This window comes from Helianthus annuus, chromosome 15 (assembly GCF_002127325.2).
Source record: "Helianthus annuus cultivar XRQ/B chromosome 15, HanXRQr2.0-SUNRISE, whole genome shotgun sequence".
NCBI lineage: Eukaryota > Viridiplantae > Streptophyta > Magnoliopsida > Asterales > Asteraceae > Helianthus > Helianthus annuus.
The window spans coordinates 14,535,405-14,607,493 of NC_035447.2; the positions used below are offsets into that span (position 1 = coordinate 14,535,405).

A 72,089-nucleotide genomic window follows, 5' to 3' on the forward strand; every position below is an offset into this window, starting at 1 on the left:
AATCATAGAGCATTGTTGTTCTTGAGACGTGCGCATTATGTTTCTAAAATCTTACATTGTACTAATGGTGCGTGGGTATGATATATGCGGCATTAGGTGAAATATAAAACCACAAAAAACTACTATATATATACTTGGTTTAGGGAACTCTTAAATAGAAGATGGTAAATATGGTTAGTGGAGACGCAGGTTCGATTCCCGTTTGTACCATTTTCAAGGGACATATGGGTGAAGAAACGAATCGTAGCTTTAATCCCGGATTCCAACCTGATGGGGGGCGGGAGTTTACGGATTCCATATAGTTTCCACGCATCAGGGTGCACAGTCTTATGGCGGTCAAGGAGTCGATAACTTCGAGTCGGATGGGTTTACACATAAGATTATTTGACGTTAGAAAAACTCGATATCAATAGCCGGCTGGTAGCATTTGTAGATGAACAGGTGAGATTGCTTTTTAACATAACACTAATGGGTCAAAGGAACGATGAGGATTAAGACTAAGGTTATTAACTTCTAGAAATACTATAAGTAGGAGGTACAATCTGTTTTTCGTAGGGATGTGCAAAAAACCAAATTAACCGAACGATAACCGAATTAACCCACAAAACCGAACCGAAAAAACCGAACCAAATAAAAAACCGGTGGGTCGGTTAATGGTTTTTTTAAAACCGAAAGTAGCGGGTCGGTTATGGTTATCATTTTTTCCATACCCACCATAACCGAACTGAACCGACATGTAATAAATCTTTGTAGGATTTAGCACTTTTCACCATATTTTTAATATTTGATATTTTTGACTAGAGATTTTTAGTACTTATGGGTTTTTCATATCATTTTGTGGTTTTTGTTGAATGTTTATTTGAATTTATAGAATGTATCATATCACTTATTTGAATATTTGATAATAATTGGTATTAATATTATAGATTATATGTATTTTATAATACTGTGTAATATACTTATATATACAAATATGCAATAACAATTTATTCCATGTTAAAAAAACAATTAAGCTATTTTTAGATAAGCTAAATACACGGTTAACCACCCATAACCGATCCGCTATAACCATCAAAACCAAATAACCATAACCACCATAACCGATCGGTTATGGTTATCCAATAACCGATATCGCGGTTATGGTTATAGTTTTTGGTTAAAACCGACCCATACACACCCCTTTTCGAGTATGCGCTAATGACCCTAAAAGCTTTGCTCATACTTTGACATTGAATTATAAAACTACACGACTTGGGCATGTGATGCTCTCCAATGTGTTTCTTTTTTTTAAATAGACCGTCAAGAGTTAGGCACCTTTGATTCTAAGACCAGGGGTGTGGTGTACCGCCCCTGACTATATCACCATTAATGGCGTCCTATAGCGCCCCTCCCCCATTTCCCGTTCGCCAAAGGGGGCGCCATAGATGATTCGCTAGCTCAGTAACGAGCGCCAACAGCTATATTTTGGGGGTCCCATATATAATATCGCTTGACAACGGTAATTTAAAAATATTAACTTTTATTTTAAATTTTCACTATATATATCCTACCATTTTTACTCAAACTATACCATTTCTACCATCTATTCTCCATAATTTTTATACATTCTATCAAACTCACATAATGTTTCCCAATAATCAAAACGCGTGAGACCCCAACAATCCATTTTGGGGTAATTTAGCAAACAACAATCAAGAAAAACGATACCTAAGAAACCCACGAACGGGTGACATTGGGTTTTATCCGATGCCATGCCACCTATCACCCCAACCTCCCCTCATCCGACAACGCCACCACCGCTTCCCGGTCTTTTTGGATACTATTTCACACCAAATCAACCACCATGTTTTTCGCAAACCCAAAACATACCCGAAACCCAACCCACTTCCTCAAAAGGTGGACGATCGAGAAGGCACCGTAAGAAGGGCGATAATGTCGAACGTGCTCCTAGAACAATCGAGAGGTGGACACCTACCGAAGAACTTGCATCGTCACAAGCATGACTCGACGTGTCGGAGGTTCCGATTGCTTGTAATTTTTTTTTTCCATTAACTTTTTATGAAGATATTTTTATTTTGTTGGTTCTAAATTTTATTTTTTAAAATTATAGCAACCAACCAAGATATAACAATCTTTTGGAGGCGTATAAGTGAGAAGTTTTTCGCCGCAATGGGTCGTGGTGAATATCGTACGCCCGATTCATTTTTGGGCAAGTGGACCGCAATGCGCATCAAGATTAACAACGTCAACAAGATACACAATAGCCTCGTCAACAATCACATAAGAAGAAGCGGTTCAAGCGTCGTGAACATCATGACTGCCACCCACAACGAATATAGAATGTATCATGGCCATCTGTTTACGGTGATACCTTCGTGGGAGCTTCTTCGCAAATCTCCAAAGTGGCATCTTGTACCACAGTTTGACCCAATGGTCCATAGGTCAAAACGGTCCAAATCAACGACTAGCGAACCATCCGAGTCCGATGCTCGTATTAACTTAAACGCCTACTTGGATGAATTGGATTTCGAGGAACCGCAAGAGATGCCACGACCAAAGGGTAGGATAGAAGCAAGGCAGCAGCACGAGCACGAGACACCTCCTCTTCAACGCCATCGGATGGCCCATCAAGGTTGGACGAGTTCGACAATATACTCACTCGGCTTCTCTTGATCAAGGAAAAGGAACATGAAGTTTAAATGGAGAAACAAATCGAGAAAGATATGAAGTTACTCGAGAAAGACTTTTCCCACCTACTGGAGGAGGAACGAGTCATTTTAGAGGCTCGTAAGTAAAAAATCCGAGCAAAATATATGTAGTTTTTTAGTAGGTTTTTATTTAAAGCAGCTTGTAATCTTTTATTTATTTTATTTAAATTATGTTTTTATTAATATTGTTTTACATTAAAATGGTTTATAAATTTTAAAAAATACAAAATATAAAAACAAATAATTAGATAATCATGATAGGGCTTTAAAGGAATTGGTTTTAAAGCCCCCTATGTGACATGAAATCTACGTGACGCTGATGTGACGTGATAAAGCAACTTATCCAACACCCACTAGCCTAAGCACCTAAACTGTCGTTATGTATTTTTGTTTTGTAGAATTTTTCAACAAAGGGCTTAAAAGGTTTACTATCTATATAAGTTAACAAAATTCATAATACCACTATACCTATTTTATTTATAGGGTAAAGATCAAATAGGAAGTTAATTTTCTCTAGGAAGGATAGGAAGCCATAGGATTATGACATGTGGCAAATTTTAAAATAAAGAGAAAGGGTATTTTAGTCAATCCAACTCTTTCTTCTTCCTTTTTCAAAACCCAGTAAATTCAAAAACCCATCATTTTCAAAATCCACCATCTTCAACTATTTCTTCACTTTATATCTCAATAATCACTACATTATAGTGCGATTTTCATCACAAATCAATGATTCAGAACCCGATCATCGTGTTCTTCAGCTTTTTTTTTGAAGAAAACCCAGTTTAATTTCATAAAAAAATCTCGTTTTTTCCGGTGATTTTGGAGATAATCACTCGATTCGTTCGATTCGAGCGTTGATAAGTGTTTCTATCATTCAAATTCCGTCAATTGATGAAGAAATCGGCTTCGATCCATGTAAGAAATTCTTTAATTTCATTTTCATGATCTGGGTTTTTTATTTAGTCATTGCGTTTTACGATCTTTGCGGAGGTCCGGGGGCGGCAGCCCCCGGTAGCGGGGTCCCAGGGGCGGCAGCCCCTGGCGGGGTCCAAGGGGCAGAGCCCCTGGCTGGGGTTGAGCTGCGTTTTAAATTTCCATAAATTGGCTCATTTCGAAGACAGTAATTCGTAGACAATTCAGACAGTTCACAGTGACAGACAGTTTTATGTGTCCATTGCGTTTTAGAAATAAGACAGTTCACAGTGACAGACAGTTCACAGTGACAGACAGCTATTGCGTTTTAGAAAAAAACACATTTTTAAGTGTTTTTAGTCATTGTGTTTTAGGTAAAACACATTTTTTAGGTGTTTTCAGTCCATTGCGTTTTAGAATGAGTCATTTTTAAGTGTTTTCTGGCCATTGCGTTTTACATATAAGACATTTCTTTGTGTTTTTGGTGCATTGCGTTTTAGGTAAAACACTTTTTTATGTGTTTTCAGTCCATTGCGTTTTAGAAAACAGACATTTTAAGAGTATTCTGGCCATTGCGTTTTACAAATAAGTCATTTTTTTGTGTTTTTGGTGCATTGCGTTTTAGGTAAAACACATTTTTATGTGTTTTCTGGCCATTGCGTTTTACAAAAAAGTCATTTCTTTGTGTTTTTTGTGCATTGCGTTTTAGAAAAATGTCATTTTTTAGGGTTTTTTTTTCATTGCGTTTTACGATACTGGGGTTTTTTCTATTGCGTTTTACGCAACTGGGTTTTAAATTTTTTTTTTCAAAATATAGCAATAGTATACTCGTTTTAAAGATAAAAAAACACTCGTTTTTTTGGTGCAATTTTTATAAAAAAATAATGTCGTATGAAAGAGTTATTAACGTTTAAAAAATGGGGGGAATTGGAGGAGAGAGAAACTATTGGCTTGGATTGACTAGATTGCCCCTGAAAAAAGTCACGCGCCTCTTTTTTTACTTTCAATTTCCCTGATTTAATCTTAGCCCTTGATTAAGTAAATGGATGGTCAAGATCACTTCCTAGCCTTCCTAGCCAAATAAACTTCCTATTATATCTCCACCCTTTATTTATATCAACAACACATTAGACGTTTAGTTAGTATTCAAATGTTTTAAGTTATATGTAATTTAGGAGATGAAATATATTATTTTACATTAGTTAAATATTTTATATAAGACTAATCATGTGACTAAGTTTAAATTTTGTATAATTTAATGGCATCTTAGAGGTGAGATAAAGTTTAAAGACCATTAGGTCATAGGTTTGATTCCCATAAAGAGATTTTTCTTATATTTATTGGGTTTCTTCCTAAATTAGTGTATAGCCATTATTGCCTAGTGGAGATGGATATGATCGTGTGATTCCGTTGATGACACGATAATACTCTAGTGACCTGTCAGTGATTCGAATTTGCCTTTAAAAATATATATTCGATTTTAAACTTTAAAAAAGTATGCACATAATCCCAATTGTTTCCACTTCCATCACGAGCTAATCCTTCTTGTTGCAAAGTTATATTGATTGCTTTCAAGCCACTTTCCAATCAATATGTGGTACAATTATTGTTACCTCCATCGTACACTCCTAAGTTTGTCAAATACTAATCAATTTTTGGACTCAAGAAATTGTGGTCCTACAAATATTGCAACATATATTTTTGAATGTCTTATAACAATTTTGGTCCTACAAATACTGCAACACCATATAATCTTATATTTTATATTTTATATTTTATATTTTATATTTATATTTGCGTAAAATATTTGTAATACATTATAAAGCAAACTAGATGGACACAAATGTAATTTTACACAATTTTTAAGATGTCATATGAAAAGACCTAGGCTAAATTTGCTACTCTTCATATTTTTGTTCCGACCCTACCCACCTTCGTATCAAGTGTGAGATGACAATCAATTACATGAATAATTATCGTGAAATCAAGACTCTTTGAAATAGTAACTGACATATCATATTGATTACTATTGACTTATTGAGTAATACGCGTATTTGATTACGTTGCTATGTGATATTTTATGATCATACGCCATTGGTAATGTTTATGTTGATTTTTGAAGGTATAGATCCAACAATAGTAACATTGTTATATGGTGATTTTGGATGTATGGATTGAACTACCAAAGCAACGGCTCAAGTGAAATCCAGGATTTTATTTTATTTTTGTTAAAATCATATAACAACAAAGCACTGCCCAAAATACTTTTAAAAAAGATAGTATTGCCTAACACATATTTTCTCTTACCTACTACTAGGTTGTTGCTTTCTATTTACCTCATACGTCATCATAACGAATAACCCACAAACGTCATACACCCACCACAAACCCCAACAACAACTACGAGGCGACAAAATAGATGCACCCACCGCAACGCACGGACATTTCCACTAGTTTAATACCTAAAATCCTTCTATACAATGATTACAATTATACAAAGACTTGAAGAATTGTTGCCAACTAATCCTTAAAACTATATTAACTAAAATCAAGGCATAGCTATATTAACTAAAAATCAAGGCACAGCCCGATAAATTAAAAGAAGTGAATACAAAAGATATATAGCCTACAACCTAATATTTTATGATTACCACAATTTCTTCTTACTTACATTTAGCTATAACTTTGAGCTTATTGTTATCTATTGTGCATTAAAATCTAACAAAACATACGAAGTATTATATGGTTCCAAATACAACCCCATAACAAAAATATCTAGAATTGTTTTTATTTTATTTTTTTGTTTATAGAAAAAATAACCCAATTATTTTGTTATAATTCAGAGCCAAGATTTGGCTAGTGTTTTTTTATTTTGTAGCCACCCCACCACATAAAATATTTACAGGTGGGAGGACCCCACATATCTGTATGTGCCATCAGTTTCTCCATTAATGTTTGCTCCATTAATGTTTGGTTCCCAAAATTCCATCCACAACCACAAGAATAAATTATAATAATATTTACTTTACAAAAAAAAAAAAAAAAAAAAAAAAAAAAAAAAAAAACAAACAAAACAAATGAGATGGGCTTAGTATTATTTATGATAGAAGATGGAGGATAAGATCCAAAAATCATATGTTATTAACCATTAAGTGAAAACCCCGGCCCATTTCATCATTAAAATGTTAGCAGGGGGATTACCCGGCCTAAACACACATTACATAAGTTTAATCAAATTTCCTTGTTTCACTAGCCCCTCGCCATGTGGATGGTCTGTTTTTCGTTGGGTGGCCCGTTATGAGCAGGTGTTACTGTTTCTTTGATTATGGGTGGTAATGGGATTACTTCGCTTGCACGTGGCCCAAAAGCCCGTTGCTGTGGCCCTCCTCTCGGTGGTAGAGTAGGGTTTAGTTTGAATTTTGATGGCGAAAAACGTGCATCAACTTGATCATGATTAACCATAGAGGTGGATTGATCAAACTTGTGAACTTGTGGCCCTGCTCTCAGTGGTAGAGTAGGGTCAAGTCTGAATTTTGCTGGTGAAAAATGTGCATCAACTTGATCACCCTTAACCATAGTAGTGGATTGATCAAACTTATGAACTTGTGGTCCTCCTCTCGGTGGTAGAGTGGGGTCTAGTCTGAATTTTGCTGGTGAAAAACGTACATCAACTTGATCACCCTTAACCATAGTGGTGGATTGATCAAACTTATGAACTTGTGGCCCTCCTCTCGATGGTAGAGTAGGGTCTAGTTTGTATTTTGCAGGTGAAAAACGTGCATCAGTTTGATCACCATTAGCCATAGCGGCCGATTGATCAAACTGATAAACGTGTGGCCCTCCTCTCGGTGGTAAAGTAGGGTCTAGTTTGAATTTTGCAGGTGAAAAACGTGCATCAACTTGATCACCATTAGCCATAGCGGCCGATTGATCAAACTGGTAAACGTGTGGCCCTCCTCTTGGTGGTAGAGTAGGGTCTAGTCTGAATTTTGCTGGTGAAAAACGTGCGTCAACTTGATTATCATTAGCCACAACGGCGGATTGATCAAACTTATAAACTCTTGATGCTCGAGTCAAATAATGATCTTGACTGAGATACAAATAAAAGAAGGAAACAAAGAGTTTGCATTATCCTCGACCATGTATACAAGACAGCTAGAGATTGATGCTTTCTTTATATCTAATTTGGGATTTATATACATGCCCACACAATGCGTTTCACTCTTCAATTTCCTAATCACAAGGCTATTGCTTCAAATCCTAACATGCTTATCTCCCTAGCTAGCACAAGTATTCACTTTCTCTTGTGGTAAAAATTTGACATTACATATGATTCTATCACATTAATCTTAGTATGCAATCATTATAGTTTTAAAAGTACCATCAGATTTATAATAATAATAATAATAATAATAATAATAATAATAATAATAATAATAATAATAATAATAATAATAATAATCTAACTTATAATAAAAGACTCCAAATAATGCCACATAGTATTCTCTCCTTCAACCTCATAAATTTTATTTATATTTATTTAATAAATTTCTTTTAAAATTAATATTAATAAGCAATATATAGATATCACTTATTTTCATCCTTATCTTTAACTACAATTAATAAATAACTTCAATTTTGCAATTTAGACCCTTTATTTTTTTACTTTTAACCCAAAGTTTTTCATCTTTTGCAATTTAATACCAACTCTTTTTTATTTTCAATTTTGGTCCACCATACTTTTCATCTTTCTCAAGTTTTTTGTTTCGTTCTAAATTTTGTGAGTTAACGCACCGCAATGTGCGTGTGGGGTTCAACATATTTTTGTATATTTTTTCCCGTTTGATTGGCCCGTCGCGTCACATCTATTTTTCTGCGTTTGACAAGTTCGTCCAACATGCGGGTCCTGGATGGACTTAGTTATTTTTTTCTATGTTTTACGTTTCGGTTTAGTTTCTCTGAAACGAGCGTGCGTGTTTCAAAGATTTACGTCCGCTTTTCTCTCGGCGTTATTTTTTTCCCGTTTTTATTTATTTTGATTTTACGAGCTTTTCCGGTGTTGGTGGTCGCTGACAATGGTATAGTATTGCTACTACTTAACACAGTTTTATGACAACGGGTTTTAATGTCAAATGTTTAATAACTGAGTGAACAGTGGAGATTGTAAATATAATTTTATAAACTTGGGATCCTTTACTACACTTTTATTTTTTTTTTTTGGTTCCTTTTATATAAAAACCATCACTGTATTTTTATTTTATTTTGGTGTTTTTTATGTATTAAACAGTAAACACATGGAATAAAATGACCATTTACAACCATCACTGCATTTTTATTTTATTTTGGTGTTTTTTATATATTAAATACAGGGGGATAAAGTGACCATTTAAAAAGACATCCAAAAAAGATGACTGACCATTTTAGGGACCAAAATCCTGACAGGGGGTAAACCGTTGGCATCTTATGTGCTTAATTTTTTGAAGAGTTGTGAGGAAATTTGAATATTTACACCACATGAAGCATCCATATAATTATAATGATATCAGACTAGTAGTATGTACTACCCACAAAATTTAGAGGTAAAACCACTTAAACCTCTACAAACCAAAATAATTAAAAATGTATCGGTCAAGTTGGTAGCAAGTCATAAAAGATTTAGGAGTCACAATTGATGAGACCACCAAAAATACGACACGAGCATGGCACGAAAATAGTCAGATATTGGGTCAATCGATATAACTTATTTAATAAACAGTTGTGTTCAGGTTAACCCATTGAATGAAAAAGTTGTATTTGGATTCAATGTTTAATAAATGAATCGTGTTGACTTGTTTATTTTTTAGGGTTTGAAAACAAAAATCCTTTTTAGTGGGATTTTTTTATCAGTTCAAGATTCGAATTTTAGTTTTTCATTTCTTCCTGGTACAGACTGCAGACTAGCATTGTATTATGTCTATTATTTTTTTCGTCATACTTTCTTGTTTTCAAATCCTTTTCACAAATATATATATTACCATGAAAATGTTGAAGGTTTTAAACATAACGTAAAGAGTAAACTGCCAAAATGGATCCTGAAGTTTGGTCAATTTTGCCACTTTAGTCCAAAACTCAAACCTTTTGAATCTGGGTCCCTATGGCTTCAATTTTGTTGTCATTTTCATCGAAAATCAAAATCTAATCAGACTTTTCAGTTAACATCCAGCTTTTTGTCCTTTTTCCTCCCTTTTCATGAGGGCGAAATGGTCTTTTAACGTTTTATTATAACAAATTAAAAAAATATGACCATTTTGTCCTTCATTAATAGGAGGGAAAAAGACAAAAAAAAACTAGATGTTAACTGAAAAATCTGACAAGATTTTGCTTTTAGATGAAAATGACAACAAAATTGAAACCACAAGGACCCAAATTCAAAAGGTTTTAGTTTTGGACTAAAGTGGCAAAAGTGATCAAACCTTAGGGACCACATTCATTCTTTTTAAAGAGGGTGTTTCGTTTGGTATGGTTGGTGGGTATTTAAAACTCTAAGGGTGAGAGGGGCACTCCCATAAGAGGGGAGTCCCCTCTCTTACGCATAACCAATCCTCGTGTGCCACGTCAACTCCCCTCTTAAACTCCCCTAACACCCTAAATTGATGGCGGCACTCCCCTCTTAGGTGACTTGGTTTTTTATTTTTTTTTGTTTTTTTATTTGTTGTAATTATGCATGTTTATAAAAAAATATTAATAAAAATTAAATAAAATTTAACAAAAGACATTTCAAAGTAAAAAATAAAAATAAAAATTAAATTCAAACTAGAAAATTAAAATTACATTCAGACTAGAAAATAAAAATTACATTAAAACTAGAAAATAAAAATTTTAGAAATCGCATGGCCACCCGTACTTGTTAGCAATGTCACGCTTTCGGGCGAGGATGAACGGCAACATATTTGGCGGAGCATCGTCGTGCGGCTTGAGGAATGTTTTCATATCTCGATCGTAATTGTAGTTTTTCATCGTCTCGCGTTGTTCCGATATGAGCTCGCGAGCCTCCGACTCTCTTTTCTTCCTCAATTCGATCGCCTCCAGTTCCATCGCGTGCTTCGCTTCTTTCATGGCGGTGTACTCTTTGAATTGTGCCGCCAACTCGGCCGAGGTTCCCTCGGACGATGTCGCTTGACGCTTGTCTCGCCGTTGTGTTCTTTGTTGTCACACCCCCAAAATCCACCTGCGGAGTATCACCGCTTGGGAGCGTGACTGACCAGGATCAAGCCACCAATCATATTGAACATGTAATTAATATTAAGTAAAATAAATGTAAACCATCCATCCAATACGATAGGTGTTCAAAACATAACCATAGTTTCAAAGTGTAGCGGAAGCATAGTAAATAATCCAACAATAGTTAATAGTTTTAAATGTCATAATAGTTCAACGTAGAAACCACGATCCTTGTCCACAACGACCCGCTTCTCCAGTGCAAGCTCCAAGTACCTAACGATCTGCAAGGCATGTAACAGAATGATCAACAAACTAGTTGAGCGAGTTCACAGTAAGTAAGTGCGTAACAGTACGTAACGGGTGGCTCTACTGGGCCAATAGTAAGTTATACAGGTGGGGGCTTCCCATGTTATGTGACCACTAGACTATTCGTATCAACTACTCGTATCATCCCTGTTCTTCATCCGAGAACAGTAGCGCGTATGGGGTGTACGTAGGTTTTACGTACGTATCCTTCATAACCGAGGATAGGAGACGCGGGGGTGTACGTAGGTTTCACGTACGTATCCTTTGTACCGAGGATAGAAGTAAGTAATGCGTACACGTAGGTTTTACGTGCGTGCCTGACATCCGAGGCAGTAATTGGCATATGACCACGTAGGTGTTATCCTAACCTACGGAACCGTCCTGACATCCGAGGACCATGGTAGGTGATAGTCTAGGAAAGCATTTGTACGTTCTAAGTCAATTGAAACCTTTAACCCATTCCCACAACCCGGGAATCCCATGCCTTAGTAGGAGTGTGAACTCACCTTGGTTTGCTCGGTATGCTAGGTTATGCACTCACAAGTAATTAATCAAGTCCTATTGTTTGCACGTATAACAAATCAGTTCATGTTCGCAATGATACGCATGTAATCAAGTGTCACATAGTGCTTGATAGCCAATATCATGTATCAATCATGTATCACGTAACAGTTAACTCATTCATACAATTCACGTAATTCATATGGACATTTACAGGATCATGCATCTCTCAAAAACTCAGACAAGTATGGGGGGGGGGGGTCTCCCCTGTTCAGCACTCATACAACCTCAGACATATAATCAGCACATAAATTCGGACATGGTTGGTCATGTTTTAAACTCGGTCTAATAGGCATTCATTCTACAATCCATTAAACTCGGCCCAACCATTTAATCAATAAACTCGGACCAATTGTTTAATCATAAACTTGGACCAATTGTTTAACACAATAAACTCGGACAACTTCAATTACTTAAACTCGGACCAAGGTGGTCCAATTAAACTCGGACATGTTCAATTTAATTAAACTCGGACCAAAGTAGTCCAATTAAACTCGGACCATTATTGTTCACATGATACTCGGACCAATCACTTTCATTATACTCGGACCACAACAACAATTCATTATACTCGGACCACAACACTTTTCATTATACTCGGACCATAGAGAGTCCATTAAACTCGGACCTTAAGGACTTATTATACTCGGATAACCTTTCAACAATATACTCGGACCAACAACATTTACTAAACTCGGTCCAAAGTGGCTTGTATTAAACTCGGACTAAACAACATCATATTAAACTCGGACTTACAATTCAAGATTATACTCGGACCAAAGATAAGTGATTAAATTCGGACCTTGTGCTTTCTTATTCACAAACTCAGACAACAATATCACTTAAACTCAGACTGTTACATACGTGAACTTCAATTTGCACAGCATCAATATGATCAGAACAGTTACGTTTATCATTCAATCAAACCCTAATTCCAATCGTATTGACGGCAAACAAGTTTATTCGATCGATTGTTAAACCACAACAATTATCACAATGATACCTATCAAGCATGCATCTAATCATCATTGTAATCCCAACTATCCAGGATTAGATCACAGAATATCACATGAGAAACTAGAGTTTTCCATGAACACAAGAATCAAGAAATGAATAAACAATCAAGCACAAATCATTAACAATTACCTTGAATGATTCTAGAGAAAGAGGAATCAAGAGTGATGATTTTCTTGCCAATGATGAGGGTGATGATGATTGCTAGGGGATTAGAGAGTTGCAAGTACGTGATTTAGTTTTGTGTGCAAATGATTAGAGAAATGAGATTAGGGTTAAGTATTTAGGATTTCACTAATTACCATCTACATCCCTAAGTATTATAATTTACAAATGCACACCATCTCATAACTGTTTCATAGTTCCACCACCAAGTTTACACATTTGACAAGTTTCACAAATAACCAACAAGTATACACAATCAAACAATCAAAACATATATAATTTCATGGCAATCAATACATGATCGTGCAATAAATACGAAATAGAAATCTTGGAAATTTGAGTTGTCACATTATCCCCAACTTAAAAGAAATTTCGTCCCGAAATTTGGTACACACTCACTGAGGAAGCTAGGTAAGTTACATCGTTCACTGGTTTTCCTGGGGTGTCACATCATCCCCCCGTTGATTTGGAATTTCGTCCCGAAATTCAGTAGTAGTAGCTTCAGTCTCAGTAGTGGTTGCATTGGTTTCGAATAACTGGGGATACTTTTCTTTCATTTGATCTTCGCGTTCCCAGGTATACTCTGGACCACGCTGGGAGTTCCAACGAACTCGAACAAGAGGGATTCGCTTGTGTTTGAGGACCTTAACATCCCGGTCCGTGATTTCAATTGGTTCCTCGACGAACTGCAACCGCTCGTCGATAGTGAGTTCCTTAAAAGGAATGATGAGGGTTTCATCTGATAAGCACTTCTTTAAGTTCGACACATGAAAGACATTGTGAACTGCTCCGAGTTCAGCTGGTAAGTTCAACTTGTAGGCTACTTTGCCAATCTTTTCTAAGATTTCGAATGGTCCGACGTACCGCGGATTCAGTTTGCCCCTTTTGCCAAAACGTACCACACCCTTCCAGGGTGAGACTTTCAATAATACCCGGTCCCCGACCTGAAATTCCAAAGGCTTTCTACGCTTGTCCGCGTAGGCTTTCTGACGGTCGCGTGCTGCCGCCATGCGTTGTCGTATCTGTGCTATCTTTTCTGTGGCGTCCACTACAATCTCTGGACCCGTAATTTGACTATCCCCCACCTCTGCCCAACAGAGAGGTGACCGACATTTACGTCCGTACAATGCCTCGAATGGAGCGGCTTGAATGCTGGTATGATAGCTATTATTGTATGAAAACTCCACCAAAGGGAGGTGCTTTTCCCAGCCGTTGCCGAAATCGATAACACACGCTCGAAGCATGTCTTCAAGTGTTTGAATCGTTCGCTCAGACTGCCCATCCGTCTGAGGGTGATATGCCGTGCTCATGTCTAATCGTGAGCCAAAGGATTTATGCATTGCTTGCCATAGCTCTGACGTGAATCGTGCATCGCGATCCGAAATAATAGAGGTGGGCACTCCGTGCCTCGAAACAACTTCTTTAAGATAGACGTCTGCGAGAGTGGAGAACTTGTCCGTTTCCTTAATCGGCAGGAAGTGTGCAGACTTGGTGAGTCGATCAACTATGACCCATATTGTATCATTCCCACGCTGAGATCTAGGTAAACCTGTAACAAAATCCATGGAAATTTCTTCCCATTTCCATTGCGGTATCTTAGGCTGCTGAAGTAGACCAGCTGGTTTCTGATATTCAACCTTGACTCTCGCACAGGTTAAGCATTTTCCAACGTACGTAGCGATGTGGGCCTTCATACTAGGCCACCAATAAGTAGTGCTGATGTCGTGGTACATTTTATCCGACCCTGGATGTACCGAGTAGCGAGACTTGTGCGCTTCATTCATCACAAGTTCGCGTAAACCGCCATAGAGTGGGACCCAAATACGCCCCGTTACATAGTAGGCGCCGTCTTCCTTCTGTTCCATTTGTTGTCGTGAGCCGCGTAAGGCTTCAGCCTTGACGTTTTCGGGCTTCAGTGCTTCTGTCTGAGCAGCTCGTATCTTTGCAGGAAGGCTAGACTGAATCGTAAGTTGTAGCGCTCGCACGCGCCGAGGTAAAGTGTCCTTTCGACTGAGGGCATCAGCCACAACATTGGCTTTGCCTGGATGGTACTTGATGGCGCATTCGTAGTCGTTAAGTAACTCGACCCATCGTCGTTGACGCATGTTCAAATCCTTCTGCTTAAGGATATGCTCGAGACTCCTGTGATCGGTGTAAATCGTGCACCTGGTACCGTACAGGTAGTGTCGCCATATCTTAAGCGCGAAAACAACAGCTCCCAGCTCTAAATCGTGCGTCGTGTAGTTTCGTTCATGCACCTTGAGTTGCCGCGAAGCGTAGGCAATAACTTTATCCCGCTGCATCAATACACAACCAAGCCCCTGTATCGATGCGTCACAATAAACCACGAAGTCATCCGTGCCCTCGGGCAGTGAAAGAATAGGTGCGCTGCAAAGCCTATCCTTTAAGTACTGAAAAGCGGTCTCCTGCGTATTACCCCATCTGTAAACGACACCTTTCTGTGTTAGCATAGTAAGCGGCTGCGCGATCTTGGAGAAGTCTTTGATGAATCGTCTGTAGTAACCCGCCAAACCCAAGAATTGGCGTATTTCAGTCGGTGTACGCGGTGCTGGCCAGTTTCTGATCGAATCAACCTTGGATGGATCGACATGGATCCCATCCTTGTTCACCACATGGCCTAAGAAGTGGACTTCACGAAGCCAGAAGTCGCATTTTGAAAACTTTGCGTACAGTTGCTCTTTTCGAAGAAGTTCCAAGATAAGACGTAAGTGCTGCTCGTGCTCCTCCTGACTCTTGGAGTAAATCAAAATGTCGTCGATGAAAACGATAACGAACTTGTCTAGATAGGGTTTACACACCCTGTTCATAAGATCCATAAATACAGCAGGCGCGTTCGTTAACCCAAATGGCATGACAAGAAACTCGTAGTGGCCATAACGAGTTCTGAATGCGGTTTTGGAGACGTCCTCATCCCGGACTCTCAGCTGATGATACCCTGACCGTAGGTCTATCTTGGAGTAGTAACACGACCCTTGCAACTGGTCGAATAAGTCGTCTATGCGTGGAAGAGGATAACGGTTCTTCACCGTCACCTTGTTCAGCTCCCTGTAGTCTATACACATCCTGAACGTACCGTCTTTCTTTTTCACGAAAAGCACTGGAGCTCCCCAAGGCGAAGAGCTTGGACGAATGAAGCCCTTTTCCAAGAGCTCTTGTAGCTGCTTTGACAATTCTTCCAATTCTGATGGAGCTAGACGATATGGCGCGCGAGCTATGGGTGCTGCTCCAGGAGCCAACTCAACCTGAAACTCGACTTGACGATGAGGCGGTAAACCGGGTAAATCTTCAGGAAACACCTGAGGGAAGTCACGTACAACTGGAATATCCTCCAGCTTCTTTTCCTTTGCTGCTGCATCAGTAACGAGAGCCAAAATGGCAGTATGCCCCTTTCGTAAACATTTCTGAGCCTTCAAGAAAGATATGATGCCAACCACAGCACCACTCTTGTCGCCTTGAACTTCGAGAGGTTCTTGCCTAGAGCGAGGGATACGAATAACTTTTTCCTTGCATAAGATCTCCGCGTGATGTTGGGATAACCAATCCATACCGATGACGACGTCGAAACTACCCAAAACTATGGGTATAAGATCAATCGAGAAAGTCTGACCCGCTAGAACAATACTACAACCCCTGACTACATGCGCGGCTTCTACACTCTTACCATTGGCTAGTTCTACGACGTGTTTGGTGTCTAGGGGTATTGGTGTACGTTTTAATAATTTACTCATTTTCATGGACATATAACTTGTATCAGCACCCGAATCAAATAAGACAGTAACATAAATATCGTCGAGAAGGAACTTACCCATAACCACATTGGGATCATTCACTGCATCTCCTCGACCCAACACAAATGCACGACCCCGAGCTTCATTACCATTGTTGTTGTTGTTTCCCCCGTTGTTGTTGTTACCATTACCCTGATTGTTGTTATGGTTGTTGTTCTGATTTCTGTTCAGCTGAGGGCAATGCCTTTTGAAGTGACCCTCTGCACCGCACTGAAAACACCCTTTGTTACCCTGCTGCTGATTCTGCTGTGCTGGCGGCTGCTGCTGATTCTGGTTCGCAGGTCGAGCGCTTCTACAATCTTTGGCCTCATGACCCATCTTGAGGCATCTTTGACAACGAACCTTATTACACTGGCCACTGTGATGTTTGTTGCAGGTGTTACACTTTGGGAGGTTTCCTCGATACCCTCCCTGTCTGTGGCTGCCTGAGGAGTGCTGACTGGGACTCTGGTAACTGTCTGTCTTTCGTTGCTGGGCTTGCGACTGCGCTGAAGCTGACCCCTTGCTAGAATCCCCATCCCATTTTCGCTTACTTTCACTGGGAGTAGCAAGTGTAGTAGAAGTAGTAGTGGTAGTAGTAGCACTGATACGCTTTGGCAGTCTGTTCTGGTCCACTGCCTGATTTGTGATGCGGTGAGCGAGGCGTTGGATGGCCTGAAGGTCGTCAAGATTTGCCGATGTTACATGGCTCTGGATTTCTGGTGCCAAACCCTTGAGATACAACTCAATACGCTTGTATGGAGGGTCCACCATAGTTGGACATAACACAGCCAACTCATTTGATCTCTTGGTGTAAGCTTCGATTTCCGACCCAACCATTTTCAAGTTATACAGCTCGTCCTCCAACTTGTGAATGTCTTCTCTAGTGCAGTATTCCCTCTTAATCAGTTCCTTGAAATCATTCCAGGGTGTGGCGTTAGCAGCTGCCAACCCTAAGATCTGCACTTGTGCGTTCCACCAAGTGAGCGCAATCCCTTCAAGTGTGCCAGTGGCGAACTTCACCCTGCGAGCCTCAGGGCATTCACACATCTCGAAAACTGACTCGAGCTTTTCAAACCAGTGGAGGAGTCCAACTGCTCCCTCCGTGCCACTGAACGTGTTAGGACGACAATCCATGAAATTCTTGAAGGTGCACACAGGTTGTTGCTGAGCGGGTTGACCTATTGTGTACGAATAGGGCAAAGTTAAATACGAGAATTAATGTAGGATCTAAAGATCCTAGTGTCTATACTGCAGGGTATACTACCTGCTTGAGCGGCTGCAACTGCCGCAGCAATGAGAGCCTCTAGCTGGGCTTGAGTCATGTTAATTCGTGCGGCCATTGATCTTCACATCAAAGGCAACATAAGTGAGAAAAGTTCGCGAATAGTGCGATGACAGAAGAGTGTAAGCACGTAAATGTTCTCAAGCAATAACAAGTAGTGAGCAAAGTAATGTAAGCATACTACGAGCAAAGTTCTATGCAGTTCTAGCAAGCAGGTAACAAACATAAACCTTATTACCTAGGATGTCGAGTCTTGCACGTGAAGCGAAGCGTCGTTGTGGATCGTTGAGAGCACTGTTCTGGTTATAGTCTGGTTTTAATAAAAACGTTTTTCCATATTAAAACCAAGTTCTCTATAACCAATGGCTCTGATACCAATCTGTCACACCCCCAAAATCCACCTGCGGAGTATCACCGCTTGGGAGCGTGACTGACCAGGATCAAGCCACCAATCATATTGAACATGTAATTAATATTAAGTAAAATAAATGTAAACCATCCATCCAATACGATAGGTGTTCAAAACATAACCATAGTTTCAAAGTGTAGCGGAAGCATAGTAAATAATCCAACAATAGTTAATAGTTTTAAATGTCATAATAGTTCAACGTAGAAACCACGATCCTTGTCCACAACGACCCGCTTCTCCAGTGCAAGCTCCAAGTACCTAACGATCTGCAAGGCATGTAACAGAATGATCAACAAACTAGTTGAGCGAGTTCACAGTAAGTAAGTGCGTAACAGTACGTAACGGGTGGCTCTACTGGGCCAATAGTAAGTTATACAGGTGGGGGCTTCCCATGTTATGTGACCACTAGACTATTCGTATCAACTACTCGTATCATCCCTGTTCTTCATCCGAGAACAGTAGCGCGTATGGGGTGTACGTAGGTTTTACGTACGTATCCTTCATAACCGAGGATAGGAGACGCGGGGGTGTACGTAGGTTTCACGTACGTATCCTTTGTACCGAGGATAGAAGTAAGTAATGCGTACACGTAGGTTTTACGTGCGTGCCTGACATCCGAGGCAGTAATTGGCATATGACCACGTAGGTGTTATCCTAACCTACGGAACCGTCCTGACATCCGAGGACCATGGTAGGTGATAGTCTAGGAAAGCATTTGTACGTTCTAAGTCAATTGAAACCTTTAACCCATTCCCACAACCCGGGAATCCCATGCCTTAGTAGGAGTGTGAACTCACCTTGGTTTGCTCGGTATGCTAGGTTATGCACTCACAAGTAATTAATCAAGTCCTATTGTTTGCACGTATAACAAATCAGTTCATGTTCGCAATGATACGCATGTAATCAAGTGTCACATAGTGCTTGATAGCCAATATCATGTATCAATCATGTATCACGTAACAGTTAACTCATTCATACAATTCACGTAATTCATATGGACATTTACAGGATCATGCATCTCTCAAAAACTCAGACAAGTATAGGGGGGGGGGTCTCCCCTGTTCAGCACTCATACAACCTCAGACATATAATCAGCACATAAATTCGGACATGGTTGGTCATGTTTTAAACTCGGTCTAATAGGCATTCATTCTACAATCCATTAAACTCGGCCCAACCATTTAATCAATAAACTCGGACCAATTGTTTAATCATAAACTTGGACCAATTGTTTAACACAATAAACTCGGACAACTTCAATTACTTAAACTCGGACCAAGGTGGTCCAATTAAAATCGGACATGTTCAATTTAATTAAACTCGGACCAAAGTAGTCCAATTAAACTCGGACCATTATTGTTCACATGATACTCGGACCAATCACTTTCATTATACTCGGACCACAACAACAATTCATTATACTCGGACCACAACACTTTTCATTATACTCGGACCATAGAGAGTCCATTAAACTCGGACCTTAAGGACTTATTATACTCGGATAACCTTTCAACAATATACTCGGACCAACAACATTTACTAAACTCGGTCCAAAGTGGCTTGTATTAAACTCGGACTAAACAACATCATATTAAACTCGGACTTACAATTCAAGATTATACTCGGACCAAAGATAAGTGATTAAATTCGGACCTTGTGCTTTCTTATTCACAAACTCAGACAACAATATCACTTAAACTCAGACTGTTACATACGTGAACTTCAATTTGCACAGCATCAATATGATCAGAACAGTTACGTTTATCATTCAATCAAACCCTAATTCCAATCGTATTGACGGCAAACAAGTTTATTCGATCGATTGTTAAACCACAACAATTATCACAATGATACCTATCAAGCATGCATCTAATCATCATTGTAATCCCAACTATCCAGGATTAGATCACAGAATATCACATGAGAAACTAGAGTTTTCCATGAACACAAGAATCAAGAAATGAATAAACAATCAAGCACAAATCATTAACAATTACCTTGAATGATTCTAGAGAAAGAGGAATCAAGAGTGATGATTTTCTTGCCAATGATGAGGGTGATGATGATTGCTAGGGGATTAGAGAGTTGCAAGTACGTGATTTAGTTTTGTGTGCAAATGATTAGAGAAATGAGATTAGGGTTAAGTATTTAGGATTTCACTAATTACCATCTACATCCCTAAGTATTATAATTTACAAATGCACACCATCTCATAACTGTTTCATAGTTCCACCACCAAGTTTACACATTTGACAAGTTTCACAAATAACCAACAAGTATACACAATCAAACAATCAAAACATATATAATTTCATGGCAATCAATACATGATCGTGCAATAAATACGAAATAGAAATCTTGGAAATTTGAGTTGTCACATTTGTGGCGAGGAGTCTTCGTTCATATCGGGTATCGAAGGGTCCACGTCAACGGGCTTTCTTTTTTGTGCCGAACCTTCCCCTTCCTCACCCAACAATGGGACTTGGGCCCATTTGTCGTGTTTTCGAACGACATCCCACGCCTCGACATGTTGAAAACCGTTCGGAAATCTCTCTTTAAATTCTTTTAAAGCGACTTTCATCACATCGAGATCCTTACATCCGCTTTCTCGTGTGCGATCCTACATATTATAAAATAATAAGTGTTAAAAAAATATGAACTTAGTAAAGAAAATTAAAAAATATACAAGGTTAAAAAATATAATTTTTACCGCTTGTTGGTATAGGCCGTTGAAAAAGTTTATTTTCGTCAGCATCGGGTTCCATTTAGACCGTACTTGATGCACGGTCCGATTACTTCCACCATCGGTGGCGTTAAAATGATCTAAAATCTTACGCCAAAAACTATCGCGGTTTTGTTGATTGCCCCTCTTTTTGTTGGTAGAGCAATGTACCCACGCCTTCGCCAACGCCTCTTCTTGGACCTTTGTCCATTTTTCGCTCGTCATTTTTCCCTTTTTATCCCGAGCGTCATCTTCTTCGTTGCCCACGTCTTCATCCACATTATATTCATCGTCCTCGTGCTCGTCCTCGTCGCCCAAATTTTGAGTTTCGGGCACTACCTCATCGTCCTCGTCGTCGTAAATAGGTAGAGGACGTTCAACATTTCCTCGTGTAGATGGAACTTGTGGGGAACGAAAACCATATGGGTCGAAGGCGGGGGATTGAGGAGGAGCATCCATTGATAACAAATTTTGAAAATAGCCGAAATTGGGTTGAAGGTTGGGTGGTTGGGTGTTGTAAAAGGAGGGGTGTGAAGGTTGTTGGAAAAAAAGGGGGTTGTGAAGTATATCCGAAAGGGGGTTGTGGTTGTGCACTTGCACCGCTCGAACCACCACGAGACGGTTGCGAGCCCCGTCCCTTAGTTTTTTTCTTGGCTTCGCGGGATTGGTTCTCCATTGCTCGGTTTGAAGTGGGTGTGGTTTGAGAGTATAAAAAATGAGTGAAGTGGGTGTGATTTGAGAGTATAAAAAATGAGTGAAGTGGGTGTGATTTGAGAGTATAAAAAATGAGTGAAGGGTGTGGTTTGAGAGTATAAAAAATGAGTGAAGGGTGTGGTTATTTATATTTGTTTAAAAAGTGAATTTTTTTTTTTAAATTCGACCGTTTTAATATGACCGTTCCTCAAAAAATGTGCCACTCAACGCGGTGAATACACACCGAAACCCTTCCCCGAATCGGGTCCCCGCGTTGATGGCGGCAGTGTTCCTGATCGGGGTTAGGGGTCACCGCATTCACTCCCCGAGTGTGCCCCGGATACCCTAACGTATATAAAACTCTAACGTGCAGGCTTTTGAAAATAGGTTAAAGTATTAAAATAAAGTTTTAATGAAACCTCAAGATTTGAAATATTATTAGGCATCATTAAAGTCTAACACCAGGTTTATCATTGTTGTTGATTGGGTTAGCCCAGAAGAAAGGGCATATGGATCATGATTCAAGAAAGCCCAATATAGTAGCCTTGAAACTTCATCGACAAAAAATGGGAACGGGGCTTTGGGCCTATGACCGGGTTATTAGGCCATAATAGGACCCAAACTAAACAAAGTGTCACTTATGACACTTGCTAAGTTAAAATATATTTAAATGGACGAGCAACACTCACAACCATTGTTTGTTGCGACTAGTACCGGTTGTTGTGTCGCCACCACTAACACTGCCGCAGTCTCCCCCTAATGGTCGCCATAGCCCCCATTGTTGTGGCCACCTCCGTCACGATCACTACCACCACCGTTGTCACCACCACCACCACCACCATCACCGCCTCCTCGCTGCTAAATTAAATATAGCACATGAACCCATTTACATGTTCATTTTTTTTTCAAAAATGACTCATTTCAACCCGAAATTATCATAATATAAACTCATTTTGAACTGAAGCAAATTGATATATTTTTTAAAACAACCCGTTTTGATCTGTACTCGTTTTCATCCGATCCGTATTGACCCAACACCAGTCTCAACCCACCCGTTTTAACGGGTTTAATGGAAGCTAAGCCCAAATAACAAGTTACCATGAAAACTTATTCATATATATTCAAATACACAAATTTCATTTGTTTGGAGGAAGTATTAGCATTACAGATTACAAAATAATTCCACAAAAAAATTGACATCCTCCACAACTTTTCCCTGTAAACAAAAACACATATTATGATCCAATTCAACACATTAAACACACATGACTTTATTAATCAAAAACTATACCAACCATGATGATCAAGCCAATGCATCAGCACCCGCAACGATCTCCAAAATCTCGCCTGTAATCTTGGCTTGGCGCTGGCGATTGTAAACCCGCGACAAGTTCTTCTTCAACTCGGACGCGTTATCTGTCGCATTCCCCATAGCAGTCATTCTTGCCGCAAGCTCGCTTGCTAACGACTCCTGCAAAGCCCTCAAGATTTGACTGTTCAAATATAATGGCAACAATGCATCAAGAATCTGGACCGGGTCCTGTTCGAATTGCAAGATTGGCGAAAAGTCCATTGTTTCGGCCCTAATAACGTCTCGTTCGACGGTCAACTTTCCCTCTTTTGTGGTCAGCCTAAAGAACTCATCTTCAGCAGCATCAACACATATTCCATTTATGTCACAAATTTCTCCTTTGGGTGATAATGGAAGTAGTGTATGAATCACAGGATCGGATTTCACTAATGACACAAACTTTGTGTACAAAAGTTCAACTTTGTCGACTTCTTCGCTTACAAATAGCGAAAACACATCGTCTGCGATCGCCTGAGCTTCTTTCGCGGTTGGGAGATTGCTTCCGTCGAGAAACTTGTCCACTGGAATTTGGGGTCGCCGAAGGAAGTAAGAATTACCCTTTTTGCCTACACTGATCACAACATAATCAAGACCTAGCGTCTTGAGCTCCCGGATTCTTGCTTCGGCTTTTTTCAAGATGAAGTTGTTGAAACCGCCACAGAGACCACGGTCTCCGGTGACCACCACCAACGCCACCTATTAGAGAAAATATATTAGCTAAATCATATCTTCTAACTACAGTAACGATATAACAGTAAACACTATCTAATATATTCTTTCTAATAATGATTTTTTTCTTGAACAACAAATTTGGATCACTGACGGACCACTGGAGTATCATCGTGCCACCAGTGGAACCACTCGATCATATCCATCTCCACTAGGCATAATGGCTATACACCAATTTATGAGGAAACCCAATAAATATGAGAAAACCCCCTTGTGAGAATCGAATCTAGGACCTATTGGTCCTAAATCCTTATCCCACTAGGCATAATGCCCCGATCATATCAACTTTATATATAGGGATACAATGAGGAGGAATTTAATCAAATCATATTTTCTAACTATGGTAATTATATAACAAAATCATATAATATAGTCTCTCTAGCAATGATTATTGATCAACTATATATATATAGTAATACAACGAGGGAAACATGATCAAATCATATATATACCTCTAGATTAAAACGATACACAGACGGCTGTAAAAAAATCGAAGTGGTGTTTTCGGCCCTTTATAGCCGCTGTCACCAGCAACTATTACGCCTGGCGTAAATAAAAAAAAACTTTTTTTAAGTTATTTTTTAGGATTTTTGGTAAAAAAATTAATAGAAAAAACATTTCGTAAGGTCGAGTTCTCTAAGTTCCCACAACTCGTAGGAGTTTTCAATTTACCCTAACCCAAGTATGACAATTATATAAAAATAAACACTAACTAATATATATTTTCTCTCTAACAATGATTTTTTTTATCAACTATATATCTGTGCCAGCCCAAAGCAAGTGCCGGGTGGGCGACCGCTCTGGGTCCAAATCAAAATAAGGCCCGAAAAAAAACTTTAATTATATATATATATATATATCTAAAAAATTCTGTATGTGTTTAAAAAAATGTTAAAGGGTGGATTTATGAACCAAAAACGTTTCCTGGCCTTTTCAAAATTTTGGATTTGTGATTTTGTGGCCCAATTTGCCAATTTGTCTGGATTTGAATGTATGAAGATTTGCGAATATGACTCAAATTTTTTATCTCACACACAGACCCAATTTTTTTTTTTTTTTTTTTGTGATTTTCAAGTACGTGTTGCTATATATATAGGGATACAACGAGGGAAACCTAAATCAAGTCATATCTAACTACAATAATTAATAATATATAGGAATACAATAAAGAAAACCTGATCAAATCATAAATTTTAACTACGGTAATTATATAACAATAAAACATTAACTAGTACATTCTCTATGATATAAGTGACACCTAATCAAATTATATTTTCTAACTATGGTAACGATATAATAACACTAACTAAAATATTCTCTCTAATAATAATAATCGCACCTTCTTGACGGGTCGAACATTGGTCAAGGGGACATCAACATCTTCCGTTTGAAGTTGTTCATTGATGCTATAAAGCACTTCAACCAAAGTCTCCGAAAATGGTCTTGCATTCACCACAGCTTCTTGAGCTCTTCTAACTTTAGCAGCTGCCACAAGCTTCATAGCTTCAGTGATCTTCTGTGTGTTCTTAACCGAATCGATACGGGTTCGAAGATCACGGAGGCTGCAATGGATCGAAGAAGAAGACGGTTTCGATATCGAATTGTTGGCATTTGAACTGGGAATTTGAACTGGTGCAATGAATGATCTAAAAGAAAGTGGTGATGATGAATCAAGTGATGGTTTTGATGACACCAACATTGTTAAATTTGAGCAAGACATGTTTTTTTTTTTGTTTTGTTTTGTTTAATTATGGTTGTTCAAGAATTCAACAATGAAGGGTGTGTGAAGAGTTTTTGTTTGTTGATAAAAATCTTATCTTTTTGTTGTATGGTTGGATGGTATGTGTGAAGAAATTAAGAGTTTGGAATATGGATGAGGTTTTTGAGTGGATGTAGATGTTCATGATCATGTATGGATGAGGAGTATATCAAGTGGCCCCACCAATTGTTGTTATTTACTCTTCTGCCATAAAGTTTTTGTTGTGGTGAATAAGCCAAGGTACAAGTTAAGCTGCATGGTTTACAAGTTTCTAAAGTAATATGGCCAGTGAGAGAATTGGACGTTGTTGAAGCCCCCAAAGGTTCCATTGTGTATGATTTTGGTACAATACATGTAGAATAAGATACAAATGTTTTTTTTTTTTTTTTTTTTTTTTTTTTGCAATGTGACCACCAGATTGGTGGAAGGCTTGCATTTCTTTTAGTGCAGAGTGAGGCACTGATAGACAATGATGGCAAACCCAGGGAAACGTGGGTTGGATCCAGGGGCGGACCCACATATAATGGGTCGGGGTCCCCGGACCCCAATGCTTTTAAAAAAATTAGTAGATTCGGTATATTAAATTGTATAAGTACCCCATAAATACAATTAGGTGGGCACCATAGAAATAAAAGGAAATCTGGTGTAGTGGTAAATCTCTTTTTTTACCAACGAGAGGTCATGGGTTCAAACATCGCTATGATCCGACCCGAACGAGGATCGACCCAAAAATTTTAACGTTTTGTTATGAAAATTTTGAACACCGAAAAAAATGGACTCCATTGAAAAAAAATCATGGGTCCGCCACTGGTTGGATCCTTGAGCCAAACGGGTTTTACCGGTAATTTCACCGTCGTGCCTACGGGCGGGTGGGATGCCGGGTTTTCCCCGGAATTTGTGTTGGACTCGGGTTACTCTCGGAGTACTCCGTTTGTCCAGTGGGTGCCCCGAGAGTGTTCCAGATTAATTATGTTGGCCGATCAAAAAATATATATATATTCTCACAATCGAAAACCAAGATTCAGAGCAAATGATATATATGGTGAATAGCCCCTTGAGCAGTTGAGCCACAATAAAACCATGGTGACTTCCGAACCTGTGAAATTGCTGGATTGGTTTATGAGTTTGTGAGATTTAAATTTACACAAATGTGAAGTGGAGAATTTTTAATATTAGTGATTTTAAATAGATAACATGTAAACACTTATGCATATTATGTTGGATCAGTTCTGTTTAAACATAATGGAAAACATGAATAATACATGTTACAGCAGATAACCCAGCAGAGAATCCAGTCAGGGATGCAGCCATCGAGTTCGACATGATTGTCAGGATGATCTGGTTCCTCCTTAGGGTGTAAGATTATGATGGTGATGAAACCGAAGTAGGGTAATTTCGGTTAGGGGAGAGAGTCACGAATTCTTGATGTTAATGAGGGTTGTAATTGTGTAATGTCTGTAACTGTGTAACCCTTTAACTCTCTAATAAGCCCCTTATTTATACACCCAAGAGGAAACCCAATTAGTTAATAAGGGTAATATGGTCCATCAACAATTACCAACTAATTATTAATAGGTTAATAAATATATTTTGATCTAATATAATATAAATGATTATATAGGCTACAAGATTAAATATTACATTTTATATATTTAATCTCACATTCTCCCACTTAGCCAAGTAATCATTTATCATGAGTATTAGGTAAGCCTGGCCAGGAGTTAACACTCATTTTAGCTTTAAACCAAGAACTATAGCAGAGAAATACAGCCGTTGAATCATCATTCGACTCAGGACCCCCATTAGTCATACTATAGCCTCAATTTAAAACCTAATAGTTACGATCAAAATATGTATAAGCCCTTTAGCGTCTGATTTGTATTTATGTTTGTCTATATGTCATTACACCGGCAGAACATATGTTAGAGACATACAAAATCAAACTGAGGAAATTTTATTAATTAAAACATAAGCTAGTACAATATGCCATTAAACAAGGTCTTTAGTAAGTCCCATATTCGATACATGTTCTTCGAAAACTTTAGGTGGGAGACCTTTAGTCATCGGATCCGCTAGCATATCTTTAGTACTAATATACTCAATACAAAGATTATTTTCCTCAACTCGTTCACGTACGAACAAGTACTTTGTATCGAGATATAAACCAGCTCCAGTCGAACTGTTACTGTTCGAGAAACTAACGGCAGCTGAGTTATCACAGTAAAGCTTCAATGGTCTAGAAATGGAATTAACAATTTTGAGTCCAGTGATCAGATTTCTAAGCAACATTCCATGACAGGTTGCGTTGTAAACAGCAATGTATTCTGCCATCATTGTGGAAGTTGTAGTTAACTGTTGTTTATGACTCTTCCATGAGATAGGTCCGCCTGCTAACATAAAGATGTAGCCCGAAGTGGATTTCTTGTCATCTTTGCATTTGGCAAAGTCAGAATCAGAATAACCTACCACTTCTAAGTGATCACTTCTTCTATAAGTCAGTTTATAGTCTTTCGTCCCTTGCAGATATCTGAGGACCTTCTTAGCTGCTTTCCAGTGATCTAGGCCAGGATTAGTCTGATAACGGCCTAGCATTCCAGCAATATAAGCGATATCTGGGCGAGTACAGACTTGAGCATACATCAGGCTCCCGACTACTGACGCGTAAGGTATCTGGCTCATTTGCTCCTTTTCAACCTCTGTTGTCGGACACTGGAATGAACCGAAAACATCTCCCTTAACTACTGGAGCGACGGAGGGTTTGCACTGTTGCATGTTGTAACGTGTAAGGACACGATCTATGTAAGTCTTTTGAGACAATCCTAAGATCCCTTTGTGTCTATCTCGGTGAATTTCGATGCCAATGACGTAAGAAGCATCTCCGAGATCCTTCATGTCGAAGTTATGCGAGAGTAACCGCTTCGACTCATGCAACATGTCTAAACTATTACTTGCCAATAGAATATCATCTACGTAAAGGACAAGTATAGTAAAATTACTCCCACTCATCTTGAGGTAGGTGCATTGATCCACTTGATTCTTCATAAAACCTTGCCTCTTCATGACTTCATCAAACTTGAGATACCATTGACGTGATGCTTGTTTTAACCCATAAATGGATTTCTTCAACTTACAGACTAGATGCTCCTGACCTTCAGGTTTAAAGCCTTCAGGTTGTTTCATGTAAACATCTTCGTCTAAGTCTCCGTTAAGGAAAGCAGTTTTGACGTCCATCTGATGCAGCTCTAAATCAAAATGAGCTACTAGGGCCATGACGATCCTTAATGAATCTTTACGAGAGACAGGTGAAAACGTCTCTTGATAATCGATTCCCTCTTTCTGAGTGTAGCCCTTTGCAACCAATCTCGCTTTATAGCGTTCAACGTTCCCATTCGGATCTAGTTTTGTTTTGAACACCCATTTACAACCTACAGGTTTGACACCGTTGGGTAATTCTACCAAATCCCAAACGTCATTTTTCTTCATGGATTCAAGCTCATCAATCATTGCTTTGTTCCATTCAGAAGACTGATCACTGCTAATGGCTTCATTATAAGAGATAGGATCATTGAGCTTTCCAGCATCCATTTCAGTCAGGTAGGTAATATAATCATCCCAATTAGTAGGCCGTTTTTGCCTAGATGACCTCCTGAGCTGATTTTCGGGTTGAGCGTTGTCTTGGTTTTGAGCGTTTGATGTGCCTTCGTTATGAGGTATAATGGGTTCTGGTTGTGGAGTTGGAGTTTGTGCAGTGGCTTCAGGTGCAGTTGCATGTGGTACAAGAGGAGTAAACGGAGTAATGGTAAGCGACGAGTCTCTCCCCCCCGCATCTTGTACTTCTTGCAATTCTTCATAAGGGTTGGTACTGCTCCCACTGACCTTGAAATCCTCCAGGAACGCAGCACGCTTGGTTTCAACAATACGGGTGACATGGGAAGGACAATAGAAACGATAACCCTTTGAATGATCAGGATACCCGATAAAGAAGCAGGTAACTGTTTTAGGGTCAAGTTTCCTTAGGAAAGGATTATATAATTTTGCTTCAGCAATGCAGCCCCATACTTTCATATATTTAAGACTCGGTTTCCTTCCTGTCCAAAGTTCATAAGGAGTTTTAGGGACAGACTTAGAAGGAACTCTATTGAGTATATGAACAGCTGCTTTTAATGCTTCAGTCCAGAGGAATAATGGTAAATTAGTGTTGGCTAACATACTGCGCACCATGTTCATAAGGGTACGATTTCTTCGTTCAGCGACACCATTCTGCTGAGGTGTACCAGGCATGGTGTATTGGTTCACAATCCCCTGGCCCTTACAAAACTCATAAAATGGACCAGGAGCTTGACCCACATCAGTATGTCTTCCATAATATTCACCGCCTCTGTCTGATCTCACAACTTTAATCTGACGATCTAATTGCTTTTCAACTTCAGCTTTATAATCTTTAAAAGTTGTAAGAGATTCAGACTTTTCCTTTATAAGATACAAGTACATGTAACGAGAATAATCATCAATGAAAGTGATAAATGAAGTATGTCCTGTGATGCCAGCGATTTGATAGGGACCACTAATGTCAGTGTGAATGAGTTCTTGTTGGTGCACTTGTGTCTGTACTTTGTCTGTATTCGGTCTGATATAAACGATGTCCTGATTTGTATTGTAAGTTGACCAAGTTAACCATCCTCCGGTTTGACTTGGACAACAGTTGAAAGATGTTCTGATCGAAGGATAGCCTCGAAGGATACACCTGATCCTTCGAGGTGATCGAAAGATATGGTTCGACCATGGTTCGACCATTAGACCTCGAAGGATGATCCTTCGAGGTCCATGCTGATCTTTCGTATGAACTATGATCGATAGATGATCCTTCGGACCATCTATCAGATCCTTCGATCCAGACCTGCTGAGCTGGGTATATATACCCATGCATGTGTTGAGTTTCGGTAGACAGACACACAGACAGAAAGAGAGAGTATTCTTTGAGAGCATTCTGTCCAAACTCACACACACATCTTAGAGAGTTTATAGAACACTTCTGTAAACATTGAGCTTGTAACCGAACCCTCATTGCATTAATACAAGTTGTGTTAATCGGTGAACTTGTGTGTTTGTTTCTCTACTTGCTACTAACTCGGTTTGCTTGCTAGCTTGGATTCCGCACTCGCTAGTAGGTTTGTATAACAAGGTTTAGGTTCGTAATCCTCCGCGAAACAGGGACCTACAAGTGGTATCAGAGCCTCGCTCTTTACCTTGTTTAAAACCGGGTTTTTACAAGTTTTGGTGTGTTGAAACACTTGGTTTTGCACCTGTTTTTACTTGGTTTCTTGCATTTTCTTTGAGTAAAAACGTGTCTAAACTAACCGGGAGTGTTTAAAGTGGGGTTGGGTAACTTGAAAAATTGTTTTAAGTGATTTTGTATTTTCCGGTTAAGTCTCCGGTTAACATTCCGGTGACTGGTGTTGAAGATAAGGATTTCATTTTTGGCAAAATTTTCAAAGTTGGTGGGAAAGTACGTCTGACCATACCTTTTGCCGAAAGTTGACCTTACCAACCTGTCACCTTTTCACCAACCCATCACTTTGTGTCAGTGTGTCAGAACATATCGAAAGATATCTTTCGACATCGAAAGATCATCCTTCGATATCTTTCGATCAAGAAGGGCTCGAAAGATTTATATCCTTCGACCCGTCCCTCGAAGTTCGAAATATATCTTTCGATCAGGGAATCTTTTCGAAAGATAGTTGTTTTATCTCGAAAGATAAGGACCTTTCAAGTGTGAATCTTTCGAGATTTTGAGTCTTTCGAAGCCAGTGCTCGAAAGTCAACAGTGATCCTTCGAACACTGTTGATCATTCGAACAAGTGTGATCCTTCGGAAGTTAGCTATTCGAAAGATAAGTGTCCGAAAGATAGGGATTTGACTCGAAAGATACGGATCTTTCAAAAGGGAATCCTTCGAGTTCTTGAATCTTTCGAAATTATTGTTCAAGACTCAACAGTAATCCTTCGAGTACTGTTGATCCTTCGAACAGTAGTTGATCTTTCGATTGTGGTCTGTTTATTGTTAACAAGTTTCGGTGATTTCAGATCTTTCGAACAGGATCGTTCGGCTGTGTGATCCCTCGGATTATTCACTTAGAATTTATTTTTCTTGTCAAAGATGAATCCGAGTTGGTGGAATCCTGCCCCAGACAGTGGTAAATATACAAGTTCAGGAGTTACTCCTTCATGGTGGGGTACACCGGCTCCTGATAGTGGAAAATACACGTGTACAAGTCTATCACCATCATGGGCCGAATCTCCAGTATCTACATCTTCACAAGCAAATGCCTTACCATCAAATCAATGGGCATTAGTAACGGGTCAAACTCCGAGTGTACAAAGTATTTTATTAAGCGAAAGCGAAACAGGAAGTTTGAATCGACCCCCAAAACTGATGAGTCTGAATGAATATCCAGGATGGGCTGAGAGGTTTAAAACATATGTTCTTGGTCAAAATACGGAACTGTGGATACGTTTCACCACAGATTTCGATCAAGCCATAGAGGTTGCTGCTTCAGAGACTGCGTCATTTGCTGATCTTCCCGAAGATAAAAAGAAAACGTATGATCTGGAAAAGAAAGCATATGCCATTCTCACCCAGGCTTTGAGCAAGGATATTTATCACCAGTTTGTCAGCTTCAAGACAACTAAGAAGTTGTGGGACGGGTTGAAAACAAGAGGAGTAGGAAATGAAGCAACACGTCAGCTGCGTCATGACTTACTCAAGAAAGAATTTGACAGCTTCGCTTGCATGGATAAGGAGTCTCTGGGAGACATGACAAGTCGTTTCTATCACCTGCTTACTGAGTTGAACAATTTTGGAGTTACAACAACTCAAGCAGAGGTGGTGAAGAAGTTTGCTGATGCCTTACCTCCTCAATGGAGTAGTTTCTTGGAAATCCTTAAGTATAACGGAGCGTTGAGAACTACAACTTTTAACGACTTCGTGCAGCTTTTGGAAAACAAGGATCAGGAGGAAACATTGAAGGCGAAGAGAGTTCCATTGCCACAGAATCCAGAAGTGTATTATGGAACTTCCAGCTCTTCGTCTGCAAGAACTGGTTCACATGCTCCAATTCAAACGGCGTTTGTCACAAGTACAGATTGTTTTGGCAATCCAATACAAGTTCCTGTTAAGCCACCTCCCACCACAGACATATTTGGAAATCCAATCCAACCACCTCCACCTCCTCCTGCTCAACAACAACGTGCATGTTATGGAGGAACATCATCTGCTGGTCAACAATCAAAGCCAAGTACAGTACAGCTCGACACTTCAAGCTTCTCCAAAGTCAGTGTAGAAGTAGCCAAGGAACACATGGAGCTACTTAACACTATAGTGAGCGCGTACTGTGGGTTGATAGAAGGTCAGATTGGTAACATTAATCTGACACAGGAAGACTATCGGCAGATAGATAAAGAAGAGATGGACTTGATGGATATCAAGTGGGCCTTTGCAAGTGCTGTAAGAAGAGCAAAGGATTGGATGGAAAGTACTGGAAGAACCAGCTTGGAAAGTAAGCGAGACACCAAGTATGGGTTCGATAAGCAAGCTGTAAAGTGCTTCAACTGTGGTGAACGGGGTCACTTTAAACGGGAATGTGCAAAGCCAGCCCAGCACGGGAATCAAAATCCCTTCAGAAACCAAGGCAATCGGCAGAACAGAAACAATGATCGTACCATGGTACCCGTCAACAACCAAACCAACCGGGCACTTGCGGTTCAGGTAGATGAAGGTTGTGACTGGTCAATCCAGTTGGGTGGTGATGCTCCAGATGGAACAGCATGTTTTGCTCAGATTGTGAAGGATGTAGTTAGCACCAGTGGTGGAGAATCTTCCGCCAGTGGTGGTGAATCTTCTGAGGATGAAGACTCTTCTGGGTACAGCAGGAGTGTTGATGAAGATTCATCTAGGTCAGGCGATGAGAATATGGGCGAGACATCTGGTGTCTCAGTTGATGCTGATATTGATGAACTTTTGGAGGAAGCTGCAGCAGAAACTCAAAGAAGATCTGTTCTGGTGGATCAAGCTGCTTGTACTTCGTCTTCTCTCCATTCAGCCTTTATGGCTAATGTCGACAGTTCTTCAAGTCAGGTATGTGTCGATGAACCCATTGCTGTAAACTGTGATAACTGTGATAGCTTGCAGGCTAAATGTGCTGAGTTTGAGGCAAACATGTCTGAGTTGCAAGCCAAACATGATGCTTTACAAGCTAGTTTGTTTGACTTGCAAGACAAACATGATTCCTTGAATGCTGAGTGGTGTGCATTGCAAAGCAAACACGAGGCTTTGCAAGAAAAATATGATGTGACATTCATCCACAATCAGAAGTTGACTGTGGATCTTTCAAAATGCACAGAAGCCAATATGTTTTATGAAAACCATGAAAAGGAATTTAAGTCAATGATTGAGACATTAAAGAAAGACAAAACTGAATTGACTAAAATGGTTTCCAGAAAACAAACGGACATTAATTTGTACATCTCACGTCTTGAGGCAATGCAAAAAGAAATGGTCTGTGTAAAAACGGAAAGTGAGGCAATCCAACTCAAGCTAGACAGCTATTTGAGCTCTAGCTACGTGTTGGATCACATCATTGACGTTCAGAAAGAAAAACGGGATGTCACATGCATAGGATACAAAAAATGTCCACCACCAGTCAGACACAATTATGATGCCATGCCTGATGAGGAGGATAGAGTGTTCTTCGAACCATCTGTTCCTCTTGATGTGAAGGAGTTTGCAGCAGGACTCGGATACCAGAAAGAAGTATCCTCAGATTCGGATGTGTCAGCAGATACATCTGTAACTGCTGAACAGAAACAGGATCCTCCAGTTGAGGTTGAGGATGCTGATTCTTCAGATGATGAATCTGATGATGCTGCTCCAGCAAAGTCTGATGCGGTAGTCAAAAATGAGGACATACCTCTTGAGAATCACATTCTATGTGATCCCCCTGCCACACCCGCTAAGACTGTTGCAACTGAGTCCTCGTCTGAGAAGGAGTCGGAGAGTGTGACCTTGCTGTACACTTTGGTTGGTGATGATAAAATTTACTCAGACAAAGATTTTCCTATTAAGAACGTTAATCAATCCTTAATCGATAAAGTCTTTGAAAATTCGACAAGTAAGTTTTTGGGGAAGAAAGGACCACATGTTACAGTTACACAGTGTCCTCCAATCCCAAAGGCTGAAGTTCGAAAACAATTTGGCAACAAGAAATTACCAGCAATGCCAAAACAGCAAAATCACACCAAGCCCAAAGGAAAGGCACCGGCTCAAGTCCAGAAGAAGCCGAATCAAAAGAAGAAGAAAAATGTTAACTTTGTGAAATCGACGGGAACGGACAAAATTGAAACGTTTGAAAATAAATCTAACTTAGATTTTGTCAAGAAAGCTACTGTTTTGAAAAGGAATGAACAAAACAGCTCAAAGCCTAGTACCTCGAGTTCACAAGGTTCAACATCATCGGCTAAGAGAACACATGATTCTTCGAGGTATGTTGAACGAAGATCATGTTTTGAGTGTGGAACCATTGGGCATATAATTCGAAATTGCCCTTACCTTCATAAGCAAAAAGGGAAGGTTGATGATCCCCGTGACAAGACTGACCGTAAGCCATCTACTTCCACAAAACAAGATCCCCGACTTGTAAAAGAAAGGGAGAAGAAGCAGAAACGCCAACAGGTCAAAAGGATTGAAAAAGCAATTAAAACCGATGTGGTTCAAAAACAATCTGTTTCTGTAAAATCAACACATTCAAAAACTTCAAACTGTAATGAAGTTAAAATGTTAAAGAATGACACTGATAAAACAAAACAGACATGGAAACCTAAATCGGTTACTGAATCAGGGGGACCATCACAATTTACAAACCATCAAAGACAAGAAGTTATTGTCATTGATGAAAATGGAAGACCCAAGACCACAATGGCTTGGGTCCCTCTCTCCAACTAATCTCTGAGTGAGTGTGCAGGAAGTTCCAGGAGGAACTATTGATAGTCTTAGGATTGTTGATGGTGGAATGTCCTTGCACAAGATAGGCGACAGAAGAAATTGTTGCCTTTGATGGAGAAAGAGGAAAGAAAAAGAAAATGTGGCTGAATGAAGTTGCAAAAATTCGACCAAATGAAGAACGTGCCAAAAGTTGGTCATTATGGTTTTTGATCGGGTCCACAGGAACGAATGAAGTGAAATGTGTGTCGATGCCTTGGAGTGCATTGAACATCCGCACACCATTTCTGAAAGAGAAAGTCAAAGACCTTCGCTGGTGAAATGTGGAAGACCAGCCGGACCCGGAGGTTTATGAGCTTGTTGCTGTCAAGAGATTTTTCAGTAGTTGCAAATTCGACCTTGAAGTCCACACCGGGTGGATATCCAGTTGGGAGAGTGCTTAGATTCCTTGCAATGCACGGAACAGTTGCAGGATACGCCTTTAAATTCTTAATCTCTCCTATACTTGTCGATATTTTAACTGCTTTGTGAATTGTTATTATCTCGTACAGCACTCTTTGACCTGACACGTTGATCTCGGATATCACCTCACAAGTGATTGTTTCAATATGAAACTCATCAATGTTGTCATGGTCCGCACCGCTTACCGACATGCCAACTCATTTTTCCAAAATTTGTTAAATCTTTTCTGATAAAACTTAATTTTGGTAAACGGCATTAAGGTCAAGCAAGAGTAAAACCAACATCGGAAAATCATTTTTGTAAATACCTTTGTGTTTTAAATTTATCTTAGTTTATTGATTTTAGGGGGAGTATATCCAAAAATCTGAAAATCCAAAAACATCGAAAAATTCAAAAACACAAAAACAATAGAAAAACAAAAATGAGTTTCCTGGCGAGCAAAAGAGAAAATGATAGTACATCAGTGGTCTATCCAAACCTCTTTAAACCTTAAATGAAAAACGATAAGCAGCTCTATATAAGATGTATCGGTAGGCTCACAATCATTTTAAAGTGTGCAGGGTGATATAAATCTTAATCGACTGAAGATCAGGTGGGAACCATTCATTGGCATATGGTCTTAGTACCGAAATTTCGTTTGATAGATTGCCGAGGTTCTGAGATATTCGGTCTTTATGCTGCTTATCATCTGGGTATCATGGTTGTATCTTTTACCGAAAAATAACGGGGACGCAAGTCTAGATCTTCCATGATACTATACATACGTGTACATATTACATACTGCATTCGACCTCAATAAGTGATAAACAATCACATGTCCAAATCAAATAAGTGATAAAATATCACATTTATCCGGGTGTCAAGTTCGTCTCTCTGCTGTACGGAAGTACTGACCTGTTCACGGACTTGCACCTGTGCCCTCATGCATACGAAAATCAAGTTCCTCATCAATAAGTGATTATATCACAAAGGACTTGTTTTCAAATCAAAATAAGTGAGTATCTCACAATTTATACGGTCAAACAGATGATAATCGGTATACTCACCGGTAAGATGAACACTCGTGCATACCTTGATACGGGAATGTGTCGTGATGTGGATGAACACCGGTCGGTAAGTATAAATCATACCTTAACGTATCCCCTCGCCATGATTACATCTGATAAGTTGAGCTTAAGTGGACAACAATACCGATAATTGTTATAGGATGCTTATCTTAATATTAACTAACTGAACAACAAGAGTGTTTTGGCATGACCGTACACTGATATGATTCTCTTACCCTCGAAACTCGCAAAAAGAATGTTTGTATATATTTATTTATTTACTGCTTAACTTTTATTGTTTTTCTTTTAAACAGTTTCGTCGTTTGGTGCATATCAGCACGACATTAGCGGTGATGTCGTTTGATAACACTCAAAGGATCTTAAATTGTTATCTTTTAATTTCAAAAACACGCCTAAAATCCGTGTTTTAATATAAACTTTATAAAAGCCAAAAAGATTTTATTTCTGCTTTATTTTCGATCGTACGATGTTGGAGCTCAAGTCTTCGTTACCTGAAACCTGACTGAAAACCGAACTGACTAAATCTTCATAAACGGTCAAAATTTGCAGATTTTGAAAGTTAGAATTTAAAATTGATAAATTTATTAAACTTTCAAACTGTCGGACGGTGTTTGATTTTGACATGGTCACTCGTGTGTCATTTGTTTATACTATTCCAAGCAGTTGTTCTCATTACGCGTTTAGATTTCTTGCATGTGCAGATTCTAAAGGCTAGGAGAACATGGTCGATGACAAGCCTTGGAATGAAGACACGACGAGAAGGCGCTCAAAAGATGAAGATGATCGAGTTGCCGCTGGCCATCATCAACACCACAAGGATCTCACTTCATAAAGATAAAGTCTTTTCACGAGCATAACTCAAGGGGGAGCTTATGTTAAGGGGGAGTTTGTCAACACACTTCCTACATGATACGGGTAGTTTGTTGATACACTCTCTACTTTCAAGACGTGAAGACTTTGAAGATCCTCCGACATTGAAGACATGATAGGACATCAGAGTCTTGAAGACTTGAAGACCAAAGACAGTCGAAGTTCAAGACGAGTCTACACTTTTAGAAGAACAAGACAAAGATTAGAGATCAAAGACAAAGCTACAGCCAAGGGGGAGTTTGTTGGTGCACTTGTGTCTGTACTTTGTCTGTATTCGGTCTGATATAAACGATGTCCTGATTTGTATTGTAAGTTGACCAAGTTAACCATCCTCCGGTTTGACTTGGACAACAGTTGAAAGATGTTCTGATCGAAGGATAGCCTCGAAGGATACACCTGATCCTTCGAGGTGATCGAAAGATATGGTTCGACCATGGTTCGACCATTAGACCTCGAAGGATGATCCTTCGAGGTCCATGCTGATCTTTCGTATGAACTATGATCGATAGATGATCCTTCGGACCATCTATCAGATCCTTCGATCCAGACCTGCTGAGCTGGGTATATATACCCATGCATGTGTTGAGTTTCGGTAGACAGACACACAGACAGAAAGAGAGAGTATTCTTTGAGAGCATTCTGTCCAAACTCACACACACATCTTAGAGAGTTTATAGAACACTTCTGTAAACATTGAGCTTGTAACCGAACCCTCATTGCATTAATACAAGTTGTGTTAATCGGTGAACTTGTGTGTTTGTTTCTCTACTTGCTACTAACTCGGTTTGCTTGCTAGCTTGGATTCCGCACTCGCTAGTAGGTTTGTATAACAAGGTTTAGGTTCGTAATCCTCCGCGAAACAGGGACCTACAGTTCTAATAAATTAGAGCTCCTAGTGGCACCTTTCTTATTCGCTGATGTCATTTTGCCTTTAAGACATTTGACACATGTTCCAAAATCAGTGAAATCGAGAGGAGGTAAGACTTCATCCTTTACGAGACGATTCAATCGTTCTCTTGAGATGTGGCCTAAACGTTGATGCCACAACATAGATGAAGTCTCTAAGTCTCGAATTTGTTTCTTTTCCATCTTTGTGAGTGATTCATTAATATTATATGACAACAAAGATTTGGAAAAATTATCATCTAGTTCTAATCTATAGAGACCACCATCCAGAATGCCAGTACCATAAACAACGGAATCATAGAGAATAGAGAGTTTGCGATGACCATGAGAAACGACAAAACCGTCCATGTCTAACTTTGGTCCTGATACTAGGTTCCGAGTTACCTCAGGAACATATAAGGTATCATAAAGTTTAATACATAAACCAGTTTTCAAAAATAATTGTAATGTTCCTATGGCCTTCACTTCTAATTCCCGATCATCCCCAACTTTAAGTGTTCTTTGGTTTCTTCCCAGCTTCCGGATTGTAAGGAATCCCTGAAGTGAATTGGTTACATGAACCATAGAACCAGAATCAAACCACCAAGAATTAGCAGGAACATTTAAATTAAAGGACTCAAGTATCATGAAAAAATCGTTACCTTTCTTAGCCAGCCACTCCTTAAAGTCAGGGCATTCCTTTTGCTTATGTCCTGTTTTCTTACAGAACTTGCAATAGGGTTTGCCTAAGGAGTTCTTAGAGCTGGAAGGTGTACTTGAATTAGGATTTGGATTTGGCTTTTGAACCTTAGAAGCATCCTTTCTGTGATAAGAGTTCTTCCTCTTCTTTGAGCTGGAAGTGGTGAAGTTAGCAACATCAGTTGTGCGATCCATCTTCATACGCTCTTCCTCCTGCACGCACATAGCGATCAGCTCACTCATCGTCCATTTGTCCTTCTGAGTGTTGTAATTGATCTTGAAAGCTTCATAGGACGAAGGAAGCGAAGTGATGATGAAGTGAACGAGAAAACCATCACTGATTTCCATCTCTAGGCCCTTTAGCTTATTGGCCATATCGTGCATCATCATGATGTGTTCGCGAATGCCGCTCCTCCCATCATACTTAGTTGTCACCAGCTTGAGGATAAGTGTGCTAGCGTGTGCTTTTGATGTTCCCTTGAATTGATCCTCCACAGAAGCCAAATAGGTTTTAGCATTTTCAGAATCAGGAATGGCCCCTCTGATTGAGTTATGAATGGATTGCTTCATGAACATGAGAGACATGCGATTACACCTAGTCCATTTATCATGGACTATCTGCTCAGCAGCAGTACTGGTGGCGGTAAGGTCCGCTGGCTTATTCTCTCTTAGAGCATAGTCAAAGTCTAGCAATCCTAGAGTAAGCATGAGGGCATCCTTCCATTCAGCAAAGTTATCACCAGTCAAAGGTGGAATCCCGCAATTGGGTGCTGGTAGTGGAAATAAGATGAGCAAGTTATGATACAAAAGAAGAAATCCTAATGTGATCTAATGGGCTTGTTACACTAAGGCAGGCATAAATAATGACCATTATAATTATGAAGCTTGTGATAATGTCCATTACTAACATCAAAATAATAGACTTAGAAAAAATTCTACTTAAACGAAGACAAATCAGCTTTGGCCAGAAGTGTAATCATTTAAGTATGTGTGCAAAGCAATCATGACAAATCAGCTTTGGCCAGAAATGAGATAATCACTTTAGTTATGCACTTGTCAAGCATGCTAAACATAAATGAATTAAATCAGCTTTGGCCAGAATTAAAACATTTCAGGTTTGTAATGCATACTTAACATAGGCTTTTATAATACTTGAACAATAAATAGATGTATTAAATCAGCTTTGGCCAGAAGTAATACATCAGAAGCTCATCCAAGTTAAGCTATTTTGGTTTTGTAAAAAGTTATCTGATTCTGATTAATGAATTAAGTATTGACAAAACCAAGTATTGACAAAAAATTTTAGTTCACTTTTAAACAGCTTAAGTTTTGAGATTTCGAGTCATGGTCTCGAGTCGCAACCTTAGTCTCGAGTCGCAACCTTAGTCTCGAGTCGCAATCTTAGTCTCGAGTTGTGCTGTTATGGTTTCGAGTCGCAACCTTAGTCTCGACTAATCACGTTATGGTAGTTTCGACTAATCACGTTATGGTTGCGAGTCGCAATCTTAGTTTCGACTAATCACGTTATGGTTGCGAGTCGCAATCTCATGGTTGCGAGTAGCAACCTCATGGTTGCGATAAATCACGTTATGGTTGCGAGTCGCAACCTTATGGTTGCGAGTAGCAACCTCATGGTTGCGAGTAGCAACCTCATGGTTGCGAGTAGCAACCTCGTTAACAGCTGTTTTGTGATAATAACTGAAAGCTCGAAATTTAAGGGATTGTGGGATAATGTTTCCTGTTTTAATGCTGATCTAATCTTATCAAAATATTTCGAAAATAATAACTGATATCTCTTTAACAGTTTTCGGAATTTTATTAGATAAAAATAAGATCAAAACAGGAAAAACACCCACTAATCTAAATTATATTCCAAAATTTATGGAATTTTTCGAATTTCCTTAGAACATTATGATGAACCCTAACAAAATAAGAACATAATCTGGAAATCCGAAACCTGATTTTAGTGGTTTTGTAAGGGATTTCGTGATAAAAAGTTTAATCTTTATAATTTCGAGTCGGTTTATCAATTAACAGTTTCCGAAAACAGGGATTTCGGTCACAAACAACCCGAAAACAGTTTTTGATTTTAAGGCTTAAAAACTTCCGTTTTCCAGATTTTGATCCAAGAATAATGGATACGAAAACAGAACTGGTTTATCAACATATGCTCTGATACCACATGTTGGATCAGTTCTGTTTAAACATAATGGAAAACATGAATAATACCTGTTACAGCAGATAACCCAGCAGAGAATCCAGTCAGGGATGCAGCCATCGAGTTCGACATGATTGTCAGGATGATCTGGTTCCTCCTTAGGGTGTAAGATTATGATGGTGATGAAACCGAAGTAGGGTAATTTCGGTTAGGGGAGAGAGTCACGAATTCTTGATGTTAATGAGGGTTGTAATTGTGTAATGTCTGTAACTGTGTAACCCTTTAACTCTCTAATAAGCCCCTTATTTATACACCCAAGAGGAAACCCAATTAGTTAATAAGGGTAATATGGTCCATCAACAATTACCAACTAATTATTAATAGGTTAATAAATATATTTTGATCTAATATAATATAAATGATTATATAGGCTACAAGATTAAATATTACATTTTATATATTTAATCTCACATATTACCATTTAAAATATAAGATGAGTCTTTAGTTGCATGAATATCTTTTATAAACTATGTATAAGTGTTTATGTGGTTCTATATCTAAAATTAGTTATGTTTCGACTTTTGAATAAATCTATGAGATACTTCCCCATGTGAAGATTGGTTCCTTCGGTCGATAACATCTTTGGAAACATTAAACCAACAAACCCAAATCAGGATGGAATTAACCATTAATGTGAATGACGACGTGTGTCCGGATTAAGCCCCATATTTGTCCTTGGACCTTAATAGGATCCGCCCATCGGGCCTCGCCTAGCCCACTTGCTCTGCTATATAAGAAGGCCCAACCCTCTCTTAATTGAGTCTTCTCTCTACCTCCTCTCACCATTAACATCATATATATTCTCTCCCTCTTTATATACACATATCACATATGGATATGTTTATTCGGTGAAATGTCAACTAACTTGAGTCTCGAAGGGTAATCCTGAGACTATGGCCTCAAACTCCTTCTAACAAGTTATATTTGTACATTATATCTAGGTAAGGCTCGAGAAGGTTGCATCTGGTTCATGCGACCACAAGGCCGATCCTTATAACCAGAGTTGTTACATTGGTGTTATCCACGACACCATACAAAAAAACTCGTCTTTGCACTGTCCTATTTGTGTCCCTGGTATATCTTTTATGATCAAGAGCTCTCTACAGTTTGGGTTTATGTTCATGATTCATAGGGTTCATGTCGCTTTTTTATTGATCATAGACTCTCCTAATCGATGGAGATTTCAAGCAATGGAACACCACAGCTACATGATATGGATAACTTTTGTCCATATATGTGTTTTATGAAAAAAAAAAAAAAAAAAAAAACTATCTCACACATAAGGTATACGCATCTTTTATCCCGTTAGGGTGGAGGGGGCGCTCCTCTCATGTACCCTCACTCCCTTCAATCCTGCACTGCCACATCATTTCTACCATAAACTACCATCAAACGATCAAAACACTGACATCACTCCTCTCAATTATCCTTTAACTTTTTAAATATAAAAAAAAAACAAAATCAACAAATTAAAATAACTAAATTATAATTTCATTAAACAATAAAAATAATACATAAGTTACAAATAACAAAAACATAACTTAAAATTAATAAGTTAGTAAACAAATTCTTTCCAATGCGGATGAGTTCGCATGATCTTCCAAACGTCAAGATAAGAATCAAATTCTTTGGGCTTGTATGGTATCTGTTGGTTGCTCATCGTCTTTTTGAGCAATATGTCGAACTTGGCACCATAGATTTAATAAACATCCCACCTTTCCATGAGCTGACTTTTTGGTTCTGTCTGAGTAGACTAGGTCACAAAATAAAACGACGGAGCTAGAATTTTATAAACTTTTCAACCGAAGGGTTAAAGTATATATATAACATCCAGACCATGTGTTACAAGATAACTATTTAATTGAAAGACGAGAAACTTCAAGAAAGTAACAAATTTTGAGATCTCGAAATGAACAGGTTATAAATAAAAACAATTATATATTCTTAAAGATTAGTAAAGTTGATGGAGCAAAAATATAAGTAATGTTAAAAAGACATATATTCCTCAAGAAATAGATTAATATATACATTAATTGTTGTACTTTGAGCAATAATATTTGTTCTACTTGAATTTAAGAAAAGCCATTCTCAAATGCGTTATAATATATGAAGTCATGAAGTGTAATTACGCCTACATTGCATGTCATGTCTTGCTAAAAAAAGGACTTCTATTCCATTTTAAAATAGCGAGACAACATGTTAACTTAAATATGAGGTAACTAAGGCTGGAGGGTGTGGGATAAAGCTCACGCCATGTCAGCCAGGAGGTTTTATCACGCCCTCCCTTAACTTGTAGGGTATGGGATAAAGCCCTCTATATGAATCGTACATGGACGGTAGTTGGAGTCGGCGGCTCACCTAGGGTTCCCTGTCCAAAAAAAGTCAGAATATGATGGTTATGGGAGGTTTAAAAAAAACTATTAAACTAAATTAAAAAAAAAATATTGGATGAAAATGAAATGATGTAGGCCCCATTTGCACATAACCTTCTTCCTCGTTACCATGGTGGCGACCCTTCAATGGCGACCCTTGTTAAACGACTAGGTATGGGCGGTGACACCCTCCAGACGCTATCGGAGGTGAGGTGGCAGGGGTGGCGCCCTCCACACCCTCCGGCCTAAGAAACTTACAGCTTTTTTAGAGCCCCTCTAATGCTGCTTGTGTGGAGGTGTTCGAAATTTCAAACCACAAAAACGGAGGACACCTAGTGTTTGAGGGCATGCCTCCGAGTGCTAAGACTGTGGGGTATGGTGGGTTTGGGTTGGGGCATGGTTTAGGGCATTTGTTGACACGTGGAATGGGAAAAAAATGGAAAAAAAACTCACGCCCATGGGGTATGGTGGGGCTTGAGTTGGGAGCTAGGGTTGGGGGTGGGGCTTGAGTTGGGAGCTTGGGTTGGGGGCATGAGTTGACACATAGCCATTGAGAGCCTGCCATGTCACCTTACTAGCCCGCCCCACGCCCAGTTTCAAACCCACGAAAAAGGGGCCACGCCCAAACCCATGCCCACCCGAGGTGATGGCTTGAGCGTTTTCAGCCCACCCACGCCCAAACCTCCACCCCATACCCCGCAGTCTAACGTCCTAGACTCCAAACCATTTGAATACTGAGAATAGTGGGACCGACTCAAATGTTTGAATTAAAAACCCTTTAAACCTCCAATGACTAAATAAATAGATCTAAAATCCACACCCACTCTCACTTTTACAAAACAACCTACGCACACCCATATTCTCATATCAAACCAATGTTTCAAAAACCGGTAAATATCGGCCGGTTATACCGGTATTATCATTTTCAGATGTAAATCCAGTACGAAACACCCCGGTAAATAAGTGAAACGGCATAAAGTTTGTACCGGCGGTAAAATCCGGTATACCGGTTTAAAACGTAATACCGGTATGGGCCCAAGGTTATTTTAGTTTGGGTTGTTACTTATTTTTATTATATATGTTATTTATCTAACGTAATTTTTATATATTGTGATTATTCGTAACTAAAAGTTCTTATTTAATATTGTATGAAACGAAAATAGTTGATGTATTCAACACTCAAATGGCTTAAACATATCGTACACTTTCATTTAAAAGAGCTTGTTGGAAAATTGAATGATTTTTTATTATCTTTTGAATTATTTTTTATTATGGATTTACTTTTGGATCCTGTTTTAATATGTAATCATGCATTTTTGGATTAACTTTTGAGTTGATGTTGTAATTTATGAAATTATTGAGGTAGTTAGTCAACCCGGTTGAACCGCTCGGTACAACCCGGTTGAACCATTTTTTAGCCTAACCCGGTTTGTTTTAAAAACCGGTTTTTAAAACATTGTATCAAACCTATGTTTAAATAAAAGGGTGGAGGATATCCATTTCCCATTGAACCACCATCGACGTCAAGTTATAGAATTTGTCAACGTTCCGTGCAACTAGTCCCCCTACACCCCCCACCCCCTCGCGCACCTTGGGTGTAATCGGTCCTCCCCAAAAACCCTTCACCTCCTTCCGACAAACCTGTAACATCGACATAACAAATGGAACACGATTTTTTACAATGTTTTACCAACGTGCAAATTCGAGACAACACGACTTTCAACCAGATTTTTGGCCAAATGCAAATTCGGGACAAGCACATCACCGATGCTCATCCCAAAGGTTATGTCAAGAACCCCACTTATGAATATGTACCAAATTATAGAAAGGACGTTCCTTAACATTCGCCAGCGAGTTTCCATGACCCATGGGAAGACGCGCAATTAATGGACTTGTCCTGCTCGTGTGAAACATGTTTTAAAAAAGATTATATTAGCAAAAAATACTGGCGAGTGCATTCAATTTATACAAAAGACACATTGTTATAATATACAATATTAAGAGCAATTACAATTGCTTTTATCTTATAATTATCTGACCCAGTTGTCACTCGACCGGATCTGTGACTATGGTCATATCACTATTTAGGTCCGTTCACCCAAAAGTGACGCTTGATAAGTAATGTATACAAAACCCCATGTACCGTCAGTAATTTAAGATAACAAAGACTTAATCACTGTAAATATAACGGAAAACATTTAGGGTTTTGGAAAGCAATTTGATAAAAATAGAATGACTCACATTGCAAATTTAAACGGTCAAGCTTGCCTACGGTTTTAAGCCGGTAAACCTAGTAAAATATACAATGCAAACGAAACTAGGTTAGTAACTTAATTCAACATTTACGATAATTCACGAGATCAAAACCCTCACGACGAATGACAAAGTATAGCCCAATGTAGGCAGCACTTAAACATCCATCGGATCGGTTTTAATCGATCGAATAATGTATCGTAGTAGTGATCGAGTTATTACCCTGTTTTCGAAGCAGAGGTTCGGGACTGTGATTGTGATTTTGAAAGAAACGGAGAATATATCAACGTACGAAGTGAAATTTTTCGTCGTAACAAGCAATCAGTTCAAGTGCAAAGTCCCAGGATTTATACTGAAAATTGATCTCCCCCGCGTGTCGCGCCGGTTGCCTTAGTCCCTGGCGCGTGTCGCGGCGGCGGTCCATCTAGCCTATGCTAGCCTTGTCGCGTGTGTAGCCCAGAAATGTGTCAACGTCGAGTGCTACGTGTCCAGAATCTCTATCGCGAGTCGCTGAATCAGTTAGGGGATCCCCCCTTAAGTTTAAGGGGCCCTGTTGCTAGTTTCGTTCGTTTTTCCGTTTCGAGCCGTACCGTACTTCTTGGGGGTGTTCAATTAGGGTTTCTTAGTGTGCTTTTTAGGAATGGAAATTTGCAAGGTTGTTATATCCTCCCCACCTTGTTTAAAATCTCGTCCGCGAGATTTATTGAAACAAGGATATTTTCATTTCATTTCTGATTCCAGCTCCCACGTATATTCAGGTCCTCTCCTTGAATCCCATTTTACCTTGACCAGAATCAATCTCTTGTATTTGAGATTCTTGACCTTCCTGTCTTCTATTTGAAGAGGTTTCTCAACAAACTTTAACTTTTCATTTACCTCTATATCCTGAAAAGGTACTACCAATAATTCATCTGATAAACACTTCTTAAGATTAGATACATGAAATACATCATGTACACCGGCTAATTCTTCTAGTAGTTGTAATGTATATGCGACTGGTCCTATCTGTTGGATAACTGTAAATGGTCCTACATACCTTGGACTCAGTTTTCCTTTCTTACCGAATCGGACTACTCCTTTTCAAGGAGAGAATTTCAATAGTACTTTGTCTCCAATTTGAAATTCTAATGGCTTACGTCGATTACCGGCATAACTCTTTTGATGATCTCGGGCCGTTTTTAGCCTTTCCTTGATTTGAGTTATCTTGTCGGTGGTTTCCTGCACAATCTCAGGTCCTGATAATTGACGTTCTCCTATTTCTGCCCAACATACTGGAGTTATGCACTTTCGTCCATAAAGTGCTTCGAATGGGGCAACATTGATGCTCGTGTGATAACTGTTGTTATAGGAGAATTCAATTAATGGTAAATGGTCATCCCAATTTCCACCGAAATCTATAACACATGCTCTTAACATGTCTTCCAGGGTTTGGATCGTCCTTTCACTTTGTCCATCTGTCTGGGGATGGTATGTTGTACTTAAATTTAATTGCGTTCCCGTTGCTTGTTGGAAGCTTGTCCAAAAATGTGAAGTGAAACGACTATCCCTATCTAATACAATGGAGAGTGGAACTCCATGTAGTGATACTACCTCATCCACATATAATTTAGCTAGTCTTTCCATGCTAAAGGTTTCCTTCATTGGTAAGAAATGTGCGGATTTAGTTAATCGATCCACAATCACCCGGATTGCGTCATTACCTTTTATTGTTTTGGGTAATTTAGTAACAAAATCCATTGTCATTAATTCTCATTTCCATACAGGCATTTCTAGTTGTTGAAGTAAACCTGAAGGTTTCTGGTGTTCTGCCTTAACTTGTGAACAAGTTAAACACTTAGAAACATATCTAGCTATGTCCTTTTTCATTCCTATCCACCAAAAGTTATTCCTTAAGTCTTGATACATCTTGTTGTTACCAGGATGCATCGTATACCTAGATTTATGGGCTTCCTCTAATATTCTATCTCGTAGATTCCCTTGTCTAGGTACCCAAATTCGTTTCTTATGGAATCTCCAAATTCTATCAGTTCCCTGTTCTAATTCTTTTATTCTTCCTTTCATTCCTTCAGCATCATCCTTGATTGCTGTCTCTTGAATATTTTTCAGTTGTTCCATTAAATCTAACTGTAGATTTAATCTAAGAGCACGAACTCGCCTTTGTTTCTCATGATACTTACGACTTAGGGCATCGGTTACTACATTCGCTTTTCCTTTGTGATATTGAATATTACAGTCGTAATCACTTAAGATTTCCATCCACCTTCTTTGCCTCATGTTCAATTCTTTTTGCCCAGATATATATCTTAAGCTCTTATGATCTGTAAAGACAGTAAACTTACTACCATACAGATAATGTCTCCAAATCTTAAGGGAAAAAATTATTGCTCCTAATTCTAAGTCATGAGTTGTGTAATTTTCCTCGTGCTTTTTCAATTGCCTTGACGCATACGCGATCACTTTCTTGTGTTGCATTAACACACATCCCAATCCTAGCTTAGAAGCATCACAGTAAACTACGAAATCTTCTGTTCCTTCTGGTAAGGCAAGAATTGGGGCATTCGTTAATCTTTGCTTTAGAATTCTAAAGGCTTCCTCCTGCTTGGGTCCGCATTCAAACTTAACAGTTTTACAAGTTAACTTAGTTAATGGAACAGCTACCTTAGAAAATTCTTGGATAAAACGTCTATAATATCCAGCTACTCCTAGAAAACTTCTGACTTCCGTAGCTGACTTCGGGACTTTCCAATTTGTGATAGCTTCTATCTTGGAAGGATCTACGTGAATGCCTTCATGATTAACCATGTGTCCTAGAAATTGCACCTCTTGAAACCAAAATTCACAATTCGAAAATTTGGCATAAAGCTTTTCTTTCTTAACAGGGTTAAGAGTGCATGTAGGTGCTCACAGTGCTCGTCGTTGCTCTTGGAATAAATAAGTATATCATCAATGAAGACAATTACGAATTTATCTAAGTACGGTTTTACAGATTCTATTCATCATGTTCATGAATGCTGCAGGAGCATTTGTTAATCCAAATGGAATGATTGTAAACTCGTAGTGACCATACCTAGTCCTGAAAGCAGTTTTAGGAATGTCTTCATCTTGTACTTTCAGTTGATGATATCCAGAGGCAAATCTATCTTAGAGAAATACCTAGCTCCTTCAAGTTGATAATAAAGATCGTCAATTCTAGGTAATGGGTATCGATTCTTAATAGTAACCTTATTTAATTCTCTATAATCGATACACATTCGCATTGACCCATCTTTCTTTTTCACGAACAACACCGGTACTCCCCAACGGGATGAACTGGGTTGTATGAATCCTTTTCCTAACAATTCATCTAATTGCTTTTTCAGCTCTAACATTTCCGTCGGTGCTAAACGATAGGGTGCCTTAGCTATTGGAGAAGTTCCAGGTATTAGACGAATTCTAAATTCTACTTCCCTATCTGGTGGTAATCCAGGTAGATCTTTTGGGAATACATCGGGGTATTCTGATACTACTAGGATTTCCTGAAGTTCTTTGCTTTTAGTGTTAATGATTACCAAAATCATATACACTATGGCTTGCTTTCGTTCGTAACTAGCGACTTTCATTACTGAAATGAATTTCATTGTCTTGCGTGGCTTATCTCCTGTAATCAGAATTATTTCTCCTGTTGGCGTACGAATTTCTACGGAATTCTGATCACATAGGATTCGAGCATGGTTGGCGACTAGCCAATCCATTCCTAACATAACGTCGAATCCTGCTAAATTCATAGGTAGAAGGTTTGCCGAGAACTTATGTCCTGAGAGTTCTATTTTCCCGTCTTGAAGCACCTTATCTACACTGATAGGGTTTCCTTCTGCCGTTTCTACTATATAAACTTGCCTAAGTTTGGTTAGGGGTTGCTTAAGAGCTTGGCAGAAAGAAGTATTTATAAAACTTTGGTTTGCACCAGAGTCAAATAATACTTTTGCATAAACGTCATGGACAAGAAACGTACCAGCTATCACGTCAGGAATTAGATCTACCTCTTGCGTTGTCAGCTGAAAAGCTCTTACGTTCTTCTTGTTAGTTACGTCGGTCGCTTCCGCTTTGTTTTCATCTGTCTTGCCTAATTTAGGGCAATTTGGTTTAAAATGCCCTGCCTCTCCGCAATTGTAGCAGACTGTGGATTTCTTCGTGCACTCCTCCTCTTGGTGCCCCGGTATTTTGCAGAAATTGTAGTATCCTTTACATTTTCCAAAATGCTTTCTTTTACAGTTACTACAAAATGGCGGGGTGGAAGACTGCCCGGCTCCCTTTTTCTTGGAGTTACTATTATTACCCAAACGGAAACCTTGGGTAATCTTCTGAGCCAATTCCTTCTTCCTATTCTCTTCTCTCGTACAAACCAACCCGTCACTCAAGGTATTGGCCAATTCGACGGCATCGTCGACAGTCCGAGGTCTTGTAGCCTTGACCATGTCGCGGATCTCGCTAATCAATCCCCAAATGTAGCGAGAAATAAGTACAGGTTCTGGCGAGGCCAGAGTTGGCACTATTCTTGCATATTCGAAGAATTTCGAACGGCAATTAACATCCACCATCCTGTGGTTTAGGAACTGGTTTGTCATTTTTTCCTTTTCGTAGGAAGGACAGAACTTCCTTTCTACTAGTTCCTTAAACTCTTCCCAACTCATGGCATATGCCACGTCACTTCTTTTAGCTTGCAGCACTGTGTTCCACCATTCTAATGCCTCTTCTTTGAAAACGTGGGACGCATACATCACCCTGTCTTCTTCTGCGCACTTACTTATTTTGATCACCGCTTCTGTCTTTTCTAACCAGCGTAGTGCAGCAGTTGCTCCTTCATTGCCCACAAATTCGGTTGGCTTACAGGTGAGGAATTCTTTATAAGTGCACCCAGTCGTCATCACTTTCATCTTTTTAGGTAATGGGGCTTGAATTATATTATTATTATTGCCTCCATTTACGCTATAACTGAAATTATCATCACGGGTGCGTTTGCTATTGCCGGCTTTGGAAGGTTCGACTGGATTCTTAACGGCTGCGACGATTGCTGGGATAGCATTGGCTATACCCTGAGCAACTATATTTTCTATATCTTCTCTATTGAGAAAATTTTCCTTCTTATTTAGTTCTGATTGATTAACTTCATTTCTCGAGTGGTTAACTGCGTTTGCCATCTGAATTATTAACAATATACACTGATTAATATCACAAAATAGATAGCACTTAAAACAATATGGCAATCACAAACACCAACTAAGTCAACACATATAGCCAAAATTGTCGATCCTTGTGACGTTATATATATATATATATATAGGACAAAGATCCGTTAGGAACCACCCTTTATTGCGAGAACCAGTGTGAACACAACCAAAAATGCCTAAAAATAGTTAAAAAACACACAAAAAAAATTTAACATTTTTTATAAAAAAATCGCTACTTTTAGTAGCCAAAAAAAATTTAAAAAAAAAAAATTTTTGGCTACTAAAAGTAGCGATTTTAAAATAAAAAATATTAAAAAAAAATTTTTTAGATTTTTTTAGGTTTTTTGGGGGTTTAGTTTTTAGCATTTTAGCTTGGGGGGAGGGGGGTTAGGTTTTTTTTAGGTTTTAGTTTTTAGCATTTAGCTTGGGGGGGGGGGGTTAGGTTTTTTTAGCTCTTTTAGGTTGTGTTCACATTGGTTCTCACGGTTCTCGCAATAAAGGTAGTTCTCGCATGAACCTTACCCTATATATATATATATATATATATATATATATATATATATATATATATATATATATAGGGTGGGGTTCTAGAGTGAACACTAGTGTATTTGCGAACTGAGTGAACAAATCCTGGCCATTGATCTACACACGTGTATGGCTAGGATCTCATCATCAAATCGTAAAATACACTAGTGTATTTCAACATCAAATCCTGACCATTGATCTACACACGTGTATGGCCAGGATTAGTTCACTCAGTTCGCAAGCTACACTAGTGTTCACTCTTGAACCTAATCCTATATATATATATATATATATATATATATATATATATATATATATATATATATATATATATATATATATATATATATGCATCCATACAAGTCATGTATTTACAGATGTTTTATTTTAGTGGTGATATTTATATTATTATACATTATTTTATATTTTATATGTATTATTTTTTTTCATATATTATTATTACACAAAACATCTATTCTTATTGTTAACTACCTTCAAAAGTGAAATTCCCTTTCATCATACTTCCAGGAGATGTTCTCACCCACAGCTCGGATCCGGTTCCCTGCATCCACCAATTCTTCGCCGTAGCGACGTAGGTTAGCAACATTTTCTGGGTTCATGGGTGGAAAAGTAGCGGGGGCAGGTTCAAACTGTGGGTAATAAGGGTTCGGATTGCTCATGATGTTTTGGAAATGCCAATCATTGGTCCACCACTCCTCAATTGGGTCAGGAAGGAGTAGTGGGTTGACAATAGGTTCAGGAATGGCAGGTTCCAGGTTTATAGGAAGTTCATTTTGAATGGGAATGTTTACAAGGTTTTCATCAGTTGGGCCAAAAAGGTCGCAGTTTGCCAGCCTCCTGTCTACTTCCTCCCGCAATCTCTTTTCCCTTTGGTTCGACTGTTTTCTTCACTTTTTGAGCTGCAGGTTTCTTCTTTCTCCCCGTTTTCCAGTCTAAAAGCCTTCTTCTCTTCTTTGGTTTAGGTTTTTCCTGAGCTTGGAACACCATTGGCTCATCCGCCTCAGCTTGGTACCCAGTCTGGTTCTCGGTAGCTTCCATGTCAGTGGAATGTATCAAGAGGTTTTGGAGAGCCTCTGATAATTCACTCATGCTGTTAATCACACATAAGGAAACACAAAATTCTGAATTAAATTTTAATTATTGCAATTAAATTTCACAGAAGCACAAAAATTCCTGTCTAAAATTTAAGTAAATACTTAATTGGCTTAAACTAGTGGCTCTGATACCACCTTTTCTATCACCTTTTTCTGTCACGACCCCCGACCCGTTTTGCCCGATTCGGAAGCCGCGGGACAGAAACCCATGGTATTGGTATTTATATTGGCAGCAGAAATTTTAACAGGACCGTTTAAATAGAAAACACCGAATTATTTTATTAATAATATCAGGACAAACCCCATATTTTACAAGAAAGGAATTTCCCTGCGAAATCCCCTGTTTACAGAAAACATGTTTATTTTTATTTACTGATCCACTTTATTTAAGCTGGAGTGCTACGCAGCACTTTATCCTTTTTCACAGTAAATCACCTGAAACATGTTTTAAAAAAGATTTGATCAGGGAAAAATACTTGGGAGTGCATTCAATTTATATAAAAGACACATTGTTATAATATACAGTATTAAGAGCGATTACAATTGCTTTTATCTTATAATTATCTGACCCAGTTGTCACTCGACCAGATCTGTAACTGTGGTCATATCACTATTTAGGTCTGTTCACCCAAAAGTGATGCTTGATAAGTAATGTATACAAAACCCCACGTACCGTTAGTAATTTAAGATAACAAAGACTTAATCACTGTAAATATAACGGAAAACATTTAGAGTTTTGGAAACCAATATGATAAAAATAGAATGACTCACATTGCAAATTTAAACGGTCAAGCTTGCCTACGGTTTTAAGCCGGTAAACCTAGTAAAAAATACAATGCAAACGAAACTAGGTTAGTAACTTAAGTCAACATTTACGATAATTCATGAGATCGAAACCCTCACGACGAATGACAAAGTATAGCCCAATGTAGGCAGCACTTAAACATCCATCGGATCGGTTTTAATCGATCGGATAATGTATCGTAGCAATGATCAGGTTATTACCCTGTTCTTGAAGCAGAGGTTCGGGACTGTGATTGTGATTTTGAAAGAAACGGAGAATATACCAACGTACGAAGTGAAATTTTTCATCGTAACAGGCAATCAGTTCAACTGCCAAGTCCCAGGATTTATACTGAAAATTGATCTCCCACGCGTGTCGCGCCAGCTGCCTTGGTCCCTGGCGTGTGTCACGGCCGCAGTCCATCTAGCCTAGGCTAGCCTTGTCGCGTGTATAGCCCATAAATGTGTCAACGTCGAGTGCTACGTGTCTAGAATCCCTATCGCGAGTCGCGGAATCAATTAGGGGATCCCCCCTTAAGTTTAGGGGGCCATGTTGCTAGTTTCGTCCGTTTTTCCGTTTCGAGCCGCACCGTACTTCTTGGGGGGTTCAATTAGGGTTTCTTAGTGTGCTTTTTAGGAATGGAAATTTGCGATGTTGTTACACAGGCTGTCTTTAGTCGCACGAGCATACACTCGCGTGAGTGACCACTCGTGCGAGGGCTCATCTGCACCATCTCCTCTTCTCCTATAAATACCACCCTCACTCATTCGTGCTCTCCTTTCTGTCACTCGCACGAAACCCGCTCTACATGCTTTTCTCTGTTTTTAAGTAAGAAGACTATGTTTTCCACGCGAATCACAACGATTTCCACAACGATTTTACACGAGATTATCTCCAATTTCATCTAAACTTCTATGTTTATGAAAACCTTCATCTTTTTCATAAAACCTTCTGATATTAACTTGGATTCGCACTTAACCGAGCATGTCGGGGTAGCTTTAGCTTCTCAGGATTAGAAACCTTGTTGTTTCAAGCTCACCAAGTATTAATCCTAATAAAACTGTTTTAAAACTCAGTTTTTACACAAAAACGGACTAAATCGACATATGTTTCATTCACTACTAGGGGAACGGAGCAGTGTCAAAAACGTTATGAAAAGGATTCAAATTTACATCCGTTTCAGGCGAAAACTCAGTTCCGGTTGAACGAAGACGCAAGAACAGTCACTTGTGCAAACTGGACTGGCTCGCACAAACCACTTGGGGTTCGTACGACCCAATCCGAGTTTCCACGAGAGGCTAGCTCGATCTAAAGGCCTCTCCGGCTCAAGGTTCAATCAGTGACCAAGGCTGGAGGGATGAATGCTCGATTTCCAGAAGAAACGACGCAAAAACACTCGATTTTGGACTCAAGAACAGATCACTCGCACGAGCACTTGCTCGTACGAGTGGTGACTCGTGCGAGTGGTGACTCATACGACCCTCTTGTTCGTCCCGCACAACTTCCCGTTCAAACCGTTCAGCACTTTTGAAGACTGATGCACTTCTACTTCTATGCGCAGGCTGATCTGACGCTCTTTTCACTCTCCAGCTCACTTGTGTTTGCTTTTACGCACCCACTGTGAGTATACTTGACCCCTTTTCGCTTTAACGCACTTTTGGGTGTTACATACGTTCTATATTAAACAAACACTTCACACAACGCTGAAAAAAATTTAAAACGTAAACCGCTCTCGCATGACTATACGTGAAATGCTGAACTGCTATTTGTTATTTATGTGCCTTGAGACTTGCTTACCACCCTTAACATGATAGCTGCTATAGGTTGACCCGCCACCCGTAGGTTCGGGAGTTGTTAAGGTTCGTTTTACTTTACTATCTTACGTGCGTGGCCATCTCGGTGGACACGTATCGCGCATACTCACTCGCGGTCTAATTGGTTTGTTTGTTTCGGTATTGATAACATATATGTTCACATGACTACGTTAGTACATGCCGGTTTCGCAAAATCTTTATTACTATTTATGCTAAACCTGTGTACTCGCCTTTACATTATTGTTTTGACCTTTATTTTTAACGTATGTGACAGGTTGAAGGATTTTATGCTGCCAACGGATTAGGATTCTAGAAACTCATTAAATCTAGTTGTCGAACTTTGTATTGTTCAAGAAAGTTGTAATTCGTTTGACTATTGTATGGATATTTGTTTAATTTTATGGGAAATCAAACCTTGATAAATACTGTAATTTTAAATAGTCGTTATGGATTCTCTTGGACAATCTGTTCGCTTAGTGCCACATCCCGATGATTCCGCCATCGGTTGGGGTGTGACACATATTATGTTGATGGTACAAATTAATTATCTTCGGTATAACATGACTTTAAGTTTTTATGTAATTAAGAAGCTATGCAAGCTATATTTACAAGAAGCACAACTTGTATTGCCAAATGAAAAAAATTGACACTTTGGTTTCAGAAGGTTATGCATCTGAATTCACTTGGTGATACAAATATAAACCCTAAACCCAACTTTTATTAAATTATAGAGTTAATTGCCAAAATCGTCCCTGAGGTTTGGGCACGTTTGCCATTTTCGTCCAAAATGACACTTTTGTACTAAATAGCGCCCAAGGTTTGTAACTTTTTGTCATTTTCATCCAAACCACTAACTTAGTTTATTTTTCTGTTAATTTGAGGATATTTGGATGAAACTGGCAATTATAAAACCACAGGGATGATTTTGGCAATTTACTCAAACCCTTTTTAATTTCTTTTATTTAATTATTTTTGTTACGTATATAATAAAAAAGAATATACATGCAATTTTTATATAAAAAAATAATAGCTTCAAAAAAATAATTGTTATTGAATTATGAACCCATTCTTACCATTTTCTATTCGAATTGGATACTCGAATTATGCGTATTAACACTTAGCATGGCTTTTTTGATTTAATGGCTATACAGAAACTTAATGTTTGGATAATAAATTGATGAAGATTTTGGCATGTCGTTCTATTCTTTAATGGGAATTTGCATGTTCAACTTTGATTTTTTAACTAGTATATTCTATTTATGTTTCTGCAGACTTTCTGATATTAAAATGATCCAAGTGTTGATGTTACTTATTTGATCCTAAATTGCATTTTACAAAACAAACGCATTCCACTATTTTGAGTATTGTTTCAGCTAGTAGCTACAACATTGCAGTAAGTAATAGAAACTCAGCCTATCATTCCGATTCAATTAGCCGTAGTCAAGATTCATTAATGGTTCACAACATTGGTGCTTTCATTGAGAGTCGAACTCAAAGATGAATGGATTTATGAACCGATTAGCCCAGTTATTAACATGATATTGATATTTGTTTGCCTCATTAGGTGTTCAAACCATAGTCATAAAATGAAGATACATATTTTACTCATAAGTTCATTTTATAATATCATTCATATTGATAACTTAGAATAGATCTGATAAAGTTGCCATTTCATTTCATATAAAAAATTTCATATAAGAATTGCATGTATATTCTTTTTTTATTATATGTGTAACAAAATTAATTAAATAAAGGAAATTTAAAAGAGTTTGAGTAAATTGCCAAAATCGTCCTTGTGGTTTTATATTTGCAGTTTCATCCAAATATCCTCAACTTAAGAGAAAAATAAACTAAGTTAGTGGTTTGGATGAAAATGGCAAAAAGTTACAAACGTTGGGGGCAATTTGGTACAAAAGTGTCATTTTGGACGAAAATGTCAAACCTATCCAAACCTCAGGGACGATTTTGGCAATTAACTTTAAATTATATATCTAAGCTCGTAAACGTGGATGGTAGTATTTGGACACCGGTCAAGTGTTGATTGAGAGTGAATGCTCAATTGAACGGGTTGAGGAAGCATTAAGCACACTTTTACCTACCATTCCGCATGTAAACGTTTTTCTGTTCAATCCAGGTCTCATATCCTAGTTCCTGAAATCAAAATCACTTGATATAAGTACCCCTATAAATAATGTTACATTTTCAGTTTTTACTTTGAAGTTGATGAACAATGTGATATGGAGTTTGATGAGATGGAATCCGTTGTCTGGCTTAAGTTAGAAGCAACAACAGATGAGTATATCAAGTTGGTTCAGCATTTATTCCATATACCAGAAATTGTAGGGTAATTATCAAAATTACACTAACCCCCCCTCCCCCCCACCCCCCAAAAACCTAAACCATTGTAAATGTTCATGTAGAGTAATTTTGGTCGTATAGGGTAATTATCAAAATTACATTAACCCCCCCCCAAAAAAAAAAAAAAAAAAAAACCTAAACCACACCCCCCACCCCCCAAAAACCTAACCCCCCCCCCCCCCCAACCCCCCAAAAACCTTAAAAAACCTAAACCACACCCCCCCCAACTAAAAGCTAAAAACTAAACCATAAAGCTAAACCCCATAATTAAATGCTAACAAATATTCTGCAAGACATTTTCCAAAATTACTCTACTAGAGTAATTTGATAATTACCCTATATTTCCCAAAATTACTCTACAGATGCTCAAAATTACTCTACAAGACACTTTTTGCTTTTTCCCCAGTTATTTTGAAGTTGCTCATAATTACCAAAATGACACCGCCACTTTTTGTTTTTTTCCCTCAATGCGTACGTTTCGTACGTTAATATTATTTTTATTTGATCCTTTACCCATATAAATATATTACACTGATATTTGCAAATGATTGATATTATTATTGGCTTTCATTATCGCAAGAAATGAATATCTAAATGGTGTTCAGTTTGAAGTCAATTTTCTTGTGTCTTTTGATTTGAAATGAATTATGCTATGAAATATAATTTGTATTGAAAATACTTTTAACATAGATAGTCAATCTTTTCGAGTCGAGGTCAAATTGATCTTGAGTTCTCATTGAGCCGGGCTCCAGCCCTGCACCATGAAGGCACATAAAGCAGTCAGGGTGACATCAAGCTTAGCCAAAAGTACTCAAATGATCTAATTCTAGAGTCAACTCTTCCTAACGAACCATTCTATATATCATATATGAGACGAATCTGAGTTTTATAAATAAATTTTGATGAAAATGAATGAAGGTTATGTTTAATCTAGAAGATGTTCAATACAAGTTTAACTTTTGACGAAACATATTATAACAAACATTTACGGCTTTTGGTACCAAGTGAAAGTCCTTAACAAAAGAAAAGGTTACAAAACCATTAATATTAGTGAAAACATGATCCAGGAACCAATGTTGCTATGACAAATCAAACTGGTTCGAGCTACAAATTTTCGTGTCTTAACAGTTCAAACCATAAAGTGAGTCTAATTTCGTCTTGTGCCACAATGTTTATTGATCGATAAAGACGCATCTCACTTCACAAGTACCATGTGGAGACGGAATGTAGAACTATAGGTTTGAACCTTGTAAGGAACAACTGTAGGTATGTTTTCGTTATTCGTAAAGACCCTCTTATTTAAATTACCTGCTTTCATTATTGTATCGTATTTTTATTATGTGATGAACCTTATCCGACCCGAATCGTCGAACCGACCCAAATTTTTTTATGTTTGGACATATGAAATTGAAACACTTAAAAAAGTGAACCCCTTGGAAAAAATTCCTGGATCCGCCACTGACAAAAACCTATTGCTATGAAAATCTATTTGAGAATAATATCCTTCCTTGATAACAAATATATAACCATTCGCCTAGCCAAATAACAATCAGACAAAGTTACAACATTTTATCATCATCAGTTGATGATTTCACATTCTTAGCTTTGAGAGCAATAGACCTATTCTTTTCCATTTTGAGGTTGAAGATTTCACTATCTTTCTCCATGATGAATTCATGGACCTTGGGGTTTCCAATTAGTTCTTCCTTTTGAAGAACACTGAGATGTTTTGGTTCTTCAATTGCATTGACTTTGGCTTTCCTTTTTAGATGCTAAACTCTCAAGAATTTTCTTACATAATTCTTGTTAGAATACGTAGTACTAAGAGCTGTAAGACTAGTAACAATAACACTAAAGCTAGCATAACCCTCATCTATCTTTTCAATTTCATCAACATTGAGTTGCTCATATATTGTTGTACAAGTAATTCAATGTTGTTGTTCATGACTTGAGGGTTATAACAATTGTGTTCCGTGTTCTAAACATCGTTAGCAGTTTTACATATAAAAAGTCTTTCAAATTTATTTTAAGGCAAAGAATTGTAATGAATTTATTTTGTGTCAAAATTTTTAGAAATCATTTTCTTTTCTTCACTTTCCCATATTCAATCTAGAAATATTTGAATTACCGGTTTAAGAACTATTTAATGGTTTTATATTCCAACTAGCGAGGTTCTCGAGTTAGGCACCTTACAAGTAGCATCCCCAAAAGAGTAGATATAACTAAAGGAAACTCTAACGCAAAAGACATAGACATCAAAAACTTAAAAATATAACAATACCACAGAATGTGTCGTCGCACGAGTATATAAAGGAGTATACATATCATGTTCACCAATATGCATCATTAACTGCGAGTGCAAAGACTCGTCCTTCAGCAGGCGTCATGTTTCCTTAGTATTTGCTCTACTGCTCTAGGGTTAAGCAGAGGGGGATACTTAATCCTGTGTCTTGCATCTCCACATTTGAAGCTGAGGGCAAGCTAAAGGAGGCTAAAGGTTATCTTCTTAATAGTACTTTGAAAAAATGCATATGGAGGTGCAAGAGTGAAAGAACTGCCTATACGAGCATGAAGTTTAGCTGCTTCAAGAAGCTAGGACTTGGCTTTGATATGTTCATTGAAAGATAGTACATATGCTAATAAAAATAGTGTCAAGAGAGAACTTATGTGTATGTAAACCTTTATGTATATTATCTTCATGTATTCATTATGAATAGAACGGGTTCAATCCAAAGCGACACCCTAATATTCGAATATTAGGAATGTGTAATACTAAAGTGAAATTCAATCATCGCGGTATTTCATTTATGCATAAGTTTGTTTGTTATGAATTTGTTTAAGTTAATCAAGGATTACGCTAAAATGGGGGGGGGTTTAGATACTTTAGTGTAATCGGAATTGACTTGGTGACCAAAGTGAATTATAATACACATCGAAAAAGTTAGGATGTACAGGAGTGCACGCTTGTTCGAGTTGTTATAGTTAAAAGGTGCAGGAATGCTCCCTTGGCGGGATCCGGGGGCAGCGCCCCTAGGAGCAGGTCTCACACCCTGACTCGTGGCAGAGGATCGATCGGGGCATGAGGATTGTTCAAAGCTCATGACAACTAATTAAAATTTAAATATTATTCATAATCGAATTTAAACAAATGTCACAAAACAAAATAAATACTAAAATAATCCAAACAAAACAAATCACAAACGTAAACAAAATCCGGTTTATTATCTAAGGCATATCCTTACATGTCTATCTCTTCATTACTTCAAACTTGTTCACCTGTATCATGTGTAAAAATATTTTGGATCAACATAGGTTGGTGAGTAAATCTAATATTTAAATAAAACAATTTTTGTTTACTTATTTTAAAACTTTTATCTTGCAATTCAATGGTAAATAAGTGATCAAACAACACCAATTCAATGATACAAAATCATGGTTAACTAAGTTTTAAAATATTAGGACATTGGAAATCTTTATGTTCTTAGGGACATGATTAATCTTAATGGGATAAGGAGCTAAATGTGTCTGCTTGTTTTTATTTAAACTTATAAAATTTCTCCGGTTTGGAAAAAAATGCTTAAATTTGACTAAAACTCACTTGAATAATGGGTTCGGGTAAACTACCTCCAATGGTAGATTTGGTAATGAGTCCTATGATCAAGTTGATCATTCGGGTAACTAAAAGTGGGAGGCTTGAGCTAAATGGCTTAAAGTCTCATAACGGGTCATTTGGGTAAATCACCATACCGGAAGATAATAGAATGTTAAGGTTTTGCCTAAAGTAACCAACCATAATTGAGGTTGTGGTTGGTAGAAATGATGAAAACCTTGATAAGAAAATAGGAAGCATGAATTAGAATGCATAATACCTCCTAATGGGTCGATTGGGTAATAAACACCAAACCGAAAAAATGAATTGAAAAACTAAAGAATCCGGGTTCGGATCAAGGTCTTAGACCTATAAATGTGGGAGAAAGTTCTAAAAATAGTAAACTTGAAGTTGGGTCAAGTTCCATGCAAAATTTTGAAAATTTGGCAAAAATTCGAATAATGATGAAAACCTGTTAGCTCCACAAAGTTTCTAGAAAAGTGTCCGCCGCGCTACGCGAGACAGACATCTTTCTCCTTCGGGACACACGGAGGAGCCCGGTTAACAAAAAGTCAAACTTTGCTCCCCCAAGCCACGCGAGGGAGCTGGTATGCTCCTCCGCGACTTGCGGGGGCACTTGAACCAACAAAAAGTATTTTGTTGTTGCTTTCGACAGTTTCTCTTGTTTAACTTAAACACTAATTGTTTTTGTTGTTTATCATAGGCTTTCATAAAGGCGGGAACGGGACGGACGACCAAGCACGCGAAGAAACGAACAATATTAACCGCTATCTCCTTGGAAACATTAATGGGAAGGTTGAAGCATGATCATGCACGACAAATCTTTCGAGTTTAAAACTTTAATGTTTTTAAACGGTAAATTAAGTGTAATAATGTAACAACCCGAAATTTCAGTTGTTCCTATTTACCGTTATTTCAGTTGTAACAACCTTTGTACTCAGAGATGATTTGATATTAACGGTGAACAATATTTTAAACTATTTGAACGCTTTTTATCTCGCTTATTTATCGCTTTTTAAACGCTTAACACTCGAACGCTCATCGTAACGCACACCCAAACACAGTTATTTATGGTTATTTTATGTGTTATGTGTTATGTATGGTTGTATGTTTTGTTACTCGCTTAAACGCTCGCTCGCCAGCTCGTTTAACTCGCTTTATCGCTTTTGCACGCAACACAACGCTTAACCCCTCGCTAGAACGCTTAGTATACTTAACTAATACGAACGAAAACACCATACGAGCAGCCAACACGCGAATTGGGAGAATTTCGCACGAAATCGTACGAAAATACATTTCGTACGAATTGATCATTTCGTACGAATTAATCATTTCGTACGAAATGGAGGTTTCGCACGAAAATGCTGCTAGGTCACTGCTCATTCCTCATCTCCTATAAATACCACCCTTAGACATTCGTGCTCCCCTTGCTGACATTTCGCACGAAAAGCACTCTTAGTTCGTTTTCTCTGTCCCAAGTAAGAAGACTAAGTTTTCCACGCAAATCACAATGATTTCTATAACGATTTTCATGAGTTTAACTCCGATTTCCTCAAAACTTCTTATGTTTATGAAAATCTTCATCTTTTTCATAAAACTTTCTGATTTTAACTTGGATTCACACTTAATCGAGCATATTTGAGTTAGCTTTGGCTTCTCAAGGTAGAAACCTCGTTGTTTCGAGCTCACCAAGTGTTTATCCTAAAAAAACACCTTTATAAATCGATTTTTACACAAAAAAAAAAACAGATCAAACCGACTAATGTTTCGTTCACCAAATAGTGGGACGAGGCGCTGTCGAAACCGTCATGAAATGGACTTGAACTACATCCGTTTCAGACGAAATCCCAGTCCTGGTTGCACAAAAGACGCAAGAACAGTCACTTGTACAAACTGGACTGGCTCACACGAATCACTTTGGGTTCGTACGACTCAGTCCGAGTTTCCACAAACGACTCACTCGCTCTAAAGACCTCTCCGACACAAGGTTCGATCAGTGGCCTAAGGCTGAAGGGATGAACACTCGATTTCCCGAAGAATGACGCGAAGACACTTGATTTTGGACACGAAACAGGCATTTTCGCACGAAAACACGTTTCGTACAAAAATACATTTTCGCACGAAATCACATTTCGTACGAACTGATTGTTTCCTGCATGACTCTCTGTGTCGACCGTTTCAACACTATGGAAGAATGATGAACTTCTGTTCCCGCATGCAGGCTGATTTGGCACTCTCTCCACTCCCATCCCGCTCACGGTTACTGCTTACGCACCCACTGTGAGTGTACTTGACCCCTTTTCGCTTTAACGCACTTTTGGGTGTTACATACGTTCTCTATATCAAAACACTACACACAACTATAAAACGCTTTAAAACGCAAAACCGCTCTCGCATGACTACAACTCGGACGAACATCCGAGTACGCAACCCAAACTCTTACGTGCTAACCAGCGGGACGTCCAGTACCTCCTCCTCCCTCTCCTCAGCCGGTCCCTCGATGAAATGCTTTAAGTGATGACCATTAACCTTAAACCTCTTACCGTCCTCATTCTCAACCTCTATCGTTCCGTATGGGAAAACCTACGTAACCACATACGGTCTACACCAACGCGTTCTCAACTTTCCTGGGAACAACTTCAACCGGGAATTATACAGCAACACCTTCTCCCCACACTTGAACTCTTTCACCTGCTTCAAGTGTTTATCGTGTAGCTCCTTGGTGCGCTCCTTGTACGCCCACGATTTCTCGTACGCCTCATCACGTAACTCCTCTAACTCATGAATCTCAAGAAACCGCTTCTTCCCTGCAGCTGGCAAGCCAAGATTGACTGCCCTCAACGCCCAATAGGCCCTATGCTCTAGCTCGACCGGTAGATGGCACGTTTTCCCATAAATTAACCTAAAGGGAGTAGTCCCAATGGGTGTCCAATAGGCAGCCCGAAAAGCCCACAGCGCATCATCTAACTTGTCGGACCAGTCGATACGACTATTTCCGACAGTCTTCTCCAAGATTCTCTTAATTCCTCGGTTCGAATTCTCCACCTGCCCACTAGTCTGAGGGTGATAAGCCGTTGAAAGCCGATGGGTGACCCCATAGTGCTTCAAGACTTTCTCCATCTGTGAATTGCAAAAGTGGGTGCCTCGATCTGAAATCAAGGACTTCGGTGTCCCGAACCTAGCAAACAGTCTCCTCAAGAATCTCACAACAACCCTAGCGTCGTTCGTAGGCAAGGCCTCTGCCTCCACCCACTTAGAAACATAGTCGACCGCGACTAGGATGTATCGGTTCCCCCTCGACATGGGGAACGGACCATGTAATCGATGCCCCAAATATCGAAAACTTCCACAACCTGAATAGGGTTCTGGGGCATCTCATTCCGGGATGAGATATTTCCTGTCCTCTGACACGCATCACAGCTTCGCACAAACTCATGTGCATCCCTAAAGATGGTCGGCCAATAAAACCCTGCGTCAAACACCCGTTTGGCGGTGTAGGCTGCACCATAATGGCCACCAGTCGGTCCCTCATGACAATGTCGCAGAATACTGCGAGACTCCGACCCAAACACACATCTCCTAATAACCTGGTCCGCTTCGATCCTGAACAAGTACGGATCCTCCCATATGTAGTGCTTGAAGTCCGCAAAGAATTTCTTCTTTTGCTGGTGTGTCATACCCTCCACAAGGTCACCTGTAGACAAGTAAGGGTATGTTTGGCATGGAGCTTTTAGGAGCTTTTAGGAGCTTCTAGCTTTAAGCTTTTAAGAAAAAGCTCCTACTCAATAAAAAGTCTTGTTTGGTTGAAGGAGCTTTAAGCTTTTAGGTTAGGAGCTTGAAGCTTTTGGTTGAACGCTACTACTAGTAGCGTTTAGAAGGAGCTACAAGCTTTTAGGGAAAAATGACTATTTTAACCTCTAAAAATAGGAAACATTTTAATGCACCAACTTTCTAAATTTTTTGTTATGTCCATTTTGGTCATTTTATACATTTTATTAAAAGCTCCAGCTACTCTACCAAACACCAAATATATCTAAAAAGCTACAGCTACTAGCTACCAGCTACAGCTATCAGCTTCCAGCCACCAGCTACCAGCTTACAGCTTTCAGCTACCAGCCACCAGCTACTTTTGCCAAACATACCCTAATTCGCTAGATCAGTGAACCAGGGAAAGCCCTCTTCGTGGGCTTTCAGAAACATCAACACCTCATGGGGAAATTCATCCCCAATCCTATCCTCCCGAGTCTTCTCTATCTCGGGACTCTCCAACGTCGAAAAATGATCAGCCGCCACGTTCTCTGCACCCTTCTTATCTCTGATCTCTAAATCGAACTCCTAAAGGAGCAGAATCCACCGAATCAGCCTCGGCTATGCAATCTTCCGTCACATGTCCAAAATCCTCATGGAAGGCACACCACTTATATTTATCCTTCCAATCTGCCTTTTGCTGGTTCTTCCTTGGCCATCTTGCCTTATCTCCCAAACCCTGCATAGCATACATTAGTTTGGGTATATTAACAGAAAAATAATATTCTGACAATTTAGGATATTCTTTGATATCCTCATCCTCTACAGCATTCACTTTCTTGCTGTCATTCTTGCCATACGGCCTAGAGCGGTATGGTTTGTATGAGGATTCCGACTTCCTATCCGTCGATTCATATGTCGAGAATGAATTCATCCTCTCTTGCATTTTCTTGTCGTCTTCAAGTCTGATATATCTCAAAGCCCTGTTTCGAGCTTCATCCAGGTTCCTACAAAGATTCATCACAAGATCCTGATAAAATTGGGAATCCTTTTGCAATCCCATCTTGAATGCCTGTACAGTTGTGGCAATGTCAAGGTGTGGGATATCCAAGGATTCCCTGCTAAATTTGTTCACATAGTCCCTTAAGGATTCTTGAGGACCCTGAGTTATCCTGTAGAGGTCACTGGTTAGTTTTTCAAAACTTCTACTGCAAGAAAATTGACTATTAAACAAATTAACCAAATGAGCAAATGATGTAATTGAATGAGGTGGAATGTTTAAGAGCCATTTTAAGGTTGATCCTGTTAGAGTAGAGCCGAAGCCCTTGCAGAGGTATGCTTCCTTGAGTTCTGGAGGAATAGGGTTAATCTCCATCCTCTCCCTATACTGAGCAATATGCTCTTCAGGATCTGTGGTCCCGTCATAAAGCTTCATATTGGGAGTTTGAAATCTTTTTGGAATTTCAGGATCACATATAGGATATGCAAACTTGGATATCCTGTGACTGTCCTGGGATACTTCCGGTATAGGCTGCACCACCCCAGGTACACTGGATATCATATCCTTCAGCTTCTGAAGCTCCTTAGAGAGTGCCGACGTCACACATGTATCCTTCAAAGATCAAAGGCTGTTAGTAGCAAGAGTATTAATATTATTAGACACGTTACCAGTTTGAGGATTCTGGCCATATCCCGGAGCATATCCTGGTCCCCTGACAGTCGATATCCTAGCTGTTGAGGGTATTTAAGGAGTATTGCCCTGGGAATGACTGGGCACAACATTGCCCTGACTATCCTCAGTGTGCACTGCTGAACTGTAGTTTAGCGTTCTGGGCTGCAAGGGAGTAATAGTATCCCCAACAGGTCTCTTGGAGTTAGACTTCAAGAGCTGTATTTCTCTTATGATCATCTGGTTAGTTTCCTGCTGTTGCTTCATCTGACCCTGTATACTACCAAACAAAGTTAGAATTTCATCATTAGAAGCCATAATAGGAGTTCTCCCTAGGACACCAGATTTGTGGACATTTTGAGTAGGAACAGTGTCTCAGGATATGTGAGTCTCAACCCTCCTTGGAGGAGCCTGAGCCTGTGAAGGAGCTTGCATCTGTGGAGGTGGTGGAAGCATTGAACCGGTTGTGGCAGAGGTTGTAGCAGGCATGGATGAAGAGCTCATGTTTGATTTCGAGGCCATTGAAAATAGTTGTGTAAAAAGTTTTGAAAATAAAAAGCCAAGTAGTGATTTTAACAAAGCTTTTAGTAGAAATAGCACCACTGGCCCCACGGTGGGCGCCAGATTGTTTTGGTAAAAAATTACCGAAGCAATGAAGTGATCAAATTAGTTTGTGAGGTAGTGTGCTAGCAATGCTTGTGAAAAATATGTTGGTTTGTTCGCTTGCAAAAACAGTTTCAGGATATAGTCTCAGGATATGAAACCATATCAACCATCAAACAGTGCGCTGAAAAGTAAAAATGGACACAGGATATACGAGGAAAGCCCTTGATCAATCTAGATCTCCGGCATAAAACCTCGGGAGCTGACAATCGTCGGGTGCCTTGTTCTTCTTATTACTTGAATGTTCAGGATACAGTGCAGGATAAGGCTTAGATCGATGCTAAGTGGTACAATGATTGTAAGTGTTGAGTGTTATTGCGTGATTGCAAGAAAAAGAAGTAAGAGTTCGAGAGCAGAAAGTGAAGTGTGTGTTCCTATGATCTCGCCTTCTATTTATAGTTACAAATATCAAATTAATTCTCCTATAAACTAGGGATGCTCCGGAATATTCCTTTTTGAACGTTAAAGACCTGTTCTTCCGGCTTCAACGTCCATTTCCCAACTGATTAGAGCGAGTCTTCAGGAGAATGAGTCCATGTGAACGTTATGATCCTGCAGCCATGACCTGCGAGTAAATAATTAGTAACTGCCAGGATACTGCAATAGGATGTTACAAATATCCTGACCACAATCAGAAATAATAAAGTCAGGATATAATTCCAGGATATGGGCTCAGAAAACCACCCACAACAATAATGATGCAAAGAAAATTCTAGAATGTTATATAAGTGTATGGAGTAGTCTAGAAAACTCATGTAACTGACTTAGATTAGGATCAAAACAAAAATCCCTTGTAAACATATAGAATAGTTAAAAATAATCTACAATAAAAAGTTCCATCATTAAGGCAATAAGTATATATAGGGGCTCCTCATTTGAGCTACTCACCTCTAAGTTACCTCTCAAATCTTTTGTAAAGTCGTTTGTAAGAATTCTTACAAGCATGGGCGAAGTTTTATCGTGGTCGGGGGTGCCCTGCCCCTACCGATTTTTCGCCCGTAGTGTTAATTTTTCTGAAAAAAATCTGTAGTGTAAAATATTGGATTTTAAGAGTACGACCCCCCATCAATTTGGATTTTGAGAGTTCAGCCCCACTAGCTGTAACACCCGTTAAGTTAATTTAAGGTTTAATGAATCTTTTTTTTATAACAATCATGTAATTACATTTACATATACATCGGAAAATACGGGTTTACTAAAACTTTTACAAATCATAAGTTATTCTACATCACGTGGTTGAATTCGTTGTTTAAAATTTACAACATATCAAAGTGCGGAAGCGTGTATCTATAGTGTGTTCGGTTCTTCGTTGAGCTTGATCGTCTTCCGGCATCCCGAAGTGTACCTACATTTCATAAACATGAAATGCTTTAGTCTTACGGGGTTTAAATCATGTCCAAACGAGTACGGGAAAACAATTGATGTTCAAAAGAAAAACAAGGACTTGAAAAATAATCTCCACCGTAACTTACGGTGGCACCGTAAGTTACGGTGGCCCCTGAGTTCATACTCTTCTACCGTACAACAGTAGGTTACCACCGTAACCATATCAGCTCCACCGTAACTTACAGTGGCACCGTAAGTTACGGTGGGCCCTGTATGCAACTTTTCCATTTTGCCGTAATTTGACACGAAATCTTTCGTATCTTTCAAACCGCTTATCCGTTTGACTTACCGTTTCTTCCTGCATGTTTAAAATTTGATTCTCCATCATATAGTGTTAAAATCCGATATCCGGCTTGATAAAATTTAAGACTTTTAAGTCTTCGGCTTAATACTCTTTTACCAAAATTTGACCCGTTTGTGATTTTATCAAACATACAAGTTTGTTCGACCCTTATTTCTCACAAACCTATTAAATTCAATAATGTCTAACACATTAGGTTCCGATTATAGAATTATATACCTTCTTTAATCCATTTCAGCCATATGCTTATTTTGACCCGTTTGAGGTATTTACGTATTTTAGTCTAGAACTTGTGCTTTTCTTTTGACGCCACAAAAGTCCATGTCTAATTAACTACAAATATTCCACCACAACTATTTTTTGGCGGATTTAACATAATGAATCCCTTTTTCCCAAATTTACCCATTGGTTGATCATTTTACGCAAATGACCGTTTTTGAGCATTTGACCCACGAATATGAATCACTATACGACGAAGGACTTTCGCTAAATATTTGACCAAAAATTGTATGTTTAACCAAAAGCATATTTAAACGTACCTGGCTCGGGTCAAGGTATTGACCCGTTTACATAACTTTTGCTTTAAAGCTTTCTAGTTGAAGCAACGCATACTTATGTTATTTCCTGTGATTACAAAACTCAACAAGCGATTGTCAAATGTAATTGTTAAATGGTGCTAACAACACCATTTGACCCATTTAGTCTAATTTGCCATTTATCCATATGAGATGGTACTTAGTTACCATTTCATCCCTTTAAACCTAACCCGGTTTTCCTTTAACTTGTTTTACTTAAAACCGTTTTTATTTGTTCGTCATTACATGACTAATTTACCTTTTTACTCCTTTTACCATGATTCATGATTTCTTACCATTTTCCCTTGTTCCGACTCTCATTGAATCGTGTCGGAACATTGTATACCAACACTTAGTAGCATTCATATGCAATACTTGAAATTAAGTAATTTTGCAAGCAATGTAAAGGGGCGTAAGCTCCACTTACCTCGCATCCGAATATGCTTTTCTTTTCGTGCTTGATTCGTTTGACCGCTTCTTTCCCAAGCTTCCACCTAGCTCGTTAGGCGACAAACTATCATCATTCACAAGGTGGTTAGATTAGTCATTTCAATTCACGACTATTCCACCTCACGTATTTTCTATGTCGAAACTACTATTTGACTTTATCATTGGTTAGTTTGACTTTTAAAAGTCAATTGACTTACCAACATATTCATATGCACATTTGGTTCTTTGAACTCACTTAGGCATATTTCATCCGAACTCTTAACAAAAAAAATCAATTTTTTTACATACTAACTAGTAAGCCGCGATTTCATTTAGGCATTTCATATCAATGAAAATTGGCTGTTTTTGGTGACTTGTTTAACCTGTTTACAAGTCCTCAAAAATTATGATTTTTTTTTGTGGCGTACCTCTCGGAGGGTTAGCCCTTGAGTTAAAATTTCAAGATCTAACTCTTTACCAAAAATTCGTGAAAATTCATTTACTAAGCTGCAATCAGATTCGTCACTTCTGACTGCAGCTTACGGAAAAATTCATTTAAAATTCCTCGTTTATCCGATTGACGAAATTCTAATTGGCGATTTTTCTAATCACTTAGCACTTTCTACAGTACAAATTTGAGATCATAACTCAATTCCTAAATTGAGTTATGACGTTCGTAATGGGCTGCAAATTCTGCCAGAAAACGCAGCTTGAACCTTTGATACGAAAAAATTCATAAAACGCTCAATTTTCGTCGAAAAAATGCGATTCCAGTGGGGTTTTAAAGATATTTCCTGGAATTACATTTTAGACTCAAGAAACACATGATTTTATCAGGTTTTGTCCAGGTTACAGCCAATACAAATCGGCTGTAAATTCTGATCAAGAATCGTTTGAATTCAGCTTTCAGTTTAAGCTTGTTCTTGACATCATAACACTATTCTTTTGAAATCAAAACCCTAAAAACATCTCATACATGAATTTGGTATCAACTAATACTTGAGCTAAGCATGATTTCAACATATACTTGTCTAGGGTTTACTCCTAGACACTACTATGTTCCTATTCTATCCATATAACAAACATGCAACCATAAATTTCAGATTCTTATGTGTTCATCCAGATTTGAGTTGGAACAAAAGTGGAAATTTTGACATACCTTATGATCCTTTCACTGAAGTGATCACTAATCCAAGCTTAGATTTCAATTTGGAGTCGATTTGGCTTCTCAATTGCTTGATTTTTGCTGGCTAGGGTTTGGGCATGGAACCCCCTGGCTCTCCTGCGATTCACGACCAGAACACACACTTAAAGTGTGTGTTTTGGTGTTAGATGTTTTATTTAATACAAACTTGCTTCAAGTTTGTCACCTTTGGTCCCTATACTTTAACAAGTTACATGTAGTGTGTTTTTAACAAATTGTCTTATCACTATAAGACTTATGACTAACTAGGTCATTTATCCTCAGTTACTTTATCTTGT

The 72,089-nt window shown here is 38.7% G+C and overlaps 3 protein-coding genes across 3 annotated transcripts; all 3 read right to left on the reverse strand.

Moving 5' to 3' along the window:
- Nucleotides 1–20,687: 20,687 nt before the first annotated feature.
- Nucleotides 20,688–22,759, reverse strand: LOC118487385 (glutathione S-transferase T3-like). The gene is made up of 2 exons (XM_035984191.1): nucleotides 21,059–22,759; nucleotides 20,688–20,968 (listed from the first exon to the last, which is right to left on the reverse strand). Exons 1-2 carry the CDS (start codon nucleotides 21,527–21,529, stop codon nucleotides 20,723–20,725), a joined length of 717 nt encoding a protein of 238 aa, XP_035840084.1. The 5' UTR covers nucleotides 21,530–22,759; the 3' UTR covers nucleotides 20,688–20,722.
- A 98-nt stretch (nucleotides 22,760–22,857) lies between these two features.
- Nucleotides 22,858–25,931, reverse strand: LOC110910794 (ATP synthase gamma chain, chloroplastic). The gene is made up of 3 exons (XM_022155389.2): nucleotides 25,183–25,931; nucleotides 23,059–23,810; nucleotides 22,858–22,979 (listed from the first exon to the last, which is right to left on the reverse strand). The coding sequence occupies exons 1-2, from the start codon at nucleotides 25,561–25,563 to the stop codon at nucleotides 23,067–23,069; spliced, it is 1,125 nt and encodes a 374-aa protein (XP_022011081.1). The 5' UTR covers nucleotides 25,564–25,931; the 3' UTR covers nucleotides 22,858–22,979; nucleotides 23,059–23,066.
- A 38,090-nt stretch (nucleotides 25,932–64,021) lies between these two features.
- On the reverse strand, nucleotides 64,022–64,957 carry LOC118487421. The gene is made up of 3 exons (XM_035984255.1): nucleotides 64,502–64,957; nucleotides 64,289–64,420; nucleotides 64,022–64,174 (listed from the first exon to the last, which is right to left on the reverse strand). The coding sequence occupies exons 1-3, from the start codon at nucleotides 64,955–64,957 to the stop codon at nucleotides 64,022–64,024; spliced, it is 741 nt and encodes a 246-aa protein (XP_035840148.1).
- Nucleotides 64,958–72,089: the final 7,132 nt, after the last annotated feature.

Excerpts from the sequence above, each read along its gene's own strand:
- LOC118487385 (XM_035984191.1), bottom strand. The coding sequence starts at position 21,529 with ATGGATGCTCCTCCTCAATCCCCCGCCTTCGACCCATATGGTTTTCGT. Across the intron at positions 20,969-21,058 it reads ACGGCCTATACCAACAAGCG|GATCGCACACGAGAAAGCGG; the intron begins GTAAAAATTATA and ends TATAATATGTAG.
- LOC110910794 (XM_022155389.2), bottom strand. The coding sequence starts at position 25,563 with ATGTCTTGCTCAAATTTAACAATGTTGGTGTCATCAAAACCATCACTT. Across the intron at positions 23,811-25,182 it reads ATGTTCGACCCGTCAAGAAG|GTGGCGTTGGTGGTGGTCAC; the intron begins GTGCGATTATTA and ends TTTCTCTAATAG.
- LOC118487421 (XM_035984255.1), bottom strand. The coding sequence starts at position 64,957 with ATGGAGAAAGTCTTGAAGCACTATGGGGTCACCCATCGGCTTTCAACG. Across the intron at positions 64,421-64,501 it reads AGTTCAAGTGTGGGGAGAAG|GTTTTCCCATACGGAACGAT; the intron begins GTGTTGCTGTAT and ends GTGGTTACGTAG. Across the intron at positions 64,175-64,288 it reads AGGTACTGGACGTCCCGCTG|AGAACGTATGTAACACCCAA; the intron begins GTTAGCACGTAA and ends GTTTTGATATAG.